The sequence below is a fragment of the Lutjanus erythropterus genome, chromosome 9, assembly GCF_056507025.1.
Source record: "Lutjanus erythropterus isolate fLutEry1 chromosome 9, fLutEry1.hap2, whole genome shotgun sequence".
Taxonomy (NCBI): Eukaryota; Metazoa; Chordata; class Actinopteri; order Lutjaniformes; family Lutjanidae; genus Lutjanus; species Lutjanus erythropterus.
In genome coordinates, this window is record NC_139325.1 from 35,494,268 (window position 1) to 35,555,215 (window position 60,948).

The following is a 60,948-nucleotide window of genomic DNA, read 5'->3' on the forward strand; positions in this document are numbered from 1 at the left end:
CATATAACACACCTATTCTGATTGCTAACATGTAATTTATTTATTTTATGTAACTCTTCAGTTACTTCCTCTTATGCAACACTGAGTATAACAAATATGCATTACAGAAGTTTGGTGGAAAACCTGAAGTGAGACTGTACAGAGAAACAGTTGATGAACCTGCTGAAGGAAGACTTTAAAAAGAGACAAAAATCAAAAACACATATTTTACGTCTGGCCTGTTGTGCTGTTTATCCATCCAGATAAAGCTGTAGAGACGAAGCGCGGCTTGTGGTGCTCAAAATGCTACAAAAAAAGAAAAACAAAAAAACAAACCAAAACCACACATCCAAACCAGCATCTCTTACCAGAAACCATGACGTGGTTTCTCGAGATAACAGGCCGTGTTGTGAGCAGTTTCACGGAGGAACTTCCTTCATTCTAGTAGAAAAAAGTAGTTTCAATAGATTCTGCTGCAGATAGAAAGTAGTCCCTATATGAAACTGCTCACAACAAGGGCTGTGAATAATCTTGAGCAACGAGAACATGATCTCTGGAAAGATATTTCTGGTTTTGAATTTTTCAAATGTTTTTTTGGTTGTTGTTTTTTGGTTGTTTTTTTTTAGCATTTTGAGCACCGCAAGCCGAGTGTCATCTAGTCCCATTATATTGGAGAGGAGGCTGATTTTTCCAAAACTCTGCAACCCACACCAAACCCATCCAGATGGATAAACAGCACCACAGGCCACAGGAAAACCACGTAGTTTAGATTCTGGGGTGAAATATCCTTTTAACATTTCAAACACACATGCACAGAAGAAATGTGTGTTCCTACTCACCGTCAGTGGCCAGTTGATGCAGGGCATCTTTGCCTGCAGCCTGAACAGGTGCATGAGGAAGAAGATGAGGAGGGCAATGAGGAACCACAGTGTCACCACCTCAAAGTACTGGAAGGCCGCCCATTTGGGCCAGCCGCGGACGCAGTGGATGCACAGGAAGGCGACAAGCAGGGCGAGCTGCGAGACACAAAATCACAACGTTTATAACATCCTGAAGCCTGGATGGAAGAATCCAAACCAGCAGCATGTCTGTCCGTCCGTCTGTCCGTCTCTCAAAAACACCTCGCAGATATGATGTCGTTTCATGTTTCAAACAGCTGCTCACAAACAAACAGGAGGAAGCAGCACGTTTGTTGAGGGACTATTTTCAGCGGCAGATTAATCCACATTTGGTGCTCGAGTGAGTATTTGGTGCAGCAGGATGGTGTGTGTGTGTGAGGCTGAGTCAAAACAAACTACAGTGTGTGTTCACGGTGATGAAGGAACACATTATTGCAAGCAACACTTTAAGTGTGTACTATATCAGTATTTCCACCAGTTAGTTGGTTTATGTTATTGTGTGACAGGGAAAATGACTACATTTTTGCATGAACTACCCCTTTAATCAATTATCAAAATAGTTGGCAATTAATTTAATAATCAATTAATAATTGATTAATCATCTGAATTTATGTTTATTCTATAAATTATATCCTGCACAAGAAATATCAACCAATATATGGATATTGGGATTTTTTAAAATCCATAATATCAGTATCTGTCTGGCCCTATGTTGAGTTTTCCAAATGTATTTTTTGACACTTTGAGCACCAGAAGAAGAGAACCATCTACTTAAAGCTGAACAATTTTGTGAATATTTTGATGAATATTGCAAATGTGACATGATTTGCAATATTAGAGGTAATAATATTTTTTACATAATTATTCTTATTTTGATTAAGAACATGTTAAAATAACTATGGTGTGATTTATTTTTGCAGGAAAATAATATTTTTAAGTCTGTAGTCTCTGATGTGTAGGACAGGACATTTCTGCTTCACCACATTCATTCATTTAAGGGTTTCTTGACTGATTTTGCCTTTAACAAATACTGCACCTCCTGCAATTTGAAAACTGTAGAAAGCTATATTGCAGTTTCAATAAAATTTCAATTAATTGTTCAGCCCTACAGACATCTCTACAGCCCAGATCTCCAAAACTCAAACTTTAAACGGATAAAAAAGTTCTGCAGGTAAGAGGGAAAATATGTATTTTTGATTTTTGTGCGAACTGTCCCTTTAAAAACTAATAATAAGCTGTTAAACTGAATATAAACATCATAAATACCATCAGAACCACCTGACAGGCCAACGTGCATTTAATATATTTTAAGTGATAAAATTGTAGCATGTTGACAGTGAAGCTAACAGCAGCTAATGTTAGCTAGCATGTTCCAGTGTGTCGGTGTGAATGGATCCCGGTACACTCCTGCGTTCGGCGGGCGGACTCTCACCATCTGTCCGATCTTGAGCAGTCCCGGGATGGTGCGGGTGTAGCCCATGTTGAGCAGACCGTCCCCGGAGGTCCTGGTGGTGGTGGTGGTGATGACGGTGTGCGACATGTCGGCGGAGAGCAGAGAGACGAGATGAATGTTTATAACAAGTTCTACACCGAGTCTGTACCGATAGCCTGCCGGACAGGAGCGTCACACCCGAGTCAACACAACCCGGATACACACACGTGCACACTTCCGCACCGGCGTTTCACAATAAGAGCATAGCAGTATGGAAGGTGTAGATTTTTCCACCTTGAGTCCAAACGATTCACTGATATCCTCCTGAGAACCAAGGGAAAAAAGTGTCTTACAATTTCTGTTTTTTTGTGATTTCCTATATATTTGGGCCTAAAAAAACACCTTACAATTTTAATTTTTTTGAATATATTTTTTATTTTAATTTCACAGCATGTCCACTGTAGAGGACAACAGGACGATATCCGTGTGAAAATAGAACTGAATTTAGAAAATTAGAAAAAATGAGCAGATTATATCTTTAGAGTGATATTCACCCAAGAACACATTTCATTTGAACAAATACAATAAATTTCTGTATCGTTCTTCTGTTACTGCTTGCAAGGACAAAATGTATGTAATAATTCATTACAATGTAATGTAAAACATGTATTCAATTCAACAGTGTTGCTGACCCAGTCCACAGCAGTTCATTACTTAGTTCCCGCTGCTAACCAGTGGTGGACAGTAGTGAAGTACATTTACTTGAGTACTGTACTTAAGTACATTTTTTGAGTATCTGTACTTTACTTGAGTATTTGTTTTTTTGGAAACTTCTGACTTTCACTCCACTACATTTCAAAGACAAATATTGTACTTTTGACTCTGCTATATTTGTAGGAAGGTTGTTGTTACTTTTCGACTGAGCTTTGAAGTCAGCTGTTGGTGTTTTTTTCTTTTCTAAAATGCAGTTGGTCACATGCTGTGTTCCTCACAGAAGGAAACCAATCACAGTAGCTCCTCTCAAATGGGACTGATGTAAAAGCAGAAATACGTCCAGGCGCTTTCTGTAACAAGAACAAGCAAGCTCTCCCTCTTTCATTCAAACAAAAAGCGGTAATGGTGACGGCAGGAGAAAGACAAAATTAAATCTCAAGATGTTATTATAATTATTCATTATTCCAGGTAGCTTTTAAAGTTGGATTGTTTTTATCGGGGTGAAAAATACCACATAATTCATGTATATACTGCCTCTGAAGACAGAAAGAAATCTCAGTTATTTAACAGACTTGGAGAACTCCTTACAGTTATCTTCAATCTAATGTTATGATATGATTTTAATACAGTTGCATCAGAAAATGACAACAGCTGTTCTTTTTGGTTTTGATTGTATTTCTATGCTGAAGTTTTTATAGGTGTTTCTATAAGTTTTGTGTAGCAGAGTGGTTCTACATGCAAGTCGGTGCATCATTAGATGGTTTCAGAGAGTTACAAGCTTCTGTAAATGCATCATGAAAACAATACAGCGTGTATTGATATTAGAAAATGTACTTTGTAATTTGTACTTTTGAATACTTAAGTATTATTAAAAAACATGTACTTCTGAATACTTAAGTATTTTTAAAACCGAGTACTCTAGTACTTTAACTCAAGTAAAATTTTGGCTGAGCAACTTTCACTTGTAGTTGAGTAATATTTGACCAGGAGTATCTATACTTTGACTCAAGTACTGGGGTTGAGTACTTTGTCCACCACTGCTGCTAACGGCTCAGATTTCTCAGGCTGTTTTTATTTCCAAAACATTTTGACTCTTGATTTCTTGGGCAGTAGTATTCAGTGACACTCCTGTAGTTTGGAGCTGTCTTTGATTTGTAAAAGCTGCCAGATCTTCAAAGATTTTGTCATCTATGTACTGTGAAAAGTACTGGATTGGATTCCAGTATTCACGGATTTTGGGGTCATCTTGATTGGCAGGAAGCCCAGGTAGCACAGGTGTGAATCTGTTATGATGGATGGAAAAAAACACAAATAAATAAAAGTTAATAAAAGGAGTAGCAGTTAATTTGTTTCACATCCATTTGGATTAATGCAGTAATTTCAGTGTCATGGATGTGATATGACTCCCTATTGACCATCTTTATAAGCATATTTTTAGATAACTTGCATATTTTAACAGCATTTACACATAGCACAATACAATAATCTAACATGATAGTAAAATTTAATACATTAGCCTGAAACTAAATAAAACATACAAGTTATTCCTGGTCCACAGAGCACGACGACTTTCCTGCTCCTTCTCTGCCTCTGACTCTGTCTCAGATTCTCCTGCATCTTCTTCCTCTCCTTCTCCATCATCATCTTCTCCTATCACTGGCTGATACTCATCCTCCTCATCCTTTTCCTCATCTGAAAGCTCCAAATCTGAATCTCCCTCTACTATCCAGTATAGAATCCTCTCTGCTTCACTCCTTTCTCCTACAACAATGTGCAGTCATTAAATACATTAAAATGGTCCTGGTGTCCACTACAGTTGACATTCATTAAATGACTGTTATTTCAAAACAGAAATAATGAAACTGTTTTCAGATGTAAAAATATTGTTATTAACATGTTTATGAACAAGAATATATATAATTATCATGGTAAAAATAGCAATAAATAAAGAATATTTGACTTACCTCTCCTCTTTCCATAAAATGTGCTTGTTGGTATGGTGGCCATCTTCATAGAGGAAGAAAGTAAAGTTCCCAGCATGCAATCCCACAACATGACACATCACTGGAAAGCCCAGGATGTCCTCTACAGAACACTATAGGGGTTGGTAGGGTAACTTCAAATAGTTAAGGAAGATGCAGGTGAACAGAATGTCCATTATAAAGGACATAAATGAATGGGCCGGGTCTCAGGAGGATATGGTCAAAACATTTTTTTTTTACAATTTTAATACGCTTTTAATTAAAAGTAATAATATATAGTATGTGATAAAATCATAATTACATGTTCAAATTAAGTATCCCATTGTAAAATCTCATTTTGATAACATTTGGTATATTTTCTGCAATGAAAATAATTAAAAAAAATAAATAAAAAAATTGAAAATATCGAAAAATGTAAATTATATATCTATGATCTATTTTGAACACTTTATTAGTTGGTATATTATTATTATTATTATTATTATTATTATTATTATTATTATTATTATTATATTAATAATAACAATACTCATCATCCTCGTCAGGATTGGGGAGTAACAGATTACATGTAACAGAATTACGTAATTTGGATAGTATTCCATTACACTTACAGATAAAAAAGACATAATCAGATTACCAGATACATTCAGTAAAAATGGGGATAATAGGAAGGATTACAATTTAAAAAGAAAATGGTATCCTACCACACAGTGCACACAGCTACCAATTCATTATCATGGACTGTAGTGAAAAAAATATTGTGTGTGTGTGTGTGTGTGTGTGTGTGTGTGTGTGTGTGTGTGTGTGTGTGTGTGTGTGTGTGTGTGTGTGTGTGTGTGTTTAACTCAATAAATCAATAAATTGCACATAATGAAGTACGGAACAGCTGGACAAACTAATAAACCGAACAACAAACATAAAAAAATGTAGAACTGCAACAATATGATTATTAATTGACTGTTAATTTATTTCCATCTATTCTGATAAATGATTAATATAATAGGACAAACAAGGGGGTCACCAGAATATTTTCTATCTTGTAATAGTGAGTCCTCAGTTATTTAAGTAACAGAGCAGAGTTTTCAATGCCTTTATTTTGAAGTAAACATCCTGTATCTGCTGGTTTCATCATCATCAGTGTGTTTTGGTTGACACTGTGCGTGTGTGTGTGTGTGTGTGTGTGTGTGTGTGTGTGTGTGTGTGTGTGTGTGTGTGTGTGTGCAGGAGGTGTGGTCTCTGTCAGGAAACACTGCAGCACCAGCAGCAGCAGCAGTGTGAGCTGCTGAAAGCTTCCAGAGCTTCACAGAAAGACGCCAGCGTTCAGTCCAAACACACAATTGTTCTGTGATGAAACAGAAAGCTGCTGTCTGGACGTTTCTCTTCACATCAACACACCAAACACAGGACAGACTGTTCCAGCACACACACACACACACACACACACACACACACACAAAGAGGACACACACAGAGGACACACAGGAAACACAAAGTGCTGCACACAAAAAATCTCTGACACTCTGTGCTCTGTTCTTTTGTCAAAGCTTGTCAGTCTCTTCTTCTGGGCTTCATTAGTGGATGGATGCTTGGTTGTCATGGAGACGGTTTAGTTGTCATCTTTTTTTTGAGGTAGTTACAGTTTGTATAGTAGATCATTTTAGGTACAGAGTTTAACCTTAAAGGTAGTAGTGCATCTTTACTCCTTATACTTTCAGAACAGGCTCGTTATTTTAGTTTTAATAAATTTGAGTGGAATTATTTATTTATTTTTTATTTTTTGCATCGATGTCCACTGCCTCAAGACTGATTTAAACTTAAATGCATCCAACAATAACACAGAAAGACAATTCATTGGTGTATACATCAGTGTATATCACAGAGAACAGATGTAACAAGACGGAAACAATGAAAAAAAACTTTAAAATGACATAACAAGACCAAAAATTATGTAATAATGAAAAAGTAAACAAAAACAAAAAATCATGTAATAAGACATAAAAGATATGACAAGACAAATAAAGATGTAACAAGATGAAAAATCATTTAGAAGATGTAGCAAGAAGAAAATAGATAATGTAACAGATATAACAAGACATGAGACAGATGTAAAAAAAAAAAAAAAAAAGACAAAAACAGACGTAACAGGACAAAGAACTGCGTAACAAATCAAAAATGATGTAATGATAAAAAAGTAAAGACAGAAAAAGAGATGTAACAAAACAAAAAAATATGGCATAAAAGACATAACAAGGTGGCAAACACTGTAAAACAAAACACAAAAAAATAAAAAACATCGTAAAAGATGTAACCAGAAGAGAAAGATGGAACAACATGAAAAAGACATAAGATGAAAAACAACCTAGAAGAAGTTACAAGACTGAAAACGATGTAAAAGACATTAGGAGACAACAACAATGTAACAAGATGAAGAAGACATCAGAAGGTGAAACAGACAGAGAGGGAGACTCTGGTGGATCTTTGACTAAAATGTTCTCAGAGTTCTCATTCATAATTTAAACGGCACCCTGAAAAACATTAAACCTGCAGGAGAAAAGACATGAGAAAGATCGAGAGAAGGAGAACGTGGTCGTCCGTCTGACTCCCACTGAGACGACAACACAGGTGACAAAGTGACAGAGTCGTGGGTGGGTTCTAGATGAAATCAGTGGAATATGGAAGGGTTCTCAGCAGAACTTCCTGGGTGGGTTCTAGATGAAACCAGTGGAATATAGAAGGGTTCTCAGCAGAACTTCCTGGGTGGGTTCTGGATGAAATCAGTGGAACATAAAAGAATTCTCAGTAGAACAGGGTGGGTTCCAGATGATGCCATTGAAATATAAAAGGGTTCTTGGTAGATCTCTTTCTGTGGGTTCTAGATGAAACTTTTGGAATACGAAAGGGTTCTCAGTGTGAGGGGCTCTAAATCCTTGGAACATAGAAGAGTTCTCTCTCTGTTAGCACCCTTAGAATGTAGATAGATTCTGGATAGAGAAGAACCATCACAGCATAAAAGGGTTCTCCTTTAGAACCTCTCAAAGGGGGTGAAAACTTTCGCAGATGGTTCCAGGTTTATGTTGGGTTCTAGGTAGAACCCTGTGAAAGGGTTTCAAGTGTATAAATGATTCTACCAGTGACTAAAAAGGGTTCTCCTATGGAGATGAGCCATAGAACCCTTTATGGTTGTAGTTAGCACCTTTATTTCTAAGTGCACTGTCAAGGCCTCGTGGGAGTTGTAGTTACTGAAAGTTAACAAAGTTGTTTTATGTCAGATGACAGAACAAAGATTGAGGTTCTGCGGCAGAACATTTTCTCTCACTAAATGATGAGCTCTTTAAAGTCTGAAGCAGCAGAAGGAGCAGAGATGTGAAAAGGTTATTTTCTCCCACAGCAGGTATTTCTCTTCAGCTTTTTGTCACTGTGGAGACGAACTACAGATGCTACCCACTTCCAGCCACATCCTGTGGCCACAAAGCGGTTAAACACACACCAGTGGAAACACACAGACACAAATTCAGCAGCAGCAGGAAGTGAAGCTCAGAGCTGCAGCAGCTTCTGGACTCAAAACGTCAAGCTGAGCTGGACTGAAGCTGCAGATTAAAACTGACCAGAGTCCAAAATCAACCCGGTCTGCATGTTCTTCGGGTTCCAGTTTGGTGCTCGAACGAGCCGCAGTGAAAGCCTCAGTTGCACCGCAGGCAGCAGCTGCTCCCACCAAACCACACAGAGGGTTTTGGGTTGTTCAAGCTCTGCACTTGAAGCAGGTTTTATGGTACAGGAGATAAAAAAAAACTTGTATCTACAGGTAGAACAAATCTCATTGGCTAAATTAAACTTTTATAACAGATTTGGGGAAACTTTACATTTAGCTTAGAGCCCTTTTTTAGCCCTGAGTTCAGCCTCTCAGGTAAACATACAAACGCTAACATCTTTGATATGGCCTTAACCCCAAAATTTGAATAGGTGCCACATCACAAACACAGAGCATAGAAATCCCCTGCAGCCAAATCTGAACTACATGGCCAAAAGTAGGTGGACAGCAGAACATTCCCTCCACATGTGATTGATCTGCTGCTCGTGCAGCCTCCACTCTTTTTTTTTTTTCACTTTTGTGGTTTCTAACACAGATGTTGATGAAGTCTGGTTTGTGTCACGGTGTTTTTGCAGGGTGATGTTGTGACCATCAGCGCCTAGCTATTTTTAAAAGAGGGGTGCACAGCAGAAAACGTGTCATTAAAGTCACACCTCAAAGTACCATTTCCTGCAACATAGAGCCTTCAAACATGATCAATAACGCTGCTCTTTCACTGTAAAGCTCAGGTCATATTACACAAGTTTCTCATTGTGTTCTGAACTTTCAAACCAATAATGGACGGACATTCCACAGTCATGATCAGTGGGGCCCTGACCCCTGCGGCCCTCATGGCCTGTTCAGTTATTATATGCTGGAGCATTAAAATTGTAACTCAGGGGCCCAAATGATCCAGGCACCAGACACTCTGATACTCTGTAAGGTGTAATTTGACCTCTGGCTCCCCCTGCTGGAGGGTATAAATACACACAGCAGCTAAAATCCCAAACTGTGAACTGCAACTGGTTTAAAATATATCCACATCATACTCGCTTGTCTCCTCTGTCTCGTCTCCCTCTTCATCTCCCTGCAGCTCTCCTGTGTTATGGTGTGTTCAATTTGAACTGAAAAGTTGGAATTTTGACTTGCCAGTTGAAAATTTCAACAGTATGTTGGTTTTCAAGTTTGCTGTCTGCTGCAGTGTAAAATGTTCTCAAATTGTTGTAAATTGTTATTAACAACTAAACATATAAGTAATCCTTGCCATTCAATATCCATCTTTTAATACAAAAACGTGAATATTTTGCACGATTTAGAAAGATGTCATTATGTAGACTCCAGTGTCCCTGGTAGGAGGAGGACCGAGCTACAATTTTCAGAAGAAGAAAAAGAAAAGGAAAAAAATGAGTGTGAACTAGTGTATTTCTGGACTGTGAACTTCATGCACAGGGAACACAGTAGAGTATCATGACCTCCAGTCGGTCCCTCCAGGATTTCACAGGTTTTTGGGAGACTGTCGCCTAATTTCACAGCACCTTTTGAAAAAACAACCAATATATCCATCTGAGTTTACAAAGAGGATTTTAATTTATTTCTTCCATCACATTGCCAGAAACGGGCTTCAATACAGAACACATTTTAATACCACATGATGCGTTCACTGCTGCTCCTGGCTCTTCTTAATGAATCAAACCAACCACCACCAGCAGCAGCAGCAGCTTTATTGATGTCAGTTACAATCATACTTTTACCACAACATGCAACAAACAAGGACACAAAACTGGTAGAGAAACATTTAAAAACATCCCTCTGGATTTTAGATCTGATGTTGAAGGGACAATCTTTGTTTTTCCTGAAAAATAAAGAATTAAAGATATGAGATTATAATACAAGAATGCATCACAAACATAAGAAAGTCTTTTGAGAGACAGTTTCTGACAGTTTTATGGGGGGAAAAAGATCCTGTAAGTCAGTAAAATGAGGATTTTTTTTTTTAGAAAAGAAAAAACAGTGCAGACAAGATGCATCAACATGTCTGACTTATTGAAGAATATGGAAGGAAAGCCTCATGTCCTCTCATACCTCAGTCACTACTGAACGTTCACAGGAGAATAAAGGACACCTGAAATGACAAAGTTTCAACCTTTAACATTTGAATCCAAACCAGCCAAACCTTCAGAAACAGCTGTAATGAGACCTGAACCAGCTGTTCTCAGCTCATTTAGGATTAATTTACAACGATCTGCTGAGAACACCTTGGTTTAATGTGTGAACATTTGTGAACATAATAACTAACAAGCTGAAGAAACTGTGTTTTCAGAGGCAAACACATTTGTCACTATCTGACAGGAAGCTGTTTGTTCTTTATCAGACGCTCAAATTAAGACGTTAATAATAGTATGATAAATATTCTTTTTAAAATTAAAAATTAAACAATTTATCTTTTGACTCCACAGTGACGTCTTTAAATTAACATAAAACAGAGAAAAGCACAAAATCTGAGACACCAGAAACTCTTTGGTGTATTTGGTTCATGAAATTGAATTTTTGTTCATTTAATTTAAATTTTCAAACGGGGACACTGCGCCTGTAGAACTGTTGTCAGAAGTGACTTGAACTAAACATGTTTCCTTAATCTCTGATGACATATCATTGACATTTTATGATTTATTACAGTTAATATATTACAAATTTCTCCTTTAAAGCACAAGTTCCCAGTTCATGTGTGTGATGAGGAAGTTGTTTTTTATCTATAAAAACAAAGTGGTGACAGTTCCTGTAATCACACACAGGAGGGCAAAGACGACCAGCTCCATCTGCCATCTTTCTACCTTTCTGTACTGAATTAGTCCAACATGATGTGAGCTGCTCTGTCAGTGAGTGATTCCTGAGACTCACCCGTCTCCTCCTGGTGTTCTGTGGAGCGTTTGGAACCAGCAGGTCGAGCTGTAAAAGAAGAAACAACCTCTCATTAGAACTGAGGCTTTAAACACAAAACACAGCTGCTGCTCCTCCTCTTGGCCAAGAACCCCTTACAAGACAGAAAATATATCAGGGACCCCCTGATGTAGATCCTTTCATATAATCTGATGTAGGGCTCAACTGTCCGTCCAGTGTAAAGCAGTGCACAGCGCAGTGTTGCTGTTTTCTGACCGACACAGTTGTCATTTTTGCGCCCACATTGTGTAAGCAGCAAATGAACTTGCGCCCATCTGTGCACCCATGAGTGTGTTTGTCTTAAAGTGAGGTGTGTTCAGACGTATTGCTGGTGTCTAAAGTCAGTGCTGCAGTATTTTTCTTCTATTTAAAGGCTGCATTATTCTTCTATACGAGGGTTCACAGTATGAGGCACTCTGCTTCTAAGGCACTGCAGTTAATCCACCAGTCATTAATGGCAGATGATTGCAGGAGGGTGGAATAGGATGAAGCTGTGTGCACATAAGAGAGAGACACTGTGTCATTTACACACAGCAGCTGTAACTTCATTGATTGTTTAAATCTGACAGGATCGATCAGGACCTGTTAATTCATGTCCTGTGTTCTCCTACACATCCAAAATGCCCCATCCGATCTGCTGAAAAGTTATTTCCTCTGTCCTTTCTGTTTATAACTGCAGTTTGTAGTTTTTCTGCCTGATCATCAAGAATATTTGCTACAGTGACATTGCTACACACATGGAAAAAAAACGGAAAGCACCTTCTCTGATCATTAAAAAATCATTTTAATTATGTCAGGAAGCGCCTGCTTTCAAGGAGATTTTTTTTTATTGTGTGTTTTATTGTCTGTAACAATTTACTTTAATTATCAGCGAGGCTGCTTCCAGTAACTAATCTACTGCAGTAATGTTTCCATGTGTGCGGTAATGTCACATCCCTCTGTGCCTCGGATTGTGCATAATATGCACACACACACAGTTAGAACAGGTTCAGACACTCGAACATATTTCACCCATCTGTTGATCATAAGGTTAATTTTACATGTATTGTTTTTCTACATAATTTTTATGATCTTGCTCACCCGAGCAGCAGATTAACTGCAGTGTCTGCATCACTACCAGTGGGTCATTTCAGCATCTCTGTTCACTTCACCAACGTGTCAATTTAAAGAGCACCTGGCTCTTAAAGGGAATGAGACAAGACTCTCTGATTGGTTTTGTTACTGCCAAAACATAATTATGATTAATTAAGAGACTAAATACAACCTTTTCGTGCCCAGGTTGTGCGTCGTTAGCAAAGTGCTGTTGGACACAAATTAAATGCCTGTGCACCACGCACCCTAGGCCCTGCGCTATAATACACGTTAATCAACATTAATCAAACATGAATCCCTCATGGTTCTGGTTCTGCAGTAGAATCTACAGAACTACTCACTGGTCAGACAGACAGCAGAGTAAACCAGTTGAAGCTCGACATCGCCCTCAGCTGGACAGTCAGAGCGTTGCAGGCGGTGATTCTTCACTTTAGATACAACAAAAAGGTGGGGGACAAGAAGTTTTTTTATTCAGTCATCCTCAGAGATGGAAAGAAACTAAATACATTTACTCAAGCACCGTATTTCTATTTTGTACTGCAAATGTCTTGATACACACGTTTCTAAGACGTCTACGACATCAGTGATCAATACTTTCCTGAAAATTCTGTTGTATCATTCTGACACGTCTTCTGTCCTCTGGTGGATTATCAGTGCACTGCAGGCTGCAGTTGTGTGAGAAAATGGTCAAAGTCTCATATTGGTGTCAAACTGAGCTCATCCAGTGATGTCATGTATGATAAAATATCAGTATTTCCTCTGCAGGATGAGTCCTTTTAGTTCTGATACTTTAGGTACCTTTAGCTGATAAATTGATACTTTTGACAGAGTGTTTTTACAGAGTGTTACTGGTACTTTTGTTTAAATAAAGGATCTCAACACTTCATCCTACTGTATCCATAGATAACAGGGTACTGGGGCAACAGTGACAGGATCAGGTTACACTGTAAAAATTATTCCTCTGTATGTGTGATGAAGGTCAAATATAAAACCACAGTTCACCAGGTTGAACCACTTACCCACATCAGCGTTTCCATAAATAGGAGAAGTGTCGGCTTGAGCTGAGGAGGAAGAAATGAGAAACCAAACACGTGATGAATGATTTCAGAATCATGGAGACTGAAGTTCAGGACACAGTTTTTTTTATGGTGCCTTGCCATTTTTCTGAAACACTAGTCCAAAAAAATGTCCCATTTGACAGCCTGTTATTCCAGCATCACCTCTGCCGCACACTCTGTGCTCCTTTAAGTCATGAATTAAGGATTTATTTGGACCAAACCAGAGTTGGTGATTGTTGGGACTGTGGAAAGATGAAAAGATGAAATTCCTGTGTGTTTAAACTGACCGACAGTCAAACTACAGCGGTCGTTTTCACCCAAAGATTCATGACACAGGAGCCTGTGTACCTGGGCAGGTTACTTGGATCTATAAATGGGGTTTATATCATATAAATCTCACCTCTGTTCCTCATGCAGCAGATGAATCCTGTGGACAGCAGCAGCAGCAGCACGATGAAGCCACACACAGTCAGAGATATGATCAGAGCGGTCCTGTCTGGATACGTCGTCTCTGCTCCGCCCAGCCTGTTCTCCACCCTGCAGGTAAACACATCCTCCTCCACGTACGGCACAGAACTCACCAGCCTTTCGGGGCTCACCTGAGACGTCCGGACCTGGTCTCGTCCCAGCAGGCGCCCAGAGGCCGACAGCCAGGTGACGGTGGGCAGCGGGTGGCCCTCCACCTCACACCGCAGACTGCGGGTGGCGCTGTCTGAGTCGGATCTCGTCTCCACCACGGAGAGGCTCAGGATCTGGGGTTTAACTGGGAAAAACAACATCATCTACATAAAATAACATCTGTGATGAAACTGTTACTCAACCATGATCAACATTTTAATCTGGAGGAAGAAGAAGAATATGTTTCCGTCTCCAGCTCCGGCTCAGTTATGCTAAATGCTAACGTGAACATGTGGGAATATTTCTTCACAGACATAACTTTTCAGTTTGTTTTTGAATTTGTCCAAGCACAACACGGGTCTAATTATGATTTCAGTTGAATTTTTTACCTTTAAATGATGCTTGCTGGGAAAACACAGCACCAAACACTTAAGACCCAATTTTCTGAGATCCCAAATAAAAAATTGCTAAATTGCACGTCCATTCTAATATATTGCACGTTTGGTTGGTGAGCAGTTTGCATAAATGACAACAGATGCAAACACTGTGGAGACAGCAGGTTTTAAATGATGTCCTCCATGTGTACCATAAATTATTTTCAGGTTTGGTAAATTGCAGTGCATTTGCATTTTTGGGTTGAAACACCCCATATTACATATTCATTAAGGCAAACATACTAAATGGACAGAGCCTGCTGTCCTGCACATTTGAAAGATGCCATCCTCAGTGTGCGCCATTCGTAGATCAGTTTGCAAACATTTTTGCAAACCTCAGCCCAGTGATTTCCTGAGGACCCTCTTTCGAGGAATGACAATGACCATCACGACCCAATCCACAGTAGACCTTATTAATAAATCCTGGTAAGACTTAATTTGTGCGACCTGAATAAAATCTCCTGTGACCCACCTGTGGGTCTCGACCCACATGAGGCTCTGATATGAATAAGACCTTACCTGTTACATACAGGTGTGTCTCTTTTTGGAACTTATTCCACCAACCGTCCAGCTCCACCCTGCAGAAATACGTCCCGTTATCAGCCATGTGCACCGTCCTGATGAGGAGAGACAGGTCCCCCCGTCGAGGATCCCCCCTCAGAGAATATTTTAATCCAGAGACAGAACAGCCCGTGGGTTCTTCCACAGAGTCGTTCCTTAGAGAACAGCTGAAGAACGCTGGAGCGTGTGAGTCTCTGACCAGCCACTTCACTGTGATGCTCCCTGAGTAGGTCTGTTGACTCGGATGTGTGAAGGAGCAGCCGAGGACGGCGTCCTCCCCTCTGGGGACAGTGACCATCGGAGACACCGTCATGTCCCAGGAGACCAAAAGAGACTCTGGGGAGGACGAGCACATCAGGATGACTTCATGACAGTAAAGAGATATTTCAACTAATTTTGAGTTGTTTCTATAAAAACGTCTTTGGACCAAACTTTAAAGGGACAGTTCAGTGCAAAATATATAGTGCTGTTTATCCATCTAGATCTTTCTCATAAAAAGAAAGTAGTTCTTACATGAAACTGCTCACAACAACATCTGTGGATTATTTTGAGTAACTGGGTCATGATTTCTGGGAAGAGACAATTTTTGATTTTTAATTTTTAGTATTTTCTTGAGCTCCATGTTATACTTAAAAGAAAACGGACATCTCTACAGCTGATATCTCCAAAACTGTGGAATTCTGTTTCCTCCAGTGAAATAAAAAAAATATCCCAAGGTTAGTCATAATTGTGAGATTTAAAAAAAAAAAGAAAATTATGAGATAAGACTTTTTATCTCATAATTTTGAGTTTTTGTCACATAATTTTGCCTCTTTCATGTAATAAAATCCATTTTTACCTCATAAGTTTTTTTTTTTTTTAACGTCATAATTTCACCCTTGTTTCCTGCACCAACTTCAAAATAACATAAAAAAAAAATAAAATAATGTTTCTTTTTAACTGGCCAATGTGCTGCTCGCTGTAACTTACTGGTCATGTGGGTCATAATGAGACATCAGGATTAAACTGAGACTGTTTCATCACCAGTTAAAAACTCACTGTTGCAGGTTTAAATCTCACATTTTACATATTAGGCTCAGTTTATTGGTCGTGGTTGGTCCTACTGTGAAATCACTGGTATGATGTCTTCATTATAAAAAAAACAAAAAAGCAAATTGGGATCCTGAATGATTACTTTCCTGCCTGAAAAAATCTAAAAACTTAATATAATGACATATGAAGAGTACTACAGAGAATGTAAAGTCAATCATGGTGTGATGTGTGGGTGTAAATGTCAGGATATCTCTGCCTCCGCTGATTTTGACTGTGCTGTTTTTAATCTGTTTCTTGTGAGTCATCCAACTTTATGTAGGTGGAGTCACTGGAAAACCCCTTTAAAAATCCTACCAACCAGACATCACAGCCTTTGGACAGTCCCTGTCCCCCCTGAACAAAGAAAAAAAAACCTTACCTGAGATGATCACCAACAGAATGAGACAGGAGCACTGAGTCTGCTGCCACATCCTCACACTGAGCTGAAAAAAAGAGGCAGCAGAACCTCAAAAAATAAGAGACACACAAGACTTCTGACCTCTTCTGACTTCTGACATGCAGACTAGAATAGCAAATTCAGGAAGTGAAACTAAACATTTCCTGTCAGAAGTAGGAATAAGAGAAGCACGGGGGCATACTGCATCTGCATCACTTTTACTTTGAAAATTCTGTTTTATTTATTTTGTTATTTCTCCTGTTTTTAGGTTTTATGAAGCACTTTGTTATTATTGTTATTGTCCATCATTTTTGTCCACCAAGTTATGATTGCCATTGAAGCTGGATTACAAAGCTTCTGAAGGGAATGCAATTGTACTGGACTCCTCGTTAAAAAGGTGCAGCGGTGAGCTTCCAGGAGCTTTTTAAAGTGAGTCGCCAGCATGTAGTAATGCAGAGTTATTCCAAACCCTGGCTATGGATTTCTGGGGTACCACAGGGTGGTAACCTGGGCCCTCTCCTCTTTTTTATTACATATAAAGGTTTAGAAATCATGAAATCTTTTTCTTTCTATACTGATGATTCTGTTGTGATGGTAGGACATGAAGATAAAACAGTGGTTGAGAATACTCTTGGTGAGGAACTTAATAATAAACCTCTGGGTTCCATTAAGAGCAGAGGAGAAAGACAGAAAGCTGCTCTAAAACTTTAAAGACTGAAGTATTTCCTCTAGAATCAGAAACAGCATCATCAGTTTCTGTCAGCTCCCTTTTTACTTAATGAGTTGATTTTATTGTGTTGCATCTGGTGATGAGATCTTCATTCACAGCAACTCAGAGTCCTGCTGGGATTTACAACCTTTTTAACTGGTCTCACTGGATACAGACGGACTGATGTCCTTACGATATTAAAATACATTGACATGAAGGAAGTGGAAACAGAGAAATGGAAAAACACACACACATAATGCAGCATCTTGGAGGTACTGAGTCACATGAATCACACACACACACACACACACACACACACACACACACACACACACACACACACACACACACACACACACACACACACACAGAGTCACGTCCTTCCTTGTGTTGCTTCTTCAGCAGTCTCATAATGGACATCCAGCTAGTCTGCAGCACTTTGAGTCTCCTGCTACCTGTTATAGGAGGTGAGCTAACACACACACACACGCACACACGCACACATGCACACACACTCACACTCACACAGACATGCACACACATGCAGAAACAGTTTGAAGATTTTTACATTTTTGTCCTTTTTATCACATCAAACCCTCAAACTGTTCTAATGTCCAAAATATCAAAAGTAGACCATTATGCAATATAGTGAGTTTAAAAAAAGGGACAGTTCGACCACAAATCAAAACGACATATTTTTAGGTACAGTTTTGGAGAAGCAGTTTCGTGTAGAAGCTATTTTATTTAAGGAATTGTGCATCTATTCATAGTCAAAAGTTTACAGCTCAGCTCAGCTGATGTTTTACATCCCACACTGCCTCTCGTCCATGAGTAGATGCACACCTCCTGCTGCACTGTGATACAGTTGGCAGACAGTAGAAGAAGTTATTCCATGAAATTGCTCACAGCAAGGTCTGTGGATTATCTTGAATAACTAGGTACTATGTGGGGGTCCACAAAACAATCGCAGTATGAAAAACCTGCAGGTTGAAAATGACAGAAATCAGTATTGTTTCAAAAGGCTCATATCAGTCAGGCTCTAGAGGGAAACATCCTTTTAACATGGTTGTGAGCTTTGTCTGAGCTTTGAGAGGAGGAACAAGCTGCAGAAAACAGTGAACACAGAAACCACAAAAGTACGAAAGCATGTATGATGAACTCTATAGAAGAAAAGCTGATGTACTTATCTGTACATCCACTGCTCAGTAAATTTAAATTTTTACCCTCAGGAAGACGTTACAGATTACCAAAGGCAAGTAGAAATATCTATTAGGAACCCTTTGTCGGCAGACGAGGATACAGGGTGGTGCTCCTGACTTTGCTGCAGTAGATAAATGTGATGTGGTGTTGTGTACAGTGCAGACCTTTGTACTATGGGTTGTATTTTTAAGAATGTGTAAGTGCAGATGATGCAACGCATAGATGCATGTTGTATATTTTAATGATGAAACTGTTGTCAAACATTGCAACCAATTTGGAAGGAAACACCATCGTGCAGGTTCTATTTCTCTGCCTGTTTGTGAAGAGTACAACTGGAGAGTTTTCATTATTGACAAATATAAAGATGCACGACCTGACAGCTTCTCTTGCACTTTCTATTTTATTTATTGCATCTGTTTGTTATGTTTAGGACTGCAGATGAAAACTGGCGTCTCGCATCTGTGCAACCATGTTTTCATTTCATGTAAACAATTAATGTGATTGCATGTTGTCCTTTTATGAATGAAATAAATAAATACATAAATCCCCACAAGTGAAGCTAAAACGTCAGAGATATTTTGGTCTAATTTTTGTCGACCACAGCGTCCATCTTGATTTGCAGTCAGTGGCTGTGACATTAATCAATAGCAGCTCTTCTTCTCTTCTTCCCCTGCTCTCCCAGCAGCCCTCGGCAACGGAGATGACGGCTGGTCCATGAATGTTCAGTCGGAGGTACGAGCCATTGAGGGCTACCCGGTGGTGCTGCCCTGCACCTTCAGCCACCCGCAGCACTCCCAGCATTCCTCACTGCAGGTGCTGTGGCGTCTGGGCCACAGCCAGGGCGCCACCGTCCTGTACCGCTGCACCAGCCGGCCCGGGGCCCCCACCTGCGAGCCGGGGCCCCAGCAAGACCAGCGCTACCGGCTGGAGGGCAACCCGAGGGAGCATGACCTGTCACTGCGGATCAACAGTGCTACCCTGCAGGACAGTGGACGCTACTACTGCCGAGTGGAGGTTCAGGGACGAGAACATATCAGCTTCGAGGACAAGATGGGAACCAGGCTGAGAGTGGAGGGTACGCCTACCTTCACGTCCCCATACATTTGTATCTGTACAGTTGGATTGGAGTGTGATAAAAAAAATAGAGAATTTAAGTCCCAGTTATATAAAAGCCATCACCAGGGGGCAACTGTGGCATTTACTTCTGTGTTTTCTGTCTTCCTGTCTGTGCTGCAGCTCCTCCAAAGATCCTGGCTCTGTCAGTGGAGGGCAGCGAGCAGTCCGGCTACAGAGCCGTGTGTCGGGTCCAGGGCTCCCCGCTGCCGGACGTCCAGTGGCTCGGCCCGGACGACCTGCTGGAGGGTTCTCCGGTCGGCCCTCTGGCTCAGGGATCCCTGCCTCACTACCACACCGTCAGCCAGCTGAGAGACGTGGAACCAGGCCAGCAGTACACCTGCAGCGCCTCCAACCCGCTGGGCAAAGAGCAGTCCACCCTGTACGTCGTGGCCCCCCGACCCCGGCAGCCCGTCACTGGGACCTCGCCTCCTCTGCTGCTCCTCCTGTCTGTGTCTCTGGGTGCAAAGGTTCTCCTGCTGGTGGGGATGGGGGTGTGGATGGTGCAGGGAGGAGCTCTGCAGGGCGCCACCTGCTGGTGGAAATAAGCTGCTAAGAAACACTTTAAATCAAGTATTTATGAGCACTACATAAACATGTATTAAATCATTAATAATACTCTATAATGTAGTAGTAAGCACTACTACTCATGTTTATAATGATTTTGGTAACAACTGTAACTGTAAATGTAACCGGAGGTCACTCAGTAGCCAGACAAAGGATGGTGAAGCACCTACTGCAATGCCGCCACAACTGTCAGATAAAACCAACAGAGATTTGCAAAGTTCCACCAACATTAACATGACTTTCATGAGTAGATTTTCAAGTCCATAGTTTCACTACTTAAGTCTTTATTACACTATGTAATCTACTTAGTTACTTTTAAAACCATAGTTGAGTACTGAGTAAAAATTGAATCAATATTCAAACTTTTCATCTACATTTTTGTAGCCAGTAAGGTGATCTGATCACAAACAGGCCAGTGTCTGATGGAGCTGTTTGTTGAAAAAAAAAACATAAAATGAGAGAAAAAAAGACAAAAAACACCAGAAAACATTGTCAATGATTAATCGGTTGTTTGCATTTTCAAATATCGGTTAAGGAAAATGCACAAAGCAGGGCCGGGCAATAAATCAATATTATATTGTATCGTGATATGAGACTAGATGTCGTAATAGATTTTGGATATCATTATATCATGATATGGTTTTAAAGGCTGAATTACAGTAAACTGATGTTAGTTGATTGGTGCAGAATAGAGAGAACTCTGTCCACTGCTGCCTGACACTTTGAAGAGATTTAATTAAAGGCATGAAGTGTTTGTTGTTGTTGTTGTTTGTTTGTTTGTTTTTTTGCCAAATTCATGTTTGATTCCAGTGAATAATTTCCAGGTAGAAACATGTAACAGGACTGACAGAGAGCTGAACATGATGATGTCACACTGAAGTTGAACTTTGACCTTTTGGATGTAAAATGTCATCACCTCATCATTTTATCCATTAGATATTTGTGTGTAATTGTGTCATAATTAGCACATTAATTCTTGAGTTCTCTTGTTGTGACATCACTTGAACTTTGACCTTTGATGACCAAAATCTGATCAGTTCATCTGTGTGTGTGCACCAAGGGAAAAAAAAAAAAATCATCATAGGAAAAACTGCAACTTAAATGTCATTAAATCTGCTCACATCTACATTAGAGGGCATTTTAAACTGTTTATTGAATGTTTGCATGTTGCTTTAAATACTAAACAGTGACGTACTTTAATTATCTGTTTTTATCCATGTTTCTGGGAAAGATTATTATTATTATTATTATTATTATTATTATTATTATTATTATTATTACATAATTATCACATGACCTGAAAGCTTTTTCAGAGACTTCATGTCCTGATGAACATTCCATAAAGTTCTGTCTCGCTGAAAAATTGTATGTGACCCTGGTGACTTAGATCCTCCATCAGATTGTTGTGTGCCTGATTGTGCGTTCTTGTCGACTTATGCTGACTTGTTTTGTAAACTGCAAACTCAAATCCACTTTGGTCCTCTACCCATATCATCATTTCGGCTCTCATGTGCAGAATAGAAAACATAAAAAGTGTGTCAGTAGATTTACCTCAAATTTGAAATATTGTCATCATTTTTTGTAGTTTGAAGTTTTTATGCATTTTCCATTTTGGGTTCAAATCGGGCGTGTTTGTGCTCAGAGATTTGTTACGCAATTAATTCCACAAACCAACCATAAATAAATCCATGTCAGTTATCATGTGGGTGCAACAAAACTTCACATGGTACATTTCCTTTCTTTTTGAGCATTTCTGTTTTGTTTCTTTTAGCCTCAGTTATCTTCTCATATTAGTTTGACATTTTCTCCGTCAGCTCTGTATGAATGAAGACGAGAAGAAAAGACTTTGTTCATGTTTGTTTATTCATTGTGTAAAGCTTCAGTTTGTTCACATCCCATCAGTAAAGTCTGTTCAATGACTTGTGTTCAATGAGTTCATGTACAGATTCACTTCATGCACACAATCAGTTTGTTTGAGCAGAATCTCAGCTACGTACAAGACAATAATCAATCACCTCCTTATTGATTATCATCAGGATCATTACACTATTATAAAACCTCATAGTTCCTCATTTATACAACAACAAAAGCAACATTTGGTCTGCCAAACAAATATGTGTAAATGAATGAAAGATTTCTTTGCAAAGTGGTGACAACAGTTTATCACTGTCTAAACAAACTCAAACATTTACACAACAACAGATGACAAGATGTCAAAGTACCGCCCACGATGTTTGATTAACAGCTGATCTCTGTGCAGTGAAGAAATGCCACAACAATCAGCTCTCAGCGACAATGATGGAAACCAAACAATTTTAAGAAATAAAACACAGAATTTAACCCACTGTCCCTGAAATGACTTCTGTCTATTTCAGTTTACAGAACTCAGCAGTGGTACCAAGATGAACATGAAGTCCAGCATAGAGAGGCTGAGTGAATGTGGTCTGGACTCTGTGGAGGAGAGTCATGGTTTCAGAGACGCTGTAGAAGGACAGAATACCTGCTCTGTGATCCAGGTACACTCCAACTCTGGAGGACTGAGGACCTGAGACGGGAGTGTAAATATTGTTGTACCAAAAGTTATAATTGTTTGTTAAACAATATAATGCCCAAGATTTGTCACTGTATCCAAATAAACAATCATCTGATCTCCCTGCTCTGCTGATATTCTTGTATGCAACTGTTACACCAACTCTTCCCCCTCTCCACTCCACCTCCCAGTAACAACGTCCAGTCAGACTCTCTGTACTCAGGACCTGAGACCAGTCAGTGAATCTGTCTGGGTGACTAGAATAAGACTGATGTTGATTAATTCTTGTTACTTTTCTGTTCCCCTTAGATAATAACAGATATATGTATGCTGTGTTTGGATCCAGTGTGATTTCAGTTGAATATTTTAAGAACTCAGCTCTGGTCTTGGGTTCTGGTTGTGGCAGTAAAACATCCACTTCAGTCACTGTCAGTGAGATGTTTGTCCATTTCTCACTCAGAACGTCCTTTAGTTTGTCTCTGAGCTCTGACACAGCAGCTGGCACGTCCTCAAAGTACCTCAGAGGATGGATATTGATGCTGGATGAGTCTGTAGATTCACTGAATGCTGACAGTGAGGGGTAGTTGTGTAGAAACTGGTTGTGATCCTCTGTGTGTGAGAGCTGTTCCAGCTCAGCGTCTTTCCTCTTCAGCTCAGTGATCTCCTGCTCCAGCTTCTCCTGAAGCTCTTTGACTCGACTCACTTCAGTTTCCTGCTGGGATCTGACCTGCTGCTTCACATCAGAGCGTCTTTTCTCCATGAGACGGATCAGCTCAGTGAAGATCTTTTCACTGTCCTCCACTGCTTTATCAGCAGAGCCATTGATAGCCTCCACCTCCTGCTGAAGCACCTTCACATCTTTCTCTCTGTCCTGGATTCTCTGCTGGATGTTTTGTTGACTCACCTCGAGCTCTCTCTGCCTCTCAGTCCTTTCTGCTGCAGCTGACACTGTGTCGTGGCCTTTATGTTCATCCATGGAGCAGAGATAACAGATACACTTCTGATCAGTGCGACAGAACATCTTCATCACCTCATTATGATGAGAGCAGATGTTCTCCTGGAGGTTCTTGGAGGGCTCCACCAGCTTGTGTATTTCAAAAGCAGAGGATTCGTAGTGAGGTTGAAGGTGTTTCTCACAGTAAGAGACCAGACAGAACAGACAGGACTTGAGGGCTTTCAGTTTTCTCACAGTGCAGACATCACAGGCCACATCTTCAGGTCCAGCATAGCAGTGATCAGCAGGAGCAGCTTGGAGTTCAGTCTTCATCAGATCCTGACAGTTGGAACAAGAGACGGTTTCCCGGTCCAGCTGAACTCCTTTCTGTGCCATTCTCACTCCTCACACTTGTCTGAGTTTCACTGTGTTTGAGAGCAGGAGGAGGAAGGAGGGTTTATCAAGCACTGGTTCATTCCAGGAGGAGGAGCATATCCTCAATCATGATGAATTGTTCCCTTGTTTTCTGATATTTCTTCCAGAGGTCCAGTGTGGTGGTGGACACAAAGGATCTTCAAAGACACATAGACACGTTTCCCTTCAGAAATAGAATATGTGGGAGTTTTCATTTTAGTGTTCCTATTGTCTTTAATAACTTTAACTCTTCATGGTCCCAACAGCTGAGCTACTACTAAATGTTTGGACACCTGAAAACCTTTGGTTAGATGACCTAACAGCTGTTAACATAGGGTTCTTAACAGTTATGCTTTACTGTGTAATGACCATTATATAATGAGGAAATGAACAGGTGGCCAAAGTCCTGCACAAGTGAAGTGTAGAGAGCATTTGTTTCTGTCAATCAACACAATATTGCCACATATTGTTCCCATGTTGTTGTATCAAAGGCATGTATGACGTATAAATGCTGAACAGTGATCTTTTATTGAAAACAGTGGAGGTGAAGCACTGCTGCTGTGTTGTACAGTCATCACTCATCTGTATGAGTCTACAGTCGATTCATGTTGGTTTGTTTGATGTCCTCTGCTCCAAGAATAAATCGAGTATTATTTCTTCAGAGGACAGAGTGCCTTGGGGCTTTTTCCATGGCTATCTGCACCTCTTAACCTCCAGAAAGACTCCCTTGATCTTGTTTATATGTACTTTGAGCTGCCTCACTAAAGAGCACCATTGTGACTTGATTAGTTCAATTTTATTGATAAGCCATTCTCAGTCACTCCTTCAAAGGTTTGAAAAGTCACATGTCAGAGGTGCTGCTGTGCCCTTCTCAATACACTACAGAACAATGCTCTTTATGGTTTTAGGTCTCAGCCACGGGACAGTGATAATCTCCTCTGGAAGATTACAACAGCTTCATGTAAACCACAGGCCACATCTTCAGGTCCAGCATAGCAGTGATCAGCAGGAGCAGCTTGGAGTCCAGTCTTCCACAGGGAGTAGTCACCGGATCCTTCAGTAGATCTAGACAGATGGAACAAGAGAAGGTTTCCGGGTCCAGCGCCTTTCTGCACCATTTCACCTCAACGACTGTCTGAGTTTCACTTCCTTCTACCTGAAACCAGTCTGAGCTCTGATCTAAACAAGCTGTGTCTCTGCAGTGAATGTGGCCTGTCAGCTGCTGCACGTCACCACATGTTGGTTCCACCCATCTTCAAACTGGAGCTTATCGAGCTTTTCAACATTTCTGGAAGAGGAGCAGAGTCATGAATCTGAACTTTGTGTCTTCATTTACAACAAAGCCTCAGTTAAAACCTGATCCATATTTGAAAACATTTTATTTATTTATTTTTTTTGGCTGCTCAGACTTTGCAGATGGCTCCATATTTTTCCATACTTCTGCTCAGTTTTGTTTTACAGGATAAAAGGTTAGGTTTGTTCGCAAAAAAGTCATAAAATGTGTAAATTGTGCCATAATAGTTTTCTCACATATTTAATATTCTACTTTGAAGCATTTTATGACAACTGTTGAATTTCAGAATATTTTCTTGAGCCAAAGCAGCATTTTCAAGCTTCAGAGGTGTTGAAGCAAACATCATCAATTGAGTTATTTGTCGAGTCCAGAAGGACATGAATGAACCAGATCAGCTGCTTCTGCTGTTAATATGTGGATTAATATGAATCTGTAGAATTGATACACTTTTGTTAGTTTTTTATGAGAAAAAAAGTCAAAATTATGAGATAAAAAGTCATTTACACATTTTATCTCATAATTGTAATTTACCATGGGGATATTTTTCATTTCCTTTCCGTAAGCAATCCACTGATTTGCTGGAAATATTATATTACAGTGCTGTACATGGTGACAGTCAAGCTGTCTCATAAATAAATAAAAAAATAAATCAGACACAATCTCCATTGATTGTTCCCTTTTATTTAAGCAATAATGAAAGACATGACAACAGCTGTTAGTGAGTGTCATCGCCCTGCAGCATTATAAATGACATAAAACAGACTGTTTTTATTTTCTCTGCATGCTGAAACTGTTTATCTTGGATCCAGTAAAGACCAAAGGTTGTTTCTGTCATACAGGAGGCCAAGCTGAAGTTAAGACAGAGCTCACATTTCCAGCCTGTTACTGCAACACAACTCAATAAATAAACTCAACCCAAACAACAATCAATCAATCATTAAGATGGGCTTTTGACTTCTTCTTTAAAATATAAACACATTCAGAATTAGACTCAACAAATCCCTCCAACAAAGAAAACTGATAATAAAAAAGAAATCCAACATCATTTACAAAAAGTGTTTTAACAGACTAACGCCAACTGTTCGGACATGTTAAACTGCTGTATATTAACCAATAGCAACCTTCTCTGGTGAAAATAAAAGTTTTTTTTTAATGAAATGACTACAGTGCATTAGATTTACCCTTAATTTTATAGTTACTGATTGAAACAGATCAGTAAGTGCATGTGGAGGCCACACTGATGTGGTTCGTAACCATTTGGGATAAAAAAAAAAAAAAAAAAAAAAATAGAAGGCCACAAACATTAACGTAAACGCAAACTTAACATGGCGAGAATCTGTCTGAAAAATCTGATCACCATGGACATAATACCTGTCACCAGCACAGTTAAATAAAAAAAAACACAAAATCAAATTCCATAAACATAAAAAACACTGTAAAACCAACTTGTTTAGCATATTTGACAACTAACAGGAACACTCAACTAAAATTGAAGTATTTTGGATTTAAAAGGGACCTCAATTCTTTTCAACCTGCACCAAATTTTCCAGTGTTTTTGTGGAAACTGGTCCAGTTTTGAGTGAGAGCGCTGCAGCCAACAGAAGCAATCCCTTTGCTAAGCCCCGCCTTTGTAACTGTAACCAGGGCAACGCAGGCCTGACAAGCTTTGTATTTCTCTACATGTTGAAGCGGTACGCACTGGCCTTTAGATCATACGTTGATGTCGCCGCCATGTTCATTAGATCAAGACTGATCTGTGAACAAATCCATGTAAACATGGGAGCTGCAGGTTTTCTGGATAAAAAGCACTAAAATGTTTATTTCTCAGCTGACCTCAATGAGTGGTGTTTGATTAAAGGGTTAATGAGCTACATGCAGTAAGAAAAAAAAAGTTAAGTGTTTTTTTTGTAACTTAGTCCATGTTGATCATGAACCCACCAATCAATGAATTCCTGACAAATATTGGCTGATGCTGATCGTCCACGGCTGGTTATGCATCTGCAGCTCGTCACAGTGTCAACTTCACCAACAACTAATGTGTCCTGACACGATGATGAAGTCCAGTTCTTGTGGTTGAAAGCATCAGTGAAAGCGTCCCTCTACATCTCGTCAGCATGTGCAGGTTTGCTGGGATCATGGCCGCTTCCTTTCCCAGCCGTCGACCTCAGACCCAGCGCCAGCGGCTCAGTCTGCCCGGCAACGAGAGCTGAGCTGTTCCCTGACTGGCTTCCCTCTTGGACCGTCGTATCAAAGCCTGTATTTTCAAGGTTTTCTATTGGTTCTTGGAGGATGGCAGCAGCATCAGGAGGTCCTGGTTGGCTGAGTTCAGAGAGCGGCGGCAAAGAGTCGGACTGGACAGCCGGAGTGTCGCCCTCGTCTGCAGTCGGCTGAGAGGAGGAGGGGTCTGTCAGGATGTTTCTGGAAATAACTAGAATGATCAAAGAGTATTTTATTTAAACTTTGTGTCTGCTGTTTCAAATTTACCACAACATATCACATGACTAGTTTACGATTCACGACCAGCTAAAGTGTCGCCAACTTCTCCAGATCGTACAACAAATTTCATGATTCCCTCAAATGTCCAAAAATGATCCCTGATGTTTAATAACTTCGGTGCTTCAATGAATTAAAGTGTAACTTGCAGGTTGAAGCCCCCAGTGAATCAATGTTTAGTGAAATTATGTAGATAGATTTGTATATACACACTACAGGGAGAGAGAGGGAGAAGGGGGGGGGGGGGCTGAGAATTAGAGGGAGGTGGAGACAGAGAGATAAACCACAGTTCTTTAATAAGTCAGTGTCAGCCGGCAGTCAGACCGCTGTTTTAGTTACGAAGGCGGCAGTGAAGTCCCGCCCCTTCACCTGCACGAAATGCACCCAAGAGTGAAGGCCAGCGCTCGCTCTTCTCCTGTCGGGAAAACTGTGGACTCACTGTCTTGACAGGCAGGAGTTTGTGTCCCTATAGCATACACAATGATTCGGCACGGTCACCAGAAGTGAAATGCTGTGTAAAACTAGCTAAATAATACCAATTCAAGGAAAAACAACCGCTCAGACTCGATACCACCTACTTATGCAGGTTGGTCAGAGGCAGACTCAGGCACAGCGACTTCCTCTTTTTACGTAATATGGCGCAACTTTAGAGAAAAAGCATTTTAAGAGCCTTGTTCAATCAGACTGTCGTTTCCTCAGATCTTTTGTCCTTATGACCAAAAATTAACCTGCAAATTTAACCCACAAATTACACTTTAAAGACAGCAGGAAGTGATGTCAAGAGGGACTGACCTCCTGTGGGTCTGTAGTCTTCGTCTGCAGAGGAGCCACGTCTAAACGGACTGAAACTCGGCATGATGATCAGACCCAGAGAGACCAGAATGATCTGAGGACACAAACACAAACACAAAGTTCCTTACGGCTGTGTATTTAGAAAGCAGACTGTATGAAACATGGCCGTAGTCTCCATCATGTCACCCACAGGTTTCTGAAGAGCCACTGTCACAGAGCAGGACTTATAACTTTATGATGGAAGTATATGGTGACCGGTCACATGATGCTCTATTGTGTGTCACAAGTTGCTGCAGCAGTTTTTGTGTTGATACCATTCATTACACAGATTTTTATTTCCTCTTATCAAGAAAATAATGAACCTCAGTCACCAACCGTTATTAAGAAGAAATTTCCTCACTTAATGCAGTTTTCACAAAGATTCTTACATTCACAGATGTTTTCTCATGTCAGATTTGTTCTTAGGTAAGAACAGACTCTAAGAACACTCAAAGGAACACTTACACACATTTGAGTGCTGACATATTTGTACAAAAAATGTTTTAATTGCATTTTCTTTAATCCCACATTTGTCTAATATTATAGGATTTAAATTACAAAAAATATTTTTATAATATCTAAAATATCCAAATAGCAAAAGTCACATTTTCTAAGATAAAATGTGTGACAAACAGCATTATAATGAAGCACTATCCAGCTATTTGCTAAATAGTTCTGGTTGGTTGTGAGCTCTTCAATAAACACGTCTGAAGCATTAAAGTGCTGCGTAAACTTCTGTCAGTCACAGGAATTTGATTTTCCCGTGTGGGTCCTGATGATGCAGGATGACAATCACCACAACTGTCCAATCCAAGCGCGTCACCTGTCAGTCTGTAACACTGCATGCTTCCTCCTCTTGGTTCGTTTGTAAAAAGTAAATGTGAACACGAACCGCACCAGAACTAAAACACAGGAAATGCAGAGTGGATTCAGTCAGCGCTCTTGCTGGGACGCCGATGCTCCCTGTCAGCTCCTGGTTCAGTCAGCTCAAATAAATTAACAATCAGACTCGTGAACAAAGTCGACCTTTAGATGTTGAAATGGAATAATTGGGAAACCCACATTACAGGTTTAGCTGGAAGTTTAACTCTTATTTAAACCCTTTCATCCTCCATCTTACTGTGTACCATTGTAAAAACATTTATTTATTTATTATTATTATTTAACTCATCATCATCATAATCATCATGCACCAAGGTGTGTTGACCTACCAGTAAGCAGGTGCTGGTCTGGGCTCCTTTACTGACCGTCTGTTTGATGAGAGACTGAAGTTGTCGCAGCTGAGCCAGCAGAGACCTGAACCACCAACATGTGATCAGTAATCTGACCTCACAAATGTCAAATTAAACATAAAAGTCAGAGAAACACGGTGAAACTAAAGCAGACCGATGACTCGGCTTCTTTAACTTGTTCCTGTTTGTTTTTACATCACAAACAACCAGATCAGATAAATAAATCAATTCTGAACTAAAATCAACAAATCTTCCAGAAATTTAAACGACTAAAGATTTTCTGTCAGCAGCTCTGATGTGAAGCTGCTGACAAGTCTGAGTCCTGGTAGATACTTTAATTCTTCATCATCATCATCATCATCATCATCATCATCATCATCATCATCATCATCATCGTCATTTAAGACTGAAAGAAGGGATTTAACATGATGTCAGAGGACAACAAGGTCGAAGAAAACTAAAGACGACAGAAAGAAGAAAAAAACAAAGAAAACTGCACAAAGAAGACAACAGAAAAAAGAAAGACAGAAGAAGAAAAATGAAGAAGACAACTGAAAGCAGAGAACAGAAGAAGAGGAAGACGTCAGAAGACAACAGAAAGTAAAGAAAAAAGACAACAAAAAGAGGACAATACACAGAAGAAGATAACAAGGAAGATGACAGAAAAAAAGACAACAAAGAAGAAGACAACAGAAAGAAGAACCCAGAAAAAAATAAGACAAATGAAAGAAGAAAAGTAAAGAAGACAACAGAAAAAAGACAACAAAGAAGAGGAGCACATTTGAAAGAGGAAGACAACAGAAGGAAGAGAACAGAAAAAAGATGACAACAAAGAAGACAACAACAAAGACAACAGAAAGAGACAACCAAAAGAAGACATCAGAAAGAAGAAAACTGAAGAACACAATAGAAAGACAAAAAACAGAAACAGAAAACAGAAAAAAGACAAAAGAAAGAAGACGACAACATAAAGAAGAAAAGAAGACAACAGCGCCCTCTGCTGTTGGGAACACTTTTGAATTGTCCGTCTAAATAACTCGGGTGTATTTTTGATTTGACTGACTGACCTGAAGACTTGTAACTTTGGTATTTTATCAACCTGGACATTATTTTTGTGTCTCAGCGACTCACTGGGACAACAGATTCTGACACTGGTCCAGTACTGAGGGACAGCACTGCAGCTATCAGCTCTTTTATCAAAGAGTAAAATCATTTTTCACATCATTTACTTATAGTTTTACTCTCAGCACACTGACTGTTGAACACACTTTTTCACCAGCTTTGGTTTGGATGAAATAAATTCTTAATTAACAGAGTTAGATGTGAAAACATTCTGTCTCTACACGCCGTTTCTCCTCGCTTTTTCTCAAATGTCCAACCTCCCTCGCGCTCCTCTGCTGATATTTTCACATCTGCTTCTGTGAATCAAGAGTTTATTTCAAACAAAAAACCAGAGTTGATGATTTTTAAAACAGTAGAAAGATGGATTTGGTGAGTTTTATTTTGTTTCTGTCCAGTTTGAATGAAGTGTGTTTTAGATTGTGAAAATGACTGTTTCTTTGAACATAGTGATAAATCATTAATATCATCATTATTATATTTATTAATTATCTGAGTCTGTCAGTAATAAAATAAATTACAGAATGACAGTGCAGCTTGCAGCAGCCTCCATCGCTACTGGACCCGTTTTAGTCACACAGACACAAAAATATAAGAAAATCTGGTCAAGCTGACAAATATTTCATCACTTCCTTTGATCAATCCAGACTTTTTTTTTTTAATCAATCAATCAGTAAACAGTCAATAATTAATAATAAATGTGGTCGTACATGTTGCGTTTCTCCAGTTGCTCCACTGTCCTCTGCAGCTCCTTGTTCTGTGCTGAGCAAGCTGCTGCCCTGTTTACACACACACACACACACACAGAGAGAGAGAGAGAGAGAGAGAGAGAGAGAGAGAGAGAGAGAGAGAGAGAGAGAGAGAGACAGACAAACACATTAATATCTTGTTTTGTGGTCTCTTTTTTGTATTACAATTTTCATTTTTACTAAAATAAAATAAAATAAAATCATGATGATGGGTAGAGCTGGGTTAAAAAAACTGATCAATCAGTTTGAACCAGTTTTTCTTTGCCTGGTCCAATATCGATTCACAAAATCCCAAAATCGATCATCTTTTAGTATACATGTTTTCTTCCACTACTGTGTGGTAGATTTTGCTCATTTTAGCGTGTTGGTCATGTTTAACAAAAAAGTACATGATTTATGTAACTGCTTTGGGGTCACTTCTTAATGTAAACATTACTATTTTTAATAACGCAGCAGCTCAGAAGGTCCCTTCTGAGAATTTCATATCCAAGTAAAACTGGTATTATAACTGGAATATTCCTGACTGAATCCATATCAAATCAGAAATCAAATCAAATAAGGACCATGTGAATCGAACTGAATCAAGATCAAGATCTGCGTCTGGTTCTGTGATTTGGATATTGCACTGCCATTTCTCTAATATTGCGATTAATTGTGCAGCCATGACTCAAATAATCACCAGACTCAAAGCTTCAGTTTCTTTACTGCTTTACTAATGATGGTCTACACCAGAATGTGAGTAGCAGAATAATCTTAAACATTAAAAAAATAATAAATAAATAAAAAACCTCAAGGCACATTATTTGCACAGTGCACTGTGTTTCACACGTGGAGATAGTTACTGAAAATCTGTACTAAACAGGGTTGAATTATTATTGGCTGGAGTATTGACAAGCTCCAACGTTTAGAGTTTGGTGGTATCAGCGCAGCATCTCTTCTTCTGTGTCGACGTCACACAGTGCAGGAGGGCACAGGTGAAGACAGTGAAATGAACGTGCAATAAAAACCCCTCGAGTAAAAAGGTAACAGTTATTTTAATCTGCTCTGGCCGCCGTCCCTCATCCACCACCTGTTTTATACAAACACAGAGCATCAGCTCAGCTCGTAGTGAACTGAAACCAGCTCAAACCAGAGCTGTCTGCATGTTGTCTGACTGCCCCTCCTCTGTCTGCAGGCAGTGTCACAGAGAGGAGGACAGAGGACAGGATGAATGAGACTGACTGATGTTTGTCTTCTTTATTATTTCTAGATTTTGATGTAAAGAGTATAAATTACTTTGACATGTTAGATTTGTTTCCAGTGAGATATTAATGAGTTTATATAGTGACTTTGCTGTTTTTAATGTTTCTGTTGCTCCTCTAGTTATTGTTAGTTATAATTAGTTATTTGTGCTATTCAATTCTAATTCTGTTCTGAATTCTTTCTTAAACTATAGAATATTTTTTTAAAAAAAAGTAATTATTTAGTAATGAAAAAGTACTGATGAGAGTACTGTTAAAGTAAAATAAAAGAAAGCAATTTAAAAAGCAATAAAATTGTTGATTTGTCAAGAAAGGAAACAGTCAGCTGTTCATTTAAGACACCTGTTTCTCTTAAATAAAGCAAAAGTAATTTCATGGAAAAAATTGCAGCGTGCAAAGTTTCTTATCCGAGTAATCGCCTGGATAATCGATAAAATACTCGATTACTGACAGAGTGGATAGCTGCAGCCCTGATACGGATCACGTTTTAGTTCCAGGTGTAAATGGAGTCTCAGTTAGTTGGTGTACCTGCTCTCCAGCCCGTCGATGTACTCCTTCCTCCTCCGTCGACTGTCCTGAGCCGACTGCTTGTTGCGGATTTTTCTCCGAACTCTCTTCAGGATTCTCTCCTCGGCCTGCAAATAAAGGTTCACTGAAAATCAGCATCAGTCACCGTCTCTACGCTGTGATTCACTTTGTTATGCAGTGTGTTGAAGAACTCATTACGCCTCGTAAAAGTCAACTTTTTGGGGACAAAAGAGCTTCTGAGTTCATCTAAGTGGTCTGACCTTGGTGAGAGGAAGGTTGTTGGGTAGAGAAACTCCTTCCTGACTCAGCAGCTTCTGCTCCTCCTCAGTCAACTGGAGCTCTGGGTACAGCTGCAACAGTAGAAGAAGAGTCAGTCCTCCAGGTCGAATCTCAACTCTCCACCGTCAGCAGGAAGCGCTACAAAATTAAACAATTAAATAAAAGTCTCACCAGATCGCCGTCAGGGCTCGGAGGGTCAACGACGGCAGTCAAACTGCCATCGAGGCGAGCCGCAGGCAGCACGGGAAGCTCGTTCACGATGCACGAGTCTGAAAACAACACCTGAGAGCTCCATTCATCTGTACGGGACAGGAAATGACATCACAGTTACTGCTGATGAAAACTGTTCACATTTGAAATGAAACTCCGCGGCAGCCGAGTGTATTTAGTGAGTCTGACGCCATGACCAGTCAGTTCCACCCATCAGCCTGTCACAGACGGTAACCATGGCAACAGTCAGCACAGGCCACAGACAGCAGCTATTTTCTTCTTTCCTCTTTATCTCTCATATCATCTGGAGTAAAAAGCAATACTTATTTCAATAACTTCCTTGGACAAGTACAAAGTCTTTTTATTAACAAAACATTTTTACAGAACTAAATAAATGATAGAAAGGTTTCAAACGTTAAAATGTTTTTCTCAACACAAACAACTAAACAAGAACTTTGCAGTTGGTGAATCTGATTAAAGAGGAAGTGAACAAAATTCCATTACAATGATATAAAATGAAAAATTCAAATTTAATTCTTCTTTAAAAGACAGTTAATATGGTCCTTACCATATACACAGGTCATCTGAGAAAGAAGAAAGATAAAGTTTGTAAGCAGAGTTTCAATTGCTTAAAGGGATAGTTCACTCAAAACTCATCATCTCCTCACCCTCATGTTGACTGAAAGTCAAGTTTAATTTTTTTAATCCACAAAAAAAAAAAAACACCGCTGGAGTTTGAGAGATTCTGCAGCTCTGTTTTCCTGTGAAACTCCAGCAGAAACTAAACCTGACCTTCAGTCAGCATGAGGGCGAGGAGATAATGACTGAATTTCTGTTTCTGGGTGAACTATCCCTTTAAGATTTGTTATACGCTCCCCGCTCTTGCTGATCAGGCTGATCCTGTCTCACTCTCTGTGTCTCTGTCTCTCCAGGTGTGGCTGCTCAGAGTGATTGACACTAATAGAGAGGGGGAGCAGACTGCAGCTCGCTCGCTCTTCTGCCTTCCTGCCTGACAGCAGCAGCAGCAGCAGCAGCAGCAGTAGTAGTAGTAGTAGTAGTAGTAGTAGTAGTAGTGTGACCTTATGTAACCTTTTTGTTTCCCTTTTACTTCCCTTTTTTCTGAATGGTCTGGTAATTCAGTTTGTGTGGCTTTATTTTTTGTTGGTTAGAGTTTAGTTTGGAGGGGGTTTTTGGGTAGAGGGGAGAACCCTGTTCCCTCAGCCCTGTGTGGGTCAAACAGAGGGGAGAACCCTGTTCCACCGGCCCTGTGTGGGTCAGACAGAGGTGGTTTCCCTCTTTTTGTTCTTTCTGACCGGCCCAGTTCTCCTTAGTTAGTTTGGGAGGCGGTTTGATTTGATCACCGTTCCTCTACTTTCTGTTTCGATGAAAGAAACGTGTTTTTTTGCACCTCTGTGACTCTTGTTTGATTAAGTCTGACCTCCTCAGTATGAGCTGTTTTAGAGGTCGTCACAGCTCACAAAGATGAACAGATTTTCAGTTCTGATAACCTGAACATTATTCTTTCTGACTGCTCTGAGGTATGAGAGACAGATCCATCCATGAACAAGAAGCGTATGCTGTATTTTTGGCCTTTTCTCTTTGGAAGACATGAGCTCCATCTGCACATGAAACAGCTGTGATCAAACTCTGTTCTTTGAATTTACTTTACTGCAGAAACAAAAGCAGTTAAGAATTTAAGACATTTCCTCCAAGTGCACTCAACATCCCTGCCTGGTATATTGCCAGATAATTATTTATTCTATTAAAGGCTTGACAGTGGGGCTAGAAATGTTTTCTCATTTTTATATGCACTATAGGGTTCAATAACATTAAAATAAACTTACTTTCAGGACTTTTTGATTTTCTTCCTTATTTTATCTGATAAAGAAATAATTACTCAAATTGTTTGTGCGATAATAAAATAGTGTAGGATATAATAAAGCTTTTTTATTTTGTATTAATAAAAAATAAATGAATGTATCCTGATAATTTAAATGACTGAATCTGAAATCTTTCCATGGACTCCTGCGTGTCTCCTGTAAAACTGTTTGAGGATGTCTCAAATATGGACTTGGACTCTTGGATCAACTTTCTAAGATAACAAGAAACATAGTCACAGTCATTTCCAAAGTAAGGCAATTAATTAACATGCAACACTTAGAAACCAAGTTCTCTTTCAGCCACTGGGCCTGCAGATGAGATTTCAATCAGAGAAGTTTAGAGGGAACAGCAGACCAAAATGCTGGTTATGAACAAAAACCAGCTGTGCTGTTGCTCCATGTTAAATTGTAAAGCAACGTTCCTCCATCACAGAACACAGGATATTATTCCTCTATTTACTTTGTTGCTCCGCCCCCAACATGTCTGACCAATAAGCAGAGTGAACGTGCAGCGATGCTCTTTGGTTCACCTGAATTTTGCTCTGTGAGATCTTCGTTGCACAACATAAACTCTGGTTCTCAAATTAAATCCATTCAGGATTCTTGGAACCTCCAAGAACCAGCCCACGTTTCCAGTGAGTGGAACCATTGTAATTAAGGACCATCACCTACAGAGGGCGCTGCACACAATTCAGATATTTTTTGGTTCCACCTGTGAACCCACATTTCAGGTTCTGAACCAGATTAATCTTGGTCGAAATGTTCCAAACAATTAACAAGGTGCTTTAACTGTAACAGGACAGTTCTACGTTGGTGGAAAAGGCCTGTCAGGGAAAAGAAACTGAACCAGGGAGGGAACGTTCTAAGTTCTCAAACTCATGAACTCCTTGGACCAGAGCAAAGGAACAAGGTCTGAAAATACACACACACACACACACACACACAAACGCACTTGTCCTCACCGAGCTCAATGGAGATGATGTTCTCTTGTCCAGGTTCGGTCTTCACGCCGCCCAGGCCGCTGATGTCATAAACCACCTGGTAGACGGTTGCCGGGGCCTGCTGGGTGGTGGCCGCAGTCACCGCTGTCACCATTGTGACGGGACCCTCCACCACAGGATCCTCAGAGATGCCGCTGTCACTCTCAGACAAAAGGTCTGCAGATGGCCCGCTGGGAAACACCTCGTTTGGGTCGACGCCATGAAGGACGTCCTCGGGTTCGCTGTCATTCAGCGTCTGAGACAAAGAAACAGGTGTGACCGATTAGACACACCGCGTCAGGTGACCTCAGCTGCACCATCTAATACACACAGGCTGCAGCAGCGTGGACTCACGCAGTCAGGGTTCACTGCCCAGTCCTGCAGGGGTTTCTCTGAGCCGCTGAAGACGAGGTCGGAGCAGGAGAACGGAGCGTCGAGCTGCCAGCTGTCTGCTGCCACGCCGCTGCTGAGGAACAGCTCACCGCCCTCTGCATCCATGACCTGAAAACACAACAGCACAAATAATAATTACACCAGAGCAGCAGAGGAAAGAACACAACCATGAAAAAGTTTACCAGCGTTTGAGCAGCATTCACGCCTTTTTTCAACCAGGAAGTGAGACAATGGTCTTTTGGGTATTGCTGACCCTTTTTGTGCCTTTTTGTATATACATACATACTACTAAATGATAAATCTTCCCGCAAAAAATGAAATTTGAGTGTTGGTATCAATAAATTAATTAATAAGCAACACTGTTTTCCTGGACTAAAAAACTAAACCCAACCTTCAATCAGCATGACTGTAGGGAGATAATGACTGAATCTTCATTTTTAGGTGAACTACCCCTTTAAGATGCTTGGACTTTACTTGAGTCTCCTCAGTACACTCCTCAGGGAGAACTACTGTACTTTTTCAACATGATCTCATGTGATGGTGTATAAACAGGATGCCTTTTTTTTGAGGACATTTCATGCATCATATCTTACACATTTTAAGCTTTTCGTGTTATTTAACGCCAGTCAGGTGACCTTTGTCATCATGGGGATCTTCATTGTGCTTAAAGTTGTTAAACGGACAGTTTGATTAGGTTCAGGCAGCAAAACTATTTCGTTAAGTTTAGGAAAAGATTGTTGTTTGAGTTGAGATAAATAAGTTACGTACATAAGTTAAACACAAACGATGGTGAAAGTCCCGTGTTTGTTCGAGTCATCCTTCCACCACAACCTCCTCCACATGCAGACATGTTTTTCTCTGTGACGGTCGTGTGTGTAAACTGACACGCCCTTCTGCGTCAGTCCCTACACACTAAACGGTGAGAAATGACATGAAAAGCAACAAAGGTGTTGTGATAACACAAAATGACTGAAGAGATTGGCATGCTATTCATGCACCATGTGTAGAGAGTAGGCTGACTTTCTACTCCATTACATTCATCTGACAGCTTTAGTTACTTTAGAAATTAAGATATTAAGTATTTCTTGTACCTTTTCCTTTGAATGATTGTATTAACTGCAACAGTGTTGACTGTTGGTTGGACAAAACCTCTTTGGGTTCTGGCTCACTGTGACAGCAGATGTTTTACAAACCAGTCAATCAATAAATAGATAAAATTAATTCACAATGAAAATAATCACAAAGTAAAACAATAAACGACAAAGTGAACACAACACAAAGCAAACAGCAGAACAAAGAGTCTGTGAGGAGATCCTGACAAACCCAGGTGATGCAACACTGGAGGAGGATATCCTGGTAGGTACACACCCACAAAAACACACACACACACACACACACACACACTCACACACACACACACACACACACACCTGACCTCTGACAGGACCTGTCTGACTGAATAGAAACCTGATAAGCTGCTAAACGTGTTCCCAGTTCAGCCTCTCCACTTTCCAAACATCTTTCTGGGTTCACAGCAGGGCTGCAAGATTAATCAAAGTATTATCAAAAAGTCCACACAAGTAGAAGTACAGATTAAACAAAAAGACCCAGGAGAAGAATAAATACTTAAGTAAAGTACAGACACTTCCCAGTATAAAATGACCTGATGTCTGTGGACTGTGGACTGACGGGGACACAGTGGGACGGGACACAGGATTGTTTTTGTGGAAGTGGGATGGAACAGGAGAGAAAATTCTCTCCAGTGTCACAGCATGAGATGTCCTTCCTCAAGGTGTTCATGTCTTAATGTGATATTTTGGAGGGTTTTTGACCACTTTTATCAACTTTCAACTGGTCAAGAGGGTTAAATTTTAAGTTTTAGCATCACAGTTGAACTTTCACTGAAACAAAATGCCTGATTTCACAGCAGCTTTTCTAACAAACTGTGATGCTGTTGTCATGTTTTCACACATTTTTGCCTTGAAATTGTGGGAGCAAGTCAAAATTGAAAAAAAAAAGTTTGAGGGTTTATTAACATTGCTCCATGTCATTAACTGTTTATAATCTGTTTATGAACGTTTGTTGTGTGTCATTAACTGTTTATAGTCTGTTTATGAACGTTCGTTGTGTCATTAACTGTTTATAATCTGTTTATGAACGCTTGTTGTGTGTCATTAACTGTTTATAGTGTGTTTATGAACGTTTGTTGTGTGTCATTAACTTGTTTATAATCTGTTTATGAACGTTTGTTGTGTGTCATTAACTGTTTATAGTCTGTTTATTAACTTTGTTGTGTGTCATTAACTGTTTATAATCTGTTTATGAACGTTTGTTGTCTGTCATTAACTGTTTATAATCTGTTTATGAACGTTTGTTGTGTGTCATTAACTGTTTATAGTCTGTTTATGAACGTTCGTTGTGTCATTAACTGTTTATAATCTGTTTATGAACGCTTGTTGTGTGTCATTAACTGTTTATAGTGTGTTTATGAACGTTTGTTGTGTGTCATTAACTTGTTTATAATCTGTTTATGAACGTTTGTTGTGTGTCATTAACTGTTTATAGTCTGTTTATTAACTTTGTTGTGTGTCATTAACTGTTTATAATCTGTTTATGAACGTTTGTTGTCTGTCATTAACTGTTTATAATCTGTTTATGAACGTTTGTTGTGTGTCATTGACTGTTTATAATCTGTTTATGAATGTTTGCTGTGTGTCATTGCTCAGGCCTGATCCTTGTTCAGTCGGATTAACAGCACATTTAATGTAAATACTCACTGATTCTTCTTCTTCTTCTTCTTCTTCTCGCTCCGGGTTCAGACCCTCCGGTTCTTCATCACCGTGCGGCCCCTCCGCGGCTGCAGGAGGACCGGGGACACAGACAGACAGGACCCGCTGCTTTCTGTCGGTTCAGAGTCAATAAAAAGTCCAGCTGTAGCTCCTCCGAGTCCAGGCTGCTGAACAACCAGTCAGCTTCCGCATCCTCTTCTTCTTCTCCTCCTCCTTCTGCCGATTCTTCTTCTTCTTCTTCGGATTTATTGTCCGACACCACAGGTCTGTATCGCCACCTGCTGTATGGGAGGAGCTCGTGTGGAGATTGTGGGAGAATTTATTTATTAAGGTTGATTTTTTTATTACTTTGGCAGTTTTGGTCATCAATAATTCAAAGCATATAAAATTTGGATATCAATTCTAAAGATAATGGGACTTTAATTTCTTTTTGTAATACTGACACAACTGCCATTTTAACACCACTCTATATATTCATGCTGTACGCCCAAATTTATGTTTTCGGATATTTCATTAGTTTTTGTTTCCAAAATATTGTAATTATAATAAGATATTGTGACTGTTTTTTCTCATGGAACTGACTTGTTCTTGCGTCCCGCCTCACACAGCCCCATTACACACTAAAACACGTGTTGGCCTCTAAATGTAAAATCTAATAGTCCCTGTCTGCTTTTATGACAGAGCTGTAGTAGCTGTTTAAAGCTGTAATCCCATGGAGAAAGTCTCCAAATTTCCTTTTTAAATTACACAGCTTTGTGAGGTGTTTAGTTTGGAGAAACTTTACAAACTTTGTGAAGCAGTGTCCATGAAAAATTTTTAATTATAAGGGCCTTCTTGTGAATTCAGCCAATGTTCTGCAATCAAGTTATTTCTTTCTTTGTGTGTTTGTCTCGGTGTGTTTGCTGCTACTGTTGGGCCGCTGGTTAAAAACAACCAACATCTGAGCATTGGAGAAGCATGTGGAGACACATTCTAATGCCAAGTCTGAACTGATTTAAAAAAATAAATAAATACCCGGAAATACCCAAAAATCCCCCTGGTTCATTGTCTTGTTGATCCATCTAGATTTTTCTGGTGTGAGCTGCAGAATTTTGGAGATATCAGTGGTAAAGATGTCTGCCTTTGGTGGTTGACATGTAACTTCATCCCCAAGTCTGACTATAACTCAGAAAAATGCTAAAAAGTGGTCAAAGGAATTGAGGAAGGGGAGTCAGGTGAACTGCTGTCGGGGGCGTGGCCACATGGCTGCTGGTCATTGCTCACTTTAACAGTTTTGCTTTGTTCCAGACAACGCAGGAGGTCTGAATTTTCCCTGACTTCATAAAAGAGCAGCTGTCTGACAATGGCAGCACCCATGGCAACATAAAATAATACATACTATCATATAATAAAACCTGTACCTGCATGTAAATTGATGTCAAAATATGTCACCAGTCTTATTAAATGCTGTACAGTAAAATATATAATGGCATCTGTTACCTCATTTGTTGTCTTTCCTCAATGACAATGGAAACTGGGAAGGATGAGAGGGGTCGAGGAGAAGGGAGGTTTCTCTCTCTCTCTTTGACTGTCCCTTCAGTCCCCTGCCATTTCCCTTCTGTCTTAACTTATAAGAAAAACAAAGTAGGGGAGGGTTAACAAAAGAAATTCTGTGAACTCCTGTGATCTGTGTTTTAAACCAATGAAATGCAGATTTTTATTAAAGGAATGTCAAAATTATCACATTAATATAATTTAGTTTACAGCTCAAAAAAACATGTTTAAGTTTGCAGGAAGTCTGATTTAGAGGAAAGAGTTCATCCATCAAAAAGGAGATGAATGTTCTCACTAACATAACTCACACTGAACAAAATATCAGAGAGATGAAAGTGTTTTTCACTTTTCTGACATCTTTCCAGATTAATGAAATACCAAGATTGAGCCAGTAGGAGTCACCCTTTAGATTCTATCTGCTTCTATTCACTTTTTATCCACTTCACCTTTAAGAAGACCAACAGGGTCCTCCCACCAGCCGGATTCTGATTGGACACAGATATTTTGTAGCCAATGAGAAACCAGCATAAGGGATGTTGTCAAAGGAAGGATGTGCTCCAGATGTGATCATCTGTGGCTTTACTGGCTCTGCAGTGCAGCGTCCTAAACAGGAGAAAAACACAACTTTCTAGATCACAGAAAGCAGGAAAAGAAACAGTGGGAACGTTTTTAAAACTGTGTATGAAACTTTGGAAGTAACATTCAAACAATCTTTGTGGCTCTCAATTTATTTATTTAGCTCAGAGTGTGAAATCAGAGTCAGATCAGCTGGGTTTTAGTTGGAAGTTCTGGATGTCTGCAGCGCAGGAAGGTTGTGATGTGGTGTACAGCTTGGCAGAGGAGCAGGACTTCCAGCAGGTCCAATATTTACTATTTTTTGTCAAACTGTAAAAGAAAATATTAAAGCTACTAAAATGAGTTTTTATCTGGTTCTGAAAAAAGTGTCAGTTTAATAATCTTTGAGTTTTAAAATCCCCCCAAAGATGTATTTTTAAAAAAACAAAAACTACTGAGTAAATTAGTTGAAGTGAAAGTGAATGACAGGTTAATATTTAATATTTTCAATTAAAAAAACTTCATTTTCAGGCACCAAAATAATGACAACTTGGGTTCACAACTCACTGTGACCAATTTCTGAAATACATTTTTTTGGTTTCTAAAAATCAAAGATTCGAATTTATCTAAATAAGAAAAGTAAATTATCTCAACTTAATATTAAAGGTCAGCAAAACTTTTTAAAGTTTATTTCCAAATATAAGAGTTTGAGTTGGGCTCTATTGCATTGAAATTTTGAGTTTTATCAACAATTCTTATTTTTACAGTGTACAAGTAGTTTTGAACAGGTTCTGAAAAAGTCTCAGTTTAATACTGATGCCTCAATATGACCCACATAAACAAAGAAGATCAGCTGGTTCTATATAAAGTTATTTTTGATGTCCGCCACCAGGTCGGCTTCTCCTTGATATCAGATTAAATGAGTCTGTGTTTACATTTTCCTGCCCAAAGTCACAGTGAATTATACTTTAGTTCAGATAAGATGTAAGATATTTTAATTTTATTACTGTGGAAACTTTACCACAGGGGCCTCCAGAACCAACAAAATGTTAAAGTTCCCTGTTGTAGCTTTAATAAATATTTATATATATATATTTGATTTTTGGCCTCTGACAGCTCAGCATTTGTATTCATGATTTTAGGTCCTGAACATATGTAGCAGTGACGCCTTCGATGGTCTGGACTACATGGCTGTTACCTTCCACCGCTGGCTGCAGGAGCCTGGACGCCTCGTCTTCATCGCCAGGATGAACGGCAGAGTGGTGAGAACTGAACACACTGAGCGAACGTGTACCACCAGGTTTTCTGTTTCTGAAAGGTAAAGTAACAACAGTCTGCCTCACCTGTGTCTGTGTGTGTGTGTGTGTGTGTGTGTGTGTGTGTGTGCACCTGTAGGTGGCGCTGGAGTCCGCTCTGCTGATTGATGGCGGTGAGACAGTCGTGTTTCAGGGTCTCAGGGTGGCACCTGATTTGAGAGGCCGCGGCCTCGCCGGCGCCCTCCAGAGACACGTGACTGACTACATCCGCTCCCACTACCCACAAGTCTCTGCTGTCAGGCTGGGCCGAGGGGACCAGCCTTCGACACAAACACTGGCCAAGTACCGACTCGTAGCTAAAGAGGTGTGTCACAGTGTCAGACTCACACAGTGAGTGTGAGTTTGACCAATCATGGTCCCCAGAGCAAAGAACACAATGTCTGTTGTTTTTATTGACATTTAACAAGATGCCTTTGAGTTTTAATGAATTTTGGATCGGCTGTAAAGATGTCTGTTGTCTCTCCAATATAATGGAACTAAATGGTACTCGTCCACTGATGATTTGTTCATTGAACACGTTTTGAAAGTACTTAATCCATTTGTGTGTTACCAGCTGACAGTGGCGAACTGTGACAGTTACAGCTGGGACTTCAGTTCAGCCAGAATTTAAACAGACACTAAAAAATGAAGCAAGATGGAACAAGATTTTGCAGCAGACAGCTTGTGACGTGTCTGAAGTGTGTAGTTGCCATAAACAAAAACCCCAGCAGGGGGCAGCAAACACCACACAATGACAGCAGAATAACTAATGTTTAACCAACAGTAGATAACTGCCATTTACTCTGTTACTATTGTTTGGATCAGTTATACTGAAGTTTGTGTTTGACATTAAGAGCTGTAATAATATCTATGAATTATTCTGAGTTTCTTATTTCTCTGTTTCAGTCTCACACACACAGTTACATGAGATGAGATCTGCAGTTAGATTATTTCTGTGAACCAACACAGCTGTGTGCTGAGCTGCACTGATGGAAGGAGCTTTAAAAAAGAAGATTCAAGTGTCTGAAAAATTGTTTTCTAACAGACTGCGGGATGTGGAACCTTTCAGTCTCCTATATAACACAGATCCTCTGCTAAGCTGCAGTCTATCTTGAAAAATGCAGCGCTGTCAGGTTAGCCACCTAGCAACATCGTCTGTCTGGACGCTTCATCTAGATTAAGATATCTTTGTCCTTCAGGAGGGACTGAGGGGTTTATTTTTAGTCCCGCCCACTGTAAATCAGAATGTGATTGGTTAACTTTCTAAACAAACGCACAGGCTGTGTCCTTCTGTCTCAGTGATGAAGTCCTAACCAATGAGTGAGCAGCTCTAAACTCTGCCTAGAGACAAAAACAGAAAAAATCTGATTGGATAACTTTCTAAACAAACACACAGGCTGTGTCCTTCTGTCTCAGTGATGAAGTCCTAACCAGTGAGTGAGCAGCTCTAAACTCTGCCTAGAGACAAAAACAGAAAAAATCTGATTGGATAACTCTATTTTACTGTTTTCAGAACAGCAACCCTTTCATTTCTGAAGCAAAGTTGATTTAAAAAATTGGATTTAAATTAGAATTAGCAGAGAATAGATCACTTAAAGAATGAGTCTTGAGCTCAGGACTGAACTCGTCATGTTAACTGTCGCCCCCTGCAGGCCATCTTGTCTCTGTGCTGCGAGGCAGCTGACCTTGACCTCTTCGTTGCTGAGCTTCGCTCCAGACTCCCTGCTCAGACTGACTCCTCCCCTCACGGCCCGGTGACCCTGAGCCAGCAGCAGGCAGAGACTCTGATCCTGAGCGACCACGTGGTTTCCAACCTGCTGCCCGGTAAAACCATCATCAATGACTGGGAGCCTCTGAAGCCAGTGGAGGCCAACCTGGAGGTGCTGCGCCGCAGGGGGCTGACATGGATCGTTGACCGGGAGTTTGAGCCCACCGCCGTCAGCCTGTGCACCACGCCGTACGCTGTCCCCTACCGCCACGACGCCCTGCACTTCAACATCAACATCTTCGGCCGCAGCTTGCCGTCGGTGTGCGCCCTGTTTCTGGCTCAGCTCGAAGTTTTGCTGCCGAGGCTTCAAGGATACCTGATCTTTTACACCTACGTGGATCCTGCGGTCTGGTCCGGGTTGCACCAGATCTGCGAGAACAACAGCAACGTGTCACTGTTCAAGGACTACTGGGAGGAGCTCATACTGGAGACAGACCTCTGAACCGCTCTCTCCTCCATCAAGATCGAGATTGTAATATCAATCAATCAATCAATCAATCAACCTTTGTTTGTATAACACCTTTCATACAGAGTATAAAATCCAATCTTACCAGCTTGTTTTTAAGTCATTACTTAAAACATATTTTTTACAAGAAAGCCTTTTCTGATGCATGATTTGTTGTTTCATAATGTTTATAAATATATTTTGATATTTTCTATAGTTACCCATCTTTTTTATTCTGTATTTGTATTTTTTAATTATTCTTTGTTTTATTTTCATGTATTTTGTGAAACCCTTTGCAGTCTTTAAGTACTCTACAAATAAAGTTATTAACATTACTATTATTATTCCTTATGCTATCCTTGAATGAGTCTTTGATATCCACAGAGGGAGCAGGTACTCTTCCCACAGAGGCCGCCATGTCAAACCATCCTGTTTCTACAGGAGCCCTGAATGGACAAACCAAACACTGGGTCTAGACAGGGTCTCACGTTTTTCTTGAGTTTTATGGCCAACTGTATAGTTTCTCCCATAATTTCACCACTAGATGCCACTAAATCCCACACACTGGTCCTTAAAGTTTTCATTCCCACTGGAGTTCCAGAGGTACTTTGTGCAGGTTCCAAGTGTTCTTGAATTATTCACAAATGTTCTTGTAAAGGGAGTTTTTCTGTTTTAATCTGTTATGTAACGTCTTTTGCCAGCAAATGAAAACCTTGAAAATAATCAGCAACACAGAAGATAAACTGAGTCAAAATGAGATGAACCTCAGTAATAAATATCAGCTGGAGGCAGCAGGAAGTTTCTCCTATTTCAATAAAGTTTTTTTTATTATACTATGTCTGGAAGATAGTTTATGATTATGATTATAATTACGGTGTCTTGATTGTGAGCATGTTTGAATATTTTCCTCAGACTTTTTCTGTGATTTTGATCCTAAATAAAATGAGGACCAGAAAATCAGTCTAATCTTCGCCTAAAATCAACGAGTAACAACGACCCTCCTACTTACAAGGAAACCAAAACTTAAAATAAGAAAAACGTAAAAAACAAAAAAAACAGAAACATGTGCACTGAAGGTCCTGAGTTCGATGAGCTGCACAGAGTGTGTGTGTGTGTGTGTGTGTGTGTGTGTGTGTGTGTGTGTGTGTGTGTGTGTGTGTGTGTGTCTGTGTGTGTGTATGTGTGTGTGTGTGTGTTTGTGTGTGTGTGTGTGTGTGTGCTAACTCAGGGGTTCAGGCTACTATAGACTAACCAGACCATTAGAGAAGCCATATCTCCATGACATTAAAAAAATCCTAAATTTTTCCCAAACTTGATTAATAGATTAAGAGGTTCTATATTTTATTAGGGTTCCATCATGATAAGAATAAACAGATGAAATGACAACATTCTCATGATGTGTTCTGCACAGAAACATTGTTTTCATATTTAATTTTCATGAAGTTCATTTTAAACTAATGATGTAATTTGTGCAAGTAGCCTAAATATGAACTATACAGCAACTGTCCATTTAAAAATCATAATGTTGATGATAAAGTTAAAACTGACGGAGCGCATCACTGGTTCAGACCACACCTCTACAGGTAAACCTGTCAGAACGTGTGCCTGAGCTGAGGAGACTCAGGAAGAAGAAGAAACAGGAATTGTTCTTGTTCTTGTTCTTGTTCTTGTTCTTGTTCTTGTTCTTGTTCTTGTTCTTGTTTGGTAGAGCTCTGGTGTTTTTCAGGTGGAGACAGCAGATTTCTTCACGCTGTGCAGAAACAGAAACAGGCTGTGAGTGAAAAGGAAAAAAATCATGAGGAATACAGCAGAGCTGTGATCCCAGGAGGAAACACGCGAGTCTCAGGAGGGTTGACAGTCACACTGTGAAATCATGAAGTCCATGAGGACTGTCTGTCTCACAGAGACACTTTTCCTCAGTCTGCATTTGCCTGAGGGAATTACCCACAGTTCATAGCTCTGTGGTGTTACCACGAGTTTCCAGGGGAACCCCAGGAGTTTTGTTTTTTTGTTCTGAAATGACTTTGCTCTTGAATGTCTGATTCATTTTATTATTCTGTATGCAAAGTTTTTTATTCACAAACAGAAATGTTCTTGAACGTTTTTGAAAAGTTACGTAACTTTTTTCCTTGAAGCCTCTGACTGATGTTTATAATTGTTTACATGTTGTTTTGTTTTGTTTTGATGTCAGTACTTTCCTTTTATGTTTTATGTAAGTTTTTTGTGTCATTTAAATTTCATTTGTGCTGCTATTGTTTACCTGGATTATCTTTTTGTCAATTAACAAATTAAATCCTTTTTTAAATTAAACTGTTTTTAAAACCATTTGAATCTTTTTTTATTCTTTGTGTTTATTTATATTCACATTACATGATATTGTCTTATTATCTATTCCATCTTTATTTATATTGATTAGGCGACATCATGTGATGTCTCTGCATTTTTAACCCTTTATTTTATTTATTCTCACTGACATGTTTTTTTTTCTATTTATCTCACTTATCATAAATGTTATAAATATTATTATTACGTGGATCATGGATGCAGCAGCTGCAAGAGAAAACATAGTTTACATTAAAGTGTTTGATGCTGTTTTGACATAAAAAAAGTAAAATGATCATGTGACCATCTCCTCCACTCTGTCATCTAGAGGATGGATAAAATGTCCCTCAGCCCGAAGTGACGTCACAAAGTTCTGTCCCGTTCCTTTTTTGTTACATGTCAGGTTCTTTCTGTCAGCTGCCTCCGAGGGCAACATGCATAATTTAATTTTAATTTGCTATAAAAATCTGCACTGAGAGAAACAATTTTGTTTGTGTTGACTTTAAGCTTTGATTATCACAATCATAAAAGAGGCATAAAAAGATTTTAAAAAAAAATCACTTCATGTTCAAACACACACGTTTTATATCCTGTATACTGTATATATTTTCATACAACATATTTAAAATGATCAATTTCTGTCTGGTTTCATTTGCTTTTGTTTAATATTTTATTCTCTGACAAACAACAGATTTGCTGTGGTACGTTGGTGCAGAAGAACAAACAAACAAAAACAAAACAAATAGAAAATTTTACCATGCAAAAAAATAGAAACAATATGTATAAATATGGTGTTATTTAATAAATGAGGGAATGAGCTGTACAAACTCACTAGTGTGTAAAATGTGAGACAGGAATGTACAAGTTAACAACAGGAAGATGTGCAAGATAAAGTTAAAAAATCAAAAGATGTTCAGTTTTTATTCTTCCTCTGGACTCAAAGCGTTTTCAACATTTATTCATGTGATCTCTGACTCTTTGTTGTTAATAAGTGATGAAAAGTAAGCAGCAGGATCTGCAGCTGGACAGATCCTCCTCCCCTGCAGCTCTGTCAAGACACAGAGTTACACACAGCAACACCGGAAATCAGGATGTTTCCACCAAAATAAAAGCATATATAGTCTGACAGCTTTAGTTACTTTTCAAATTACAAATTTCAAACTCTTCCCTGTCCAGTGAAAACCATGTATCTCCAGATGTGTTGGATGTTTGTGATAAACTGAAGGATGAAGTTTTTCTTTATGTGTTGAGAAACAACTTCTCCTTCTTCATCTAAATAAATTATTTAAAAAAAACAACTTCCTGGATCAGCTGGAACATGTGTCATCACAAAGATAAAAACAGGCTGTTTGTCTGACTTTTTAGAGATATGTGCTTCTCAGCCACGATACAAACATAGGGATGATCTTATAGACCATGATGCATTGCTGTGCATTGAACAACACCATGTACAGTAAATAAAATGAGCTGCAAAATAAAGTCCAGACTAATCAAGTCGGTCTTGACTTTGCTTGTTTTTAAAAATATCAACAAACAAATAAAAAACAAGCAGAGCAGCTCCTGATAGCGAAACAAGAGAGTTCAGCTTTTATTTTGAAAACCGGAAACGTAACGTGCTGCTGTGACGTACTCGACAGCAGCTCCATCATAAAGCGGGATCAGCTGATGGGAACTGAGTCACCACTTCCCGGACATCATGTCTGATAACGACATCGAGCAGAGAGACACTGAAGTGGATTTTGTTCAGTAGAATCTGGTTCTACTGAGGAGCGTCAGTCTGAACTGAACCGCTGTCGGACCCGGATTCAGGTACGAAACGCTTTTATAACGAAGCGGAAATAATAATAATAATTAAAAAAAAAAAAAAAGACACGAAGGTCCGAAGAAGTTTCATCAAAGTTTCCATCTTCTCAGGAGTCTCACGCGCTGCGATCGTGTTTCAGTAAAGATCAGTAAAAACTCAGATTTTATTCAGCCTGTTTCCCGTAAATTAAAAGTTTTTAATTTTGGTTTCTGTTTCCGTGGTAACGGAATCCGTGAAACTTATCTGTTCTTAAAAAAAACTCTCTGACGTCTTTTCTCCTGAAGCAGATGTCTGCTGCAGGGCCGTTTCTAGCTTTTTTGGGGGCCAAATGAAAAATACTTAAGTCTGTGCGCTTCACCTGTTTTCATATGTTTAGACATATTTTTCAACTAGTGATCAATCTGGCAATATTTTTCCCCGAATTGATTAGTTGTTTGGTCCAGAAAATATCAGCAAAGGTTGATCAAAGTCCAAGATGACGTCCTCAAATGTCTTGTTTTGTCCACAACTCAGAAATCTTTAGCACAAATGCGTAAAGAAATCAGAAAATTTTCATATTTAAGAAGCTGAAACCAAAGAATGTTCTGAAAAAAAAAAAAAAGAATCAAAACAATTATTCAATTTCCAAATCAGTTTGTTATTAATTTTATAGTTCATTAATAATCAATACATTATTGCATATCTACTCTTGTTTGTGTATTTTGCCAATATAAATCATATTAATTTAACTTTGTGCCCCCCAGGGGGCCTGTCCTCCAGTTTGGGATCCAAGAATTATGACATTAGAACATCAAAAATAAGAGAAATACAAAAAAATTAAAAAGTAAAGTGTATAAGGAGTAAATGCAAAAAAACGGGTTCATGAGCAAAAGAGACATTTTTGGTCAAAAAAAGAAAAAAAATCTGATGAAAATTTAGAGAAAAATGCACAGAGCCATAGATGGAGGCTATGACGCACAATTTAGTTGACAAACTATTAAAAAGAAATCGGTGTATAGGTTATATATTTTTAGAGTTGGTAAGAATCACATTGCACTGTTTTTATTTTTACAACTAGCTAAGGCAAAAATTTCAAAACAGCGTACTGCAATAGATTTTTGAGTTATCTCAAAAGATCAATAGTTGGTAAAACTTGTTCAAAACTTTTGAAAGTTTGGTTCAAAACTCAAAATCTTTTTCAGTACTTTGCCTTCAAAGTTGGGGTTGTCTCACCTTTTCATAGACCTACAACAAATAGAAATGAAAATTAAAATGTTTAAAAAGAATAATTTCTCCACTAAAGTCACAGGGGGCCACTGGTGAGGAGCTAAAGAGCCGCATGTGGCCCCGGAGCCACAGGCTGCACACCCCTGAACAACAGAAAGAATCTAAGTTAAGAACAAGAGTAACTAATAACTAGTAACTATTTATCAATGAATTAAACCTGTCATAATCCTGTCAGTAGAAAAACGGGTCCAAAAATAAAAAACATGAAAATGTGAGCTCCACCTGTTCCACGTTTGGACCTATTTTTCAACTAGTGATCAATCTGGCAATATTTTTTCCACTAATCAGTTAGTTGTTTGATCCATAAATTATCAGAAAATATTGCTCAAAGACCAGAATGATGTCAGATGATAGACGCGACAACATCAGTTTGGATTTAACTGAATATTTTATCTGTCTGACAGACTCTCATCTCCGGTGTGGAGCCATGGCGACTGTTTGAGTGCTCCTTCTCCTCCTCCTCCTCTTCATCCTCCTCCTTCTTGCTGCCTGACTCTGAAGTGACGGAGCAGGTGAAGATAAACCAGATTAAAGATGTCCTCCTCTGACCCCCTGTCTCCTGGGAGGGAGACGCCGGCGCTGCAGGTCAACCCGGCCGACGTCCCCGCCCTGGAGATCAAACTGGGAGCGCTGGTGGTCCTGCTGTCCGTCACGCTGCTGTTCGGACTGGCTCCGCTCTGCATCGTCCGGGGAGCGGGCTCGTGCTGCGTGGACCCAGGTGAGAAGCCAGCTCTGATCCATATTTGTAGATCTAATAGTCCAGTCTGCAGTCACGTTGATCCCAGATGTTGGTGTTGCAGATGTGCGGCACAGGCTGAGGAGTTTGATCAGCTGCTTTGCTGGAGGAGTTTTCATGGCCACCTGTCTGCTGGGTCTGCTGCCAGACTACCTGCAGGGCATCAACGAGGCCTTCAGCAACGCACGAATCACAGTAAGATCCCACACGTCCAGACTTTGAACCTTTACTCTGATGAAGTTAAAACAGCATCAGGAGCACGCGAGCCGTCATCCACGTGACAAACTGCCATAAACCAACACAACGCTGAGCGGACAGAAAGAACTATAGAGTCTGAAGGAGAGGAAATAAAACTCCTGCTTCATAAAGACTCAGATCTTTACTCACAAGACTTCAGTCCTTCCAATATTCTCTAAGCAGAAGCACGAAAAAAAGAGTACTGAAAAAAAACGTAAAATGCCGCCTTCCATAAGTCTCCTGAAGTCCCAACATGCCGTTCACTTGTGCTCACACACCATCACACCGCACACACCTGGTTCAGATGGCGTGCACTCCTTCATACCATACGGGGGTATATGGTATTATGGCAGTATTTATGTAAAACAGTAAGCTGATCGTCATGGAGACGCTATTCCTGCAGCTGGCTCCGCCTTGATCCTGAGAAACTGTAGCTTTTATTCACTGACAAACTCAAACCTAAACTGAACATTTACTGCCAAACTGACAAATTCAGTAGCCACTTGCTAAAGTTACACACTCACTATGATGCACTACTCTGACCACGCACGAGTACGGCTGCACAGTTGATCGCATTTGCAATAAAATCACAATATCCAAATCACAATTTTTTTTAAATGTATGAGAAAACATCATTTTGATGAGGTACTGTAGAGCTGCAGAGATGACCTGACCTAAAAAAAAATCTTCTCCTCCAGATGAAAGAAAACATGTTTGTTTTGTTCAGACCTCAGTGAATATCACATCATCATGGTCATAACTTTTATCATCAGGACTGAATCCAAAATACTTCGTGTTTTTCAGAGAGTGACCCCTGGTGGTGGAAGCTGCACACTACAACACAGCGTCGTCCTGTCAGTCTGTATTTAAGACGGTATTAAAAATCACACAGTCTGTATTTCTGAACACCCTGGTGTTACTGTAACCTGCCCAAACCTCAGACTCAGACATCCAGGGGTGAACTTACACCAGGATCTTCAGGCTAACTGTCAGTTTCTCACGTCTTTTCTCAGAGCGGAGTCTCCAATACATTTTTCACAATGAAATGACCAAGAGAAAATTGCAAAAAAAAAAAAAAAAAAAAAAAAAGTTGCATTCTTTTGTATAATTTATGAAAAATGAAAGGCAACTTGTTGCAGGGAGAATAAGGCTGCGCTCTCCTCTGAGTGTTCTCAGTAATGTTACCAGAAATTTAGACAAAATCTGCTTTATTTGTAAATGAAGTCATGCACACAGAAGCAAAGTCTGCAGCTGCACATTTTGAGCCAATTTATCAAGTAGATATTGAGATATTTCACCAGATACCTGAAAACTTCGACCTGCTAGTGGCGCTAGAGGAAAACTCAAAGGATCACTGAAGTCAATGTGATTTATCCTCCATGCATGACGACTGCTAACAGATTTTATGGCAGTCGCCCTGCGAGACAGACGAGCTGCGAGCTGCAGCTGAAAACACGATCTAATGTGGAGTTTGTGAAAGAAAACTGGACCTTTTTAAAACGGCTGCAAACTGTCAGATTTTTAGGAGGAGAGCAGCTGAAGGTCGACGCTAAAAAAGACACTGCTGGGAAACCGTGTGTGTGTGGGGGGGGGGGTTAACGGGAATCTCTCTCTCCTCCCTCACAAATAGTATTGCCTGCTTCAACAGGCAAAAGTTAAATACTGTGGTAACACTGTGTGTGGGTCTCTCTCTCTCTCTCTCTCTCTCTCTCTCTCTCTCTCTCTCTCTCTCTCTCTCTCTCTCTCTCTCTCTCTCTCCTCCCTCCCTCCCTCCCTCTCTCCACACTGTTTGATGTGTTTTTATTCCTTCCACCACTTGTTTTGCAAAGGTTGTAAAATCATCTTGTCAGATGTTCAAGTGTTTATTTAAGTTTTTTTATGAATCACATCAAAATATTCTGGCTCTCAAATATTCACCTGTCAGTATTTTTTTTAACACTCTATGACTATATGATGTGCAAAAGGCTCTTAACCCCCACAGGATTGTAGCAGTAAGTTAAAAAGTTTTTTAAAGGGACAGTTCACCCCAAAATTTAAAAATATGGACAACCCCAGTTCCAAAAATGTTGGGACATTGTGTTAAATGTAATAAAAACAGAATACAATGATTTTCAAAAACATTCCAACCTATATTCAACTGAATCCAGCACAAAGAAAAGATATTTAATGTTTAAACTGATAAACTTTGTTGTTTTTTGTAAATCTACAGTCATTCTGAATTTGATGCCTGCAACAAGTTTCAAAAAAGTTGTTTCAGGATCATGTTTCTCTCTGTGATCCATCAGCTTTTCTGTTAACACTCAGTCAGTGTTTGGGAACTGAGGACACTAACTGTTGAAGTTTTAAAGGTAAATTCTTTCTCTTTCTTTCTTGATATACGACTTCAGCTGCTCAACAGTCCACAGTCTCTGTTGTCATACTTTGCGTTTCATAATGCATCACACATTTTCAATGGGAGACAGGTCTGGACTGCAGGCAGGTCAGTCTAGTACCTGAACTCTTTTACTACGAAGACACACTGCTGGAACACGTCCACAATGTGTCTTGGTGTTGTCTCACTGAAATAAGCAGGGGCGTGTCTGAAAAAGACATCTGGGATGGCAGCATATGTCGCTCCAAAACCTGTTTAAACCTTCCAGTATTAATGGCGCCTATACAGATGTGACAGTTACTCATGATGTCATGGGTAACCAGATGTTGTCTGTTGAAGTTAGTGCTGGGAACAATCTGGATGGTCCTTTTCCTCTTTAGCCCGGAGGACACAACGTCCATGATTAGTGAAAACAGTCTGAAATGTGGACTCGTCAGACCACAGTACACTTTTTCACTTTGCGTCAGTCCGTCTCAGATGAGCTCGGGTCCAGAGAAATCTGCAGTGTTTCTGGATGTTGTTGATATATGTCTTCCTCTTTGCATGGTAGAGTCTTAAATTGCATTTGTAGATGCAGAGACAAACTGTGTTTACTGACAATGGTTTTCCAAAGTGTTCCTGAGTCCATGTAGTATCCTTTATACAATGATGAGGGTTTTTAATGCAGTTTTTAATGCAGTGCTGCCTGAGAGGTCAGATATGATGATATTATGGATTGTAGATGGTGAAATCTATAAATTCCTGCAGTTTTGTGTCGACAAATGTTCTTAAACTGTTGGACTGTTTGCAGTTTTTCACAAAGTGGTGAACTTCACCCCATCCATGCTGGTGAACCACTGAGTCTTTCCAGGACGCCCCTTTAATACCCAATCATGATCCTGTCACCTGTTACCAACTCACCTGTTTACCACACAGGTGTTTTTGGAGCATTCAGCAACTTTCACGGTCTTTTGTTGCTCCTGTAACAACTGTTTGTTTTTTTGTTTTTTTTTTTGTTTTTTTTTTGCATGTGTTGCAGGAATCAAATTCAGAATGAGTGTATATTTACAAAAAAAACCATAAAGTTTATCAGTTTGAACAGTTCAGAAATATTTCCAAATGGTTGCATTCTGGTTTTAATTCCACTTTACAAAGTGCCCAAACTTCATGGAGAAAATTCAGATGCAAGACAAAAAGAACATTTGAGAAATCAATATGTGATGATAAACACTGATATTTAGGTTATTTTTTATTTTGAAAACCTTTAATTGGAGTTCATTCTTTATCACACTCTGGTAGTTAGCATTTGTTATCATCTCATCCCTGCTCAAATGTTCCTGAGCTGTTGCTCCTGATGTCCTGCACCACATGCTGTCTGTTCATATTTTAATGAGATTAAAATGTCTGTGTGTGTGTTTGTGAGGTTTTTCTTCATCCTTATCTCTGACCTGAATCTTCTCCACATCCGCTGGTTTGCTCTCTTCAGCAGTTTTGTCGTCCTGTGTTGACAGAGATGGTGAAAGCAGATCAGTTTTTGCAACTTTTATAGACGATATAAGCTAGAAATGTAAACATTAACCTAAAATAATCCCTGTTATCCCTGCAGCACTTTATAAATAGTTTTGCTGACATTACTGTACAAGAATTCTGGGAAAAGAAGACAATTCATAGTTTTAAAAAAGCTTATATTCTTGCTGCCATTTGGAGCAGAGTTTCCTCTGCATGTGTAGCTCTGAGGTGGAAAACCTTTGGATTATTAGCTGCCACCTTAGTTGAAAATTCCAACAAATATGCAAAGGCTTTTTTATGCCAAAAACTTTGTGCTGAATTTCACATGTTATTAAAAATATTATTTTTAAAAAACTTATTAATTTAATTTATTTTACATAAATATTTGAAAAGAATAATTTCAGATTTTCCAATAGCTTGTGACCCAGTGACTCTGAATCAATACCAAACATCATAAAGCTGCTGCGCTGCACAAATAAGACACACCTGTTTTTGTTGGATTTGAGCGCTTCTTCTTTTCTTTTAATTTTAATATTCTGTTCACTCTCACATTGGAAAGTTCTTTTCCTTCATCTTTGTTGTCTTTTATCAAAAAGTAGAGCCAGGAGAGTGAAATGTGCACAATCTGCACCTGAGTGCTTTTGTGTTGAAATTAAGAGTGTAATTCATCAGAATCTTTGCATTTTGGTATAAAATCGGTCTGTCAAATTCTGATCTTGTCACTGTGTACACCGTGCATGGCACCCATGTTCAGAGGTGGGAAGTAACAAGTACAAATATTTAGTTACCACAGAAGTAGAATGTGTCTATACTTTACTTGAGTATTTATTTTTCTGACAACTTTTTACTTTTACTCCCTACATTTACCAACACATTTATCTGTACTTCCTACTCCATACATTTTCAAAACAGGTTTGTTACTTTAGTTTTAATGCATTTTTGTGGAATAATTTATTATCTTCATTTTGCATCATTGTGCTCCGCCTTCAAAATAAAGAAATCAAGATTTCAGCCTTAATGGACGGAGCAGTAACACGTAGAAAAGACGATTTCTTGATGTATCAGTGCAAATCACACACAACAGACGGAACAATGAAAAAGATGTAAAAGACCTAACATGACAGAAAAGACGTAACAAGACCACAAACGATGTAGCAAAACAACAAGATGAAAAATATGGTAAAAGATGAAAAAATGTAACAAGACAGAAAACAACATAGAAGTTGAAAAAGAGGTAAGAAGAAGAAAACATACCAGGACAAAAAAACAACAATAAGGATGAAAAATATGTAACAAGATAAATAAGGACATAAAAGACATTCAGGGAAAACCCTGTGAAGTCGCCAACATTTGTGAACGTCTTCTTATTAAAGTCGATCTATTTTTCCACGGATCAGACTCACCAGAGATGATGTTTCTGTTGTGAGTCTTGGTGGACAGATTGTGTCACTGAGACAGATAGGGACAGGTTTATTTCCAGTTTGTGGATTAATTGGACTAAACTGAACTCTCCTTGTCACCTCGCAGCTCGAGTTCCCTCTGCCCGAGTTCATCATGGCCATGGGCTTCTTCCTGGTCCTGGTCCTGGAGCAGATCGTCCTGGCCTTCAAAGACCAGTCGTCCTCTCACAGGGACGAGCGCCGGGCTCTGCTGGTGGACTCCAGCATCCAGGCAAATGACAAGAACGACCATCATCACTTCCATCGCCGTCGTGGGTCAGAGGAGTCTGATGGCGTCCACTCCCAGTCCGCCCTGCGCGCCTTCATCCTGGTCTTCTCCTTGTCCCTGCACTCGGTGTTTGAGGGTTTGGCGGTGGGGCTGCTGAAAGATGGGAAGGAGGTACTGGAAATCTGCCTGGCGCTGATGATCCACAAGAGCATCATTTCATTCAGCCTGGCCTTTAAGCTGTCTCAGATCCGGCTGCGGCGGTCGGTGATAGCTGGCTGCCTGCTGCTGTTCGCCGCCATGTCCCCGGTGGGCATCGGCGTGGGCGTCAGCCTCACCGAGACGAAGGCGTCCCCGCAGCACCAGCTGGCCCGCTCCACGCTGGAGGGGCTGGCGACAGGAACCTTCATCTACATCACCTTCATGGAGATCCTGCCGCACGAGCTCAGCTCCAGCAGGAACCGCATCCCCAAGGTGGCCATGCTGCTGGTGGGCTTCGCCGTGGTCACCGCCGTGCTCTTCATCAAACTGTAACCACAGAAACAGACATGTGGCAAAGAAATCTGTCATAAAACCAAGAGTTGTGTTTCAATTCAAAGAAACCAGAGAGATCCATAATTAATTCAAGGTAACGGTGCGTCCCCTGCCAGCTGCTGCTAGCTGGCTGCTAGCAGTGAGGGAGGTAGTTGGCGAACATGACTAAACGTAACGTGAATAAAACTTCGTCCATGAATATGATTTATGCCTGAGTCACATCAGATAGATTTTGTCAGCTATAGTGGTTGCTTAAAGGTGAGGCCAGCAACTCCCATGATTCCACGCCACAGAGACCCCTAGTGGCAGAATTTACTGTAATTCAGTAATGTAAGTCAGTAATGTGACGCACACGAGACTGAACCCTGAAATAATCACTGAATGCTGGAAAATGAATTACAATCACATGTAGAATATCGTTACTATCTGTAACGTTTCTGGATTTTATTTGCTCCAAAATACTGACTAGCTTTCCATTAAGCAACACCTGTCCGTGCTGCATAGCTAAGTTACAGCTAGCTGTCTAACCTCAGCTTAGCTGCCGCTGCCTTGTGTTGCGCTTGGCTTGTAGAAAGTGACAGTTATGTTATGCACCATTTATTGCTGGGTAAAATTCACACTCTGAATTATTAATACATAGCTTAGCATCTTGAATTGCATTAGCTGATGAAGTATGGCAAGCTAGCTAGGGGATGAAACAATTCCCAGTTTTATCATAAACCGCGGTAAAATACCTGACTATTAGTATTACCGTTTTTAATTATCATTAAAATTCATTACAATGCTTTGAAAATTACTGTCCCACAGCAACCAAAGTTAGCAACAATCTCCGAGGTGCAGGCGCAGCAGCAAAGCGGGTTTGTTTTGTTCATCAGTCGATTAATTGGTCAATTTTGGTTTGGTTTGGTTTCAAAAATGTCAGAAAATTGAAATGCTGATCAGTGTTTCCCAGAGTCCAAGATGACGTCCTCAAATGTCTTGATTTGTCCAGAACTCAAAGATATTGAGTTTACTGTCAGAAACCAGAAAATATTCACATTTAAGAAGCTGAAATCAGAGAATTTGACTGTTTTTCTTAAAAAGATAAATAAATTCCTCAAACAGATGAATCCATTATCAAAATAGGTGGCAATTTATTTAATAATTGATTAATCATTGCAGCTCTAGAATAAAGTTGAACTTTAAGTATTAGGGCCCGGCAAAAAAAGAAAACAATTGTTTTGGGGTTTTTTTTGTTTGTTTGTTTGCTTTTGCATTTTAAGAATTAAGTTGAAATTTTAATAATACACTGACACTGACACTAATTCTGAAAGTTTGACTTTATTCTCATCATTTTATTTTTTAAATTTGTTTATGTGACAGCAAGAATGTGCCGTTCCACAGCCTTACCAGAGTTAGGTTATAAGATAAGATAGACTTTATTGTCCTTAAGGAAATTTGTCTTGGATACAAAGAGTTTATACATACAGTTCCTGCATATATACAGTCCACCCACAGAGCTAGACTTGCCTATAAGCTCATTTTCATTTCTCTAAATAAATAAATACAAATATTTTGACATTTCAGCTTTATTGTCAACATTTCAGCCTTCTCTCCCTGTCGCTCAGCCCTAACACTGCTCCGTATTTTTGCAGACATGTAGGTCATGTAAACAGCCAAATAGTAACTTCAAAGCCCCTCCCACTGGGACATGTGACCAGAGTTACCTGTCAAAAATCATCTCACATGATCACATTTTTCACAAAAAAAAGCAAATATTTAAGTTTGCAGCTGTGAAAATGCGTCCTGACAGAGTTGCAGACAGATGTGAAAATATGTCATTTCTCTTTTTCTTTTTCTTTTTTCTTTTCTTTGATGAACAGGCAGAAACAGAAAAGGCTTTGTGTTCAAACGGGAAAAACTCCAAATTTGCCTCCCTTCACTACAGCTGAAAAAGAAGTCTTTTATTAGATGAGGAGGCTGTGCAGAGAGACGCTGCGCTGAACAAACACAATGAGCCAGTTTGTTGTTGTTGTTGTTGTTGTTTATTGTTGTTCAGTCAGAGGGAATTTACTACAGAGCTTCACACTGAAATGTCAGAGCTGCTGGCTGGAAACCTTCTATCTTCCCTTTAAGATCAGCTTTGATTTATTTTTGACTTCATTCATCTCACTGTCACAGGATTTCAAGAGCAGAAAAAGTGCAGAATGTCCTTTAAAGATGATGAAAATGTGGTGTGGATGTGAATCAGTGGTGTGTTTTTCTCAACAGCAGCACTTAGACGTGTATTTTTGTAATTATAACCCCAAAGTCTTTGATCCAAAGTCAATTTAAGAACGATAATTTTAATTATTGTGTTGTATGTATGAAATATGTTCTATTTTGTATTGTGATGATGTGTGAAAGACTGAACTAAACATAAAATAGTTTTTCCAGATCATTTAGTGACTGAGACTGTTCTTTTTTTTTTTTTTTTTTTTTGGTTTCAATAGAAAAGTTTTGACTGGAGTAACAGATTACATGAAACAGGATTACATAATTAGTATCCCAGAAAAGGTAAGTATTTCATTACAGTTACAGAAAAAAAGAATAATCTGAATCCATTTAGTTAACATGGGGATTATCAACAGGATTACAATTTAAAATACATTTTGAAATAAAGAATGATATACTACCATGCACAGTGTGCAAATATTACAACACTTCACGAGTCTCACGACACT

At 39.5% G+C, this 60,948-nt stretch overlaps 7 protein-coding genes across 10 annotated transcripts in view; 3 read left to right on the top strand and 4 right to left on the bottom strand.

The window, feature by feature from the left end:
* Positions 1–2,624, bottom strand: part of cmtm7 (CKLF-like MARVEL transmembrane domain containing 7) — an 8,716-nt gene extending 6,092 nt beyond the window's left edge. Inside the window, exons 1-2 of the mRNA XM_084727393.1 lie at positions 2,311–2,624; positions 819–995 (exon numbers count right to left, since the gene is read on the bottom strand). Coding sequence (XP_084583519.1) covers positions 819–995; positions 2,311–2,418 — 285 coding nt within the window. The 5' untranslated portion in view covers positions 2,419–2,624. The remainder of the gene's footprint in view (positions 1–818; positions 996–2,310) is intronic.
* A 7,942-nt stretch (positions 2,625–10,566) lies between these two features.
* On the bottom strand, positions 10,567–16,859 carry siglec15l (sialic acid binding Ig-like lectin 15, like). 2 transcript variants are annotated; one of them, XM_084725765.1, is made up of 7 exons: positions 16,725–16,859; positions 15,233–15,610; positions 14,062–14,424; positions 13,623–13,664; positions 12,945–13,031; positions 11,473–11,520; positions 10,567–10,696 (listed from the first exon to the last, which is right to left on the bottom strand). In XM_084725765.1, exons 1-7 carry the CDS (start codon positions 16,774–16,776, stop codon positions 10,665–10,667), a joined length of 1,002 nt encoding a protein of 333 aa, XP_084581891.1. In that variant the 5' UTR covers positions 16,777–16,859; the 3' UTR covers positions 10,567–10,664. The 2 variants fall into 2 exon arrangements, with proteins under 2 accessions (XP_084581891.1, XP_084581892.1); XM_084725766.1 differs by lacking the exons at positions 10,567–10,696; positions 11,473–11,520; positions 12,945–13,031 and adding an exon at positions 13,085–13,268.
* A 974-nt stretch (positions 16,860–17,833) lies between these two features.
* Positions 17,834–20,314, top strand: LOC146322025 (sialic acid-binding Ig-like lectin 15). Its single transcript, XM_084725767.1, has 3 exons — positions 17,834–17,918; positions 19,334–19,726; positions 19,888–20,314. The coding sequence occupies exons 1-3, from the start codon at positions 17,864–17,866 to the stop codon at positions 20,310–20,312; spliced, it is 873 nt and encodes a 290-aa protein (XP_084581893.1). The 5' UTR covers positions 17,834–17,863; the 3' UTR covers positions 20,313–20,314.
* A 1,861-nt stretch (positions 20,315–22,175) lies between these two features.
* On the bottom strand, positions 22,176–25,459 carry LOC146322026 (tripartite motif-containing protein 16-like). Its single transcript, XM_084727431.1, has one exon. The coding sequence runs from the start codon at positions 24,189–24,191 to the stop codon at positions 22,698–22,700; it is 1,494 nt and encodes a 497-aa protein (XP_084583557.1). The 5' UTR covers positions 24,192–25,459; the 3' UTR covers positions 22,176–22,697.
* Positions 25,460–26,164: 705 nt separating this feature from the next.
* On the bottom strand, positions 26,165–40,435 carry creb3l4 (cAMP responsive element binding protein 3-like 4). 3 transcript variants are annotated; one of them, XM_084727436.1, is made up of 10 exons: positions 40,216–40,435; positions 37,400–37,546; positions 37,028–37,301; positions 34,147–34,274; positions 33,957–34,046; positions 33,697–33,803; positions 31,889–31,957; positions 30,039–30,150; positions 28,789–28,882; positions 26,165–27,931 (listed from the first exon to the last, which is right to left on the bottom strand). In XM_084727436.1, the coding sequence occupies exons 2-10, from the start codon at positions 37,541–37,543 to the stop codon at positions 27,603–27,605; spliced, it is 1,347 nt and encodes a 448-aa protein (XP_084583562.1). In that variant the 5' UTR covers positions 37,544–37,546; positions 40,216–40,435; the 3' UTR covers positions 26,165–27,602. The 3 variants fall into 3 exon arrangements, with proteins under 3 accessions (XP_084583562.1, XP_084583564.1, XP_084583563.1); XM_084727438.1 differs by having other exon boundaries at positions 30,039–30,123; positions 40,216–40,433; XM_084727437.1 differs by lacking the exon at positions 40,216–40,435 and adding an exon at positions 38,207–38,353.
* A 2,068-nt stretch (positions 40,436–42,503) lies between these two features.
* nat16l (N-acetyltransferase 16, like) lies at positions 42,504–45,965 on the top strand. The gene is made up of 4 exons (XM_084727455.1): positions 42,504–42,618; positions 43,458–43,577; positions 43,711–43,935; positions 45,263–45,965. Exons 1-4 carry the CDS (start codon positions 42,553–42,555, stop codon positions 45,818–45,820), a joined length of 969 nt encoding a protein of 322 aa, XP_084583581.1. The 5' UTR covers positions 42,504–42,552; the 3' UTR covers positions 45,821–45,965.
* A 3,834-nt stretch (positions 45,966–49,799) lies between these two features.
* Positions 49,800–58,429, top strand: slc39a3 (solute carrier family 39 member 3). The gene is made up of 4 exons (XM_084727451.1): positions 49,800–49,954; positions 51,620–51,933; positions 52,016–52,146; positions 57,575–58,429. The coding sequence occupies exons 2-4, from the start codon at positions 51,750–51,752 to the stop codon at positions 58,244–58,246; spliced, it is 987 nt and encodes a 328-aa protein (XP_084583577.1). The 5' UTR covers positions 49,800–49,954; positions 51,620–51,749; the 3' UTR covers positions 58,247–58,429.
* The last annotated feature ends 2,519 nt before the right edge of the window (positions 58,430–60,948 follow it).

Coding starts and splice junctions, on each gene's coding strand:
- creb3l4 (XM_084727436.1), bottom strand. CDS start 37,543: ATGGATGCAGAGGGCGGTGAGCTGTTCCTCAGCAGCGGCGTGGCAGCA. Junction 34,047..34,146: donor CGAGCCCTGACGGCGATCTG/GTGAGACTTTTA, acceptor CTACTGTTGCAG/CTGTACCCAGAGCTCCAGTT. Junction 30,151..31,888: donor CAACTGGAGAAACGCAACAT/GTACGACCACAT, acceptor TTGTGAGGTCAG/ATTACTGATCACATGTTGGT.
- slc39a3 (XM_084727451.1), top strand. CDS start 51,750: ATGTCCTCCTCTGACCCCCTGTCTCCTGGGAGGGAGACGCCGGCGCTG. Junction 51,934..52,015: donor CTCGTGCTGCGTGGACCCAG/GTGAGAAGCCAG, acceptor TTGGTGTTGCAG/ATGTGCGGCACAGGCTGAGG. Junction 52,147..57,574: donor TCAGCAACGCACGAATCACA/GTAAGATCCCAC, acceptor GTCACCTCGCAG/CTCGAGTTCCCTCTGCCCGA.
- LOC146322025 (XM_084725767.1), top strand. CDS start 17,864: ATGGACATCCAGCTAGTCTGCAGCACTTTGAGTCTCCTGCTACCTGTT. Junction 17,919..19,333: donor CCTGCTACCTGTTATAGGAG/GTGAGCTAACAC, acceptor CTGCTCTCCCAG/CAGCCCTCGGCAACGGAGAT. Junction 19,727..19,887: donor AACCAGGCTGAGAGTGGAGG/GTACGCCTACCT, acceptor TCTGTGCTGCAG/CTCCTCCAAAGATCCTGGCT.
- siglec15l (XM_084725765.1), bottom strand. CDS start 16,776: ATGTGGCAGCAGACTCAGTGCTCCTGTCTCATTCTGTTGGTGATCATC. Junction 15,611..16,724: donor TCTGTTGGTGATCATCTCAG/GTAAGGTTTTTT, acceptor CGTCCTCCCCAG/AGTCTCTTTTGGTCTCCTGG. Junction 14,425..15,232: donor GACACACCTGTATGTAACAG/GTAAGGTCTTAT, acceptor TGTTTTTCCCAG/TTAAACCCCAGATCCTGAGC.
- nat16l (XM_084727455.1), top strand. CDS start 42,553: ATGTCTGCAGCGCAGGAAGGTTGTGATGTGGTGTACAGCTTGGCAGAG. Junction 42,619..43,457: donor AGGAGCAGGACTTCCAGCAG/GTCCAATATTTA, acceptor TCATGATTTTAG/GTCCTGAACATATGTAGCAG. Junction 43,936..45,262: donor ACCGACTCGTAGCTAAAGAG/GTGTGTCACAGT, acceptor CGCCCCCTGCAG/GCCATCTTGTCTCTGTGCTG.
- LOC146322026 (XM_084727431.1), bottom strand. CDS start 24,191: ATGGCACAGAAAGGAGTTCAGCTGGACCGGGAAACCGTCTCTTGTTCC.